Below are 72,089 nucleotides of genomic sequence, written 5' to 3' on the forward strand. Positions count from 1 at the left end.
GTAATTTGAAAAATACACACTCAGGCAAAAACTGATTAAGAAAAAAAGAATGAACATGAAAAACAATTCACTTTCTTGATACTCCTCTTCTTTAAATATACTTATATGCTGCCAAAATACTGACAGTAGTTCAATTGGTAAAAAATGTGGATTTTTCAATGCCATGATATTAAGCAGGTAACAAAAAAGGATGACATGAAGATGTACTGTATGTATCATAGCACTTAATCTAATGTGATAAGAACACTGGAAATGCAATCCAAAACAGCTCCTGTAAATGATTAACAAAGTCTTTTAACAAGTCACCACACTATATCGGCTACATGCTATAAAATATTTAGTGCTACGGCCAACCTGGGGACCTACAGCGTCTATATAACTTGCATCACATTCTGCTTGTGGACTTTTCTGTTTGAGTATCTAGTTAAAGGATCAGTAGATAATTAACAATTGATATGCTACTCAAATGTCTTACTTGATACCTCTGTCTGCACATTTTGAAAGTAGTAGAAACACTGTAGATTGGAAATAATAGATTGAAACACCATTGTAGATACAGAATATATTCCTCCTGCACACACATGTGCAAATACATACCATACATGTGTACATGTGTAGTATAATTAATTATGAGGGCCTGTAAGTGCTGAATTAATTGCATATACAGTATTTTCACACATGTGCTAAGATTGCCTGTCTGAGAAATCCCAATACTGCCATAGTGTTAACGCATTGATCATACTAGACCTAAAATAAACTCAGTAAACTGCTTAAACTGTATTCTTTTTTCTATGGCTAAGGAATTAAAAAAAACTTTTATTTTCTGAGAGGCATATGTATTAGTTATTGTACTATAGTCCTCCCTGACATTTCAAACTTAGCTACAGTATGTGGAAGGTCTGTGAATGGCAAAGCTTTAACTATGATTATAACAAACACATAATATTCAAATATTTACAATGGCTAATGCACATAATTGATTATTGTAAGATGGTTTATTTAGATGGAAACTGGATAAACTGGATAATTTATCAAGTTACTGTACCAGCATGCATTTGTTAGTCTGTAAAATTATTTTTTATACTTAGCCATATAAAGTCTACAGCCATAAACTGTAACATCCTAATAGAATCTTTATCAGATCTTTATCAGATTATCAGATGTATCAGATGTAGTCTGAATTTTTAAGAAGCATCATACAAAGAATGCAACACTGCAAATACTCCTGAATGGATGGCCACACCAAAAGAATGAAATATGAAATTGTTTCCTGGTGAGAATGGTTACACAATATTAACAGTATTTGTTTCAGTGGTACAATCACTGCAACCTAATCCTTTATTTCCTTTTTAAATCTGGTGATAAAACATATCTAGTAAGATGTTCCTCTTTGAATCTTTTTATTACAGTTTATTGTCTTCATGGGTGTAATAGGACCTATTAAACTTTCTGTACTGCTGCCCCAAAAGTTCTCCTTTCAGACATAGACATGTTTTGTTATTCTTTAAATTATTCTTCAATATTCTCATGGTATCTTGTTTCCCTTAGTTTTATTTTCTACTTGGTTGTGCATAGAAAACTGCCCTTTAGAGCTTATGAATGTCACCATATTGTACTGCTTGCACAAAGCACTCATTGTTTCTATTCTTTATATGGATCAGAAGGAAGCCTGCAATGTACTGGCTCTAAAAAAAACTATTATTGAAAAAAATAACTGTGGAAATTCTTACTAAACAAAGCCCTTTGTAGAAATATGTATTTTCAATTGGTCTTTTACTTATTTTTTTTTAAGATGTCAGTTGATTTGTATCAATAAAGCAGAATACAGTAACACAACAAACCATACATTGTCGTTACAGAGCTGTATTTTACTTATAGTCAATAGAGCATTAAATAGGTAAATTTAAAGAACTGAAAATTGTCATCTTTTCATTCTGCCTTTCTATAATAACTTGACTACTTTCATAAATAAATGCCTCAAGCTTTTAGCAATACATTTCAGCTATTGTCTGGTCTTTATATTTTGTCTTATACCGTATATGAGTGGACCCATAGTCATTACTATATACGTTGTCATCATTTCATTCAGTACATGCCTGCAATCGACAACAATACCAAATTACTCAATTCTTAGGTGGTTTAAATTCTTCACCAACCATAAATCTCATTGTTTAAGTGGAGTAACCCAGAATGGCATTGTCTGTGCATGACATCCTACCACATCTACACTAATGATCCATATGCTTTTGCTAGTATCACCTCACCACCAGGGCCAATTCATTGTCCTTGTCTCCATTGCCCAAAGAACTCAATCTAAGTTCCTGACCACCTTTCAGTGTCTCTTCAAGACTCTTCAGTTTAGACACAATTTGTGCTCTCTCACTTTATCACGAACGTTTAGCACCAACCAATGCTGCATTCTGATCAATGGCATTCCTTTTTTCCTGTAATCAATAATTCCTTATCTACAAGTTGCTTACTGCCAATGGACATTATTTTACTCTACTTTCTGCAGTGCAAAGACATTGCTCTTCTAAAAAAGGGTTTAAATTAGAGGTAAATTGAGCCTCCATGCCAGTTTGATAGTTGTTAGTACTTCTCCAGAAAACCAGTTCAGAAAGCCAGGAAACCTGTACCTACAGTACTTCCCTGTTTTAGTAATTTTATTTTTTTTAAATCATTATTCTATCACAATTGATATGATATTCTATCACAATTGATATAATGTTTTTTGTACATAATATTGTATATTTTGTAAGTCGCCTGAATAAGGATGTCTACTAAACAAATACAGTAATTATTCAACAATAACTATCACCATTGAAAGTCAATGTTAATCAATTTGGATGCAAGACACCCTGTAGAAAATGTTTTCTCTGCCACAAGAATAAAAGGCTTTGAAAGTTCTTGTTGGGTTGCATATTATAATAGATAAGGCTTTAAGCACACCTCACTAAGGATTTGGTTTAGCAGTAGTGTGTGCATGTGGAATTCCAGGCAGACAGGTTCAGTTCACTGTAAAACTCTCAGTATGCCATCTTATTACATTACATCTTAGTACAATTACAATATAAAGTGGTACAACATTTAGTGACATGTACACTCAGATGTACACAATTCAAAAACTTACCTCTCATTGAACATAAATAGGAAAATCCTACAGTGATCCATAATGCATTTATCTGTCTTTCAGTCTGTCTCTTTACCTGTCTCCATTTATTTATTCTATCATCTTGTGTGACTTCTACAGCACTACCCTGTTGCCAATACTGCTGGTTACAACTATTTTATCATCATGTGAAATTTATGTTGCATTTCATACCTGCATGTTTTTCTGGTATTCAGACTCATCACTCATTTATACCACTATACAGTTCATGTTTAACATGACACATGGTTCAGTACAGATGTATTTTTAAAACATAGTCACCAAGACTACAGAAACTCAGTTAATATTATGCATAGTAGTTAATATGCCGCTGTGTAATGAAATATAAAGAAACATAATATAAAGAAATTGTTTTCTGAATGCACTTCTCTTGTAATGCTCCTACTATAAATCTCCTGATCTTCCTGGGTAAAATGAATTAACTTTTTTTCCTTATGGTAGGGTTTTACATTTTGTATTGTCTTTGTAACTGTGGATAAGCAACTCCTTACACAACGCCTCTGATAACATACCATTTGAGACAAAGGCATGTTATCAGGCTTCTGCTCTAACAATGAGTTATTGATAGACTGTAAATCACAACTCGTACAAATAGCCATTTCTTTATAACACAGACCATTTGTTCAGGGATCTCTCTTTGGGGGACAAAAATGCCATGAGTCATTACATTGCTCCAGTGCTAATTGGTCTTTTACACAATTGTTTAAGTAAACAGGCAAATAACTTGTAAGCTGCTTTATGTTCTCAATACTACTAATTTGATCAATTTTCAAAGAATATCAGAATTGCTGCAGATGTATTTAGTTCAAAACAAATATTGAACTACCTCATTTTTAAGGGGACTGCACTTGAAGACAAATATCATGAACAATAGAAAGGATTAGTACTGTATAAAACATTGAAAGCAAAATAAGAACCTCTGATTTAAAATGTGGTTTTTAAAAGGTAGTTGTTTCTCACAGTTATAGCACTTTCTGAAGGTTCAATTAATTTTCCTTCTGTTTTGAAAATTGAATTCAAATACAGCATTTGTTCCAATATATAACATTATAAGAAAGTGTACTGTAACAGTCAGTTTCTTTTTTACAGTAACAGGTAATAACGGGTAGATCAGCCTTTTATTTTAGTTTCCTTTTACGACAGCACAAAGGTTTCATGTTAGTTAAATATTTATTAATCCGTTTCTGATGTTTCCAACTTCACACTACCATGTTCTGTCAAAATAATACTCCCAGTGTAGCACATCAGAAATATATATATATACCTGATTAATGAAAAATACATACATATATACATTAAAAGAGAATAAGATACATTTGGTGTTTGGTTCTTCCTTCTTGAACAGAATACATCAATCCAAACAGGCATGACATCAACACGTTTTGAGTTACACCTTTGTCAGCAACAGCAAATAAGAAATCCACATCCCACTAATGTATCCTTTGCATGACATAATGGTTGACATCTTTAGTTCCTCTGTCAGTACTCTTTTCCATTTTCTTATCATGCAGAGGCTGCTGTATCTCAGTTCATGAAGCATAATAAAGTTTGAGTGCAGTCTTCCTTGTGTAGCTCCTGCTCAAAATGAAATTATTCATTTTCCATTTTAGTGCATTATTTCTTAATAATTGCTTTATGTAGCTTCAGAGTTCTGTAATTGTCTGTCAGAAACACCCATTGAGATTGTGACTTCATTCAAATAGGTAATAAAAGGCTGGGACACTCACTATATACTGTAGATATGTCTGTACATTTCTTCAGATTAAGGTGTGCCTCAGCATGTTACCTCATCCAATCACTTCTGGCTTCAGGCTGGGCAAGCAAAAACTTTTGACTCATTAAACTGTTTATTTTCTTGGAACTTTTAGTTGTGAATAGAGAACTGAAACCAACAGATGCTGAAACTAATAAATAATTAAGAGTGGTATTTACGGTGCTCTGTAAGAAAAACAAAAACCTTTTTAAAGAATGAAAGTATAAATAAATAATAACGAGTGTCATGTTGTTTTGGGAGGCAAATGGGAATTAAATGTGCTTCTGATTTGTAGTAAGTGTACCACACTTTCAATTAAACAGACAATATAATTAATTTTAATTTCAATAATACCATTTCATTTAAAACACATAAACATTATATGTGTGTAGATAAAATTAATATCATGCTTTTTTTCCAAGATATTCTCAAAATCACTTATGAGTCTTGGTTTTGTTTTTTTACACATAATTGTTTTATATAATTAATCATTTTTAACCTATTTTTATGGAAAGTCTGTTTCAAAAGAAATGCAGTACAAAGAACTGTTTTCTATGAATGTGTAAAATTATTATTTTACTGGTATTAAAAATAGAAACCTATATTTGACAGTTCTTTAACATTTTAAACTAGATATTATATCATTGATGATTAATTTTTTGTGTATTCTGAACAGACAGGATTTCTACCTTCATCTTAAAAATTGCCCTAACATCATTATGAAATATAAACAGCCTAAGCCAGTGCATGGTTTGTGTAAAACTCAAAATCTCAAAGGACATTGTCTCGTTTTTAGCAAAACAAAAAATTCATCTTTCAACTTCAGTTAGAATATGAATCAAGCAAAATATTCTTTCGGATTCATAAGTGTTTAATTATTGAATTATGTTGGGACAAAATGAACTATCTTTTTTAAGTAATTTCATTGAAAATCAAGAACCAAATGCATGTTTGTTCAATTAAGTATAAAAAGAACACTTAGTGTTACTTACACAAAGTGTTACCTATACTTTAACATAGTTTTGTACATGTCAAACTTGTAAAATAGATCAGGTAAACATAAAATTCTTACATTTTAAAATAATTTTCTAATCAGCGGTTCTATCCCAGTAGCAGAATTAAATTAAAATGGAATTTTTTTAAAAGCTGGAATTTTGTAACCTTTTATGGCTTAGGAGTAGAAATGAACAGTACTATAAGTGTGAAAGAACTGAAGATCTCCATCATTATGTCACTCTTGCACTTGAGTCTGTTTTAATGAAAAGGACATTTCTGGGTTAGACAATACACAGACATGGAACAGGAAGAATGGGACTTTGAATGTTTATTGTGCACAATAACACAGACCATGTACAGTTAAGGTAATTTCTTAACACACATTTAAATTTGTATGATACAAAAATGCATTAAGCTTAAGGCATGGAACTGAACTCTCTGGCAAAGGTTCTGTAGGGTGTTGACTTTTGCTTAGGCACATACGCAATACTTATATATTCCTTAGGCCTGTAACCTAAATTCAAGTTTAATAACTATCACAATGATAGTCATTGAATTGAATTATAATTCTTTAGAATGGCATTTAAAGTTTATTTTAGCTCAATATGTAACTACAAAGTTTTGTATAGTATGTTTTGCTATGGTCAATAAAGTTTCAGTTTTCTTTTGTACTTTTCAATATACTATAATGAAAATCATCTTGGAGTAGTAAAAGATAAGATAAGATCATTTTATTAGCCATTTACATTTTCTTGGATTAGAAATTTGTCTTTTCGCATACCCCAGCTTGCTCTCCATGAGACACACAGGCAGGGAGAGAGAAGCTTGGGGTCAGAGTGCAGGGTCAGCCATTTATACGGCACACCTGGAGCACTTGGGGTTAAGGGCCTCGCTCAGGGGCCCAACGGAGTAGGATTCCTCTGCCGGCCACAGAATTTGAACTGGGAACTTTCCAGCCACAGGTGCAGATCCTTAGCCACAGTGCCACCGCTTGCCCCAGGTCATGTCAAGGAAGTCTTTGATGACAATGGAACTGGGTAATGTCCCATGCTCCTCAGTAAAATATGAATATTTTCCCTTTTTCTACTGTTTTGCAGCATCATGGTAACAGCTCTGCAGTTCTAGGACTGAAACATGCCACACAGTGTTAAATGATGTTTGTGTCGAATACATGCAAATAAGTGGTGGCTCAGTAATGCATCTTTATACTGAAATATGGTTGACCAACAAACACATTTTCTCCTTTTATGATGGACATGTTTAACTAGAAAGCAACACTTCAACATTCTGTTGTAGCAAGTGTTGCATACAGTGAGATTTATCTTCCTGCTATCTACAGTAGATGTAACAGATTGCCGCCTTGAGTGATAGCGTGGTAGGGAAACATGCATATAGACTGTCCCTTTAGACTCAGAGCAGTCTAGATGGCAACCAGAACATACAGTACCAATGCAATGTACTGTAGTCTTCCCACTCTAATGCAGATCCCTAAGAAGGGTCCCTGCTTCAGCCTATTAGTGACAAAAGAAATCCACCCTCGGTCAAAACCCATTTCACCAGACGGACAAATACCATCTTCTTTCACCAAGGCTTTAACTAAGATAATAAATTGTTAGTTACTTATAACCTGGACTGTTTTTCTTTCTAAATACAAGCAAAGTCTTACAATGGTTCAATTTTGTTTCTTATCATAATCATCAGCTTTTAGAGCAGATTGAATCGGAATTGATTTTTTTTCCAAGTGGATGCATGACTGTACAGTATATAAGGCTGCTCGCTAAATAATTACAAGATGACCGCGTACGCTACAGGTATTATGAAGCCACGCCTACCCGAGGGGCACAGCGGCCACGAGACGAGCAGGGTAGAGGACGGGCCGCGCAGGCAGGCAGCGCAGGGGATGTGCTGTACACACGGTCAATGGCCGAATACAGGGGGTGTTTCAGGCTGTGGTTAAGGTCCAGGCACAGAGTCAGGTCGGGTCTGGCAGATTCAAGCAGGATGCTGGTATAGCACAGACAGGAGGGGTTTTGGGAGGGAGCACCAGACAACAGGACAGGGCTGAAGTATCTGGCACTGATAAGGAATTCACCCGTTATCTGGGATCCGGCGTCACAGACGGCCACCCTGATCATGGTCTCAAGGCACCGGAAGGCGTCCGAGTTTGTGTGCGAATGCGGCCAGATGGAACCTGACTTCTCAACCCTCAAACTGATCATTCCCATGGGTGAAATGTGTTAAATGCCAAAAAAAATGGAATATGTTCATTATACAGTATATTCACCCCCTCAGAGTCAATACCAGGTGGAACACAGCTTTGGCACAAATTAAAGCGACAAGGCCTTTTGGATAAGACTACCTACTTTGCATACTGGGATGGGGCAAATTTCTCCTACTTTTCTTCACAAACTTGTTTAAGCTCTGTCAAGAGTGTTGGGGATTGTTGACAGCAATTTTCATGTCTACCTGACTGATAGACCTTACAGATTTTTTTTTTTTTTTACAAAATACACTTTATTTCCGTAACTACATCTAAAAAAAAAAAAGGTAACATTCTCACAAAAGGTAAACATTGCATGCAATAAAACTTTTATTTTATTAAAGCGGATATTGTCCCTTATCAATCTGTGCAAATGGATGACGGGGCCGGATTTGAGCAATTAAAGAGTCCCTCCAAGCCCTACCACTTGTTTTCCTCCATTAGTCCCTGTACAGGGCACAAAGTCCTTTCCAGTGCTCCCTCGCCGTAGGGAAACCCCATTTGGCAACGTCGCGCTTCATCCTCCTTCTGAGGTTCATAAGGATCCTCTCCCCCAGCTCCCTTGCTCCCCACTCTGTGTTGTGCCAGATGAGAGTGTTCCTCACGTTCCACAGTCCTTTTAGGGACACTAGCAGCCACAGCAGGACCTGTGTCCCCTTGTCCAATCTGGTTGGTGCTAGCCCCAGCAGAATGTACTGGTAACTGAGCACCGCTCCCAGGAGTTGCATAATGTTGTCCATTCTGCCCCACACCGCTTTGGCAAAGGGGCAGCTCCAGAACACGTGCTCCCGAGTCTCCTTGATGAAACACGTGTCCCAGAGGCAATGCAATAGAGCTTACAGATACAGATATTGTGATGCCATGGGGATAGTGGCAGCTCTTCTTTTTCATTTCTATAAAAATGAAGACATGCTCTTCTAACAGTACCCCCACCAGCAGTGCCCCCCACTGACTGCTGTGTTGCTTCAGTCCAGCTCTCTCATCGTTGTGCCTCAGTCTGCATGTTAGCAGGAGCCCTGATCTTCCATGCTCTTCCTGTTCTGCAGCTCACACAGGACAGACATCTTGCTTGGTCTCTGAGGTAGTACTGCTCTTAAGGCTCACTCCCAGCTGTATGTCATGATTACTCCAAATCAACTCATCTGTGGTTACTTAGGTAACGCATCTCTTCTTAACGAGGCTCTGCCTCTTAAAGGCACCACACCCAGAATGGCATTACAGTGTTTTTATTCTGAAATGATGTGAATCACTATTATCACACACAGCCTAAGGCTACAGTATGTAATTGTTTGAAAGAACACTTTCATACCTGAGCTAACTGTGTTAATAAAATTGGTCTAAACTAAAATTAATTCTGTACAAAATGTATCTGGTCCCATAATTTAAGTCTGTATACTGTCTGATAAAATGTCATCTTAATCAACTGAAGCGTTCCTTAATCAACTGAAAATGGGCTTCTAATTGTAATTCACAGCTAACAATGTTACTAAGCTCTTTCTTGTTCAACCTGTAAAACTTCCAGTGTAACACCTACTGTATTTTGGTTAATGTTTTTGTCCTATTTATACAGCACTCATTGTAATAAATAGAGCCCTACTGATTTGTATGTGCAAATAATGTATTTTGTGCATAAGTATATGACCTTAAAGGCTGTACTGGTTCATATATGGTACAAATTCATCCAAATGAAAAAATGACTGCAATAATGATAACTATTCTCACTATTCTTGTAAATACTCTTCTTATTAGGTGAGGATAATATTTTTCATTTGTTTGTTCAACCTATTATTTTCCATCTCAGAGAGATGAGCACTGAAGACAGGGCAGATGACTTAAGGCAATCAGGTCTCTTTAAAGTGTCATTGACAAACTACAGTAGCTGAAATGTTTTGCTGGGCAAACTGTATCAGCTCAGGTCCTGCCTTTATGATGGGGCAAAGGAATTTTAGTATGAAGTCTAAAACATGAAGATGTAGTGAATCTGATATTTTGCAAGCTCATGCTAAGCGATCAGAATCAGAAGATCACAGAATTAGTATAGCAATACATACCTGTAATTTAACATTACACTTTCAACCAAAGACATTGGAGAACATATACTAAAGCTCTTACAAAGATACAGAAGATTGATGGAGTGCAATGTGAAACAGCAGTTATCTGCCTTTGACTGTTGCACAGCTTTAAGGATTTTACTTCTAACAGATAGAACTGCTCCATTTGAGATGTTCAGGCAGGGAAAGAGTGCAGTGTAGCCCACATAGCCACACCAAAAATGTAAGACAGCTCTGAAGACAGCCCACAACACTATCACATCTTTTACCCTTGGAAAACTAGGTAGGTGGAAGATGGGCCAACTTGAAAATGTCTTCATTTTGACGGAGATAACCTTAAGTACAAATTCCACAACTCATAAACATTTGGTTTAATTTATACTCACTAATCATTTTGTACTAACTAGTACAAAGTTCAATGTTTGCACAGTGAATGGAATATTAAGCCATCTCTCACATTAAGAAGAAATAAGGGGAGAAACCCTCCAGTTTCACTGACTGATTTAATATAGTATAATAGAAATAAATGCTGGGTTCATGTTTAACAGGATTGTTATCATTAGCTTAATCAAAGTATAAACTGCAGCTCAGAGAGGGTTTACCACTCAGTGATGTATTTTGATAAGGGTACTGCTAGCATTGAGACACCCGAAGGTACCAATAGCATTAGCAACAACGGCGATTAGTAGTTCTGTTCGGTTCTGTATGTCTGTTTGCGCGGGCCAGTTAGGTACTGTGGCTATTTCATCACCTCAACGCTGCTCCTTGCCGCTACCACTACACACAAGAACCCCCCCCCCCCCCCTTGCCTGGGCCCCACGACACAATTCCAGCCCTGGGACCCTCCCACCCCTTGAGATGGCCCTGGCTGTCTATGTGCCTACGCAAAAAGGAAAGGCATAATGGAACAGACCCCTGGAAGGCTATCCTTCACTGGAAAAATACTCCAATGGAAGGCACAGGGTACAGCCCTGCACAGCGTCTCATGTCTATTATAGCCATGTATGGTGTTCCTGACCTATTCAAGCAGAGAAGGCAGCTTTCTAAAGTGGTCTATGACACCAATATACCAAGGACCTGCCTGAACTGAGAACTGGAGAACCCATACAGATTGAAGCCCATTCCTGGAGATCACATAGTCAAAATAGATCAAGAAGAAAAAAAGCGACTAGGCTCCTGTGTGAAGAAGGCTGCACCACACTCCTATTTTGTGGAATACAAAATTCAGTAGCAGAACAGTCAGCTGAGCATGCAGATTTGCCAGCAGTGTTACCAGCAGCCTGATGAGAGATCCATTCACACTCAGGGCAACAACCATCTTTGATGACAAGGAGGACTGCATAACTGCACACAGGGTGAAGCAAGTGAAGTACTCCCAGGAAGCATGGCTCAGCTACTCCTAGAGCTGAAGTAGTGGCCATCAGAAGAGAGACGTCCACACTCTTCTAACGAGCTGGCGGACAATTTATAATCTGACAAATTTCTGGAAGTTATATTAGTTCTGTTACATTGTTATAAAGAAAATAGATTTGTTCTACACAATTTAGAATCAGACTCTAAGAAAACCAGGGTGCCACTAACATGTTAATGAGGGAGGTGTCACGACGGTTACCGGTTAGTAAAGTTGACCCGGATGTTGGGCTCTCGTTCTAGAATTTAACACGCCTTGCGTTTAAACATTAACGGTATCTGTCGTTACTACACTCGTGTAGCCAATACTTTTGCACATAAAAATAAAAAATGTTATAATTAGACGTATATCAATAAAACAAGTTTATCTATAAAAAACACCTCTCCCTCATAACTGTCATATTCCATACTTATCGGTTATTTCGCGTACGACACAGAACTCTCCATAAATACGGTCCCTCGCTCTCTTCCTCACGCACAAGAGTCAAGGAAGACTGAAGCTAGACATCAAACTGGAGAAGCATTAAGGCCTTGCCTTAGACAAATAAATCATGACAATTCCTCTCCTGTTGCACCTCACGATCTGTTATCGAACAAACATACAGATGTAATAGTTCCTCTTGACTATTTTATCACAGAACACCACCTAACCCAGCCGTTTAGCGCCGCCTTCTCTTGTTTTAAATATGATTTACATATTTTAGTTGTTGTGGGAAAATCATCACACAGGAGGCTGTAGGAAACATACAGCATTATCAGCAGCATTTCATCGGCGCGCCAGGAACAAAGTCTCCATCCATCAATTTTCTAACCACGTTATCAAATATACAAGGTATATATGCATATACTGTACATCCCCCTCCCCCCACCAACAGTTTAGCGGGGCAGAGTACACGTAACATTACACACACCAACAGATCTCTGTAGTCAGTTGAAGATCGAGGTTAAAGGTAAAAATGACACGCAAACCGTGGTAAATTACCTAATTATTCTCAAGGTGTTATGGCTGGGCATTTAAGGTTTGTGTTTTGGATCTAAGATTCAAGTCTCGAGCATTTAGGGAGCAGAAAGTGAGAACCGTGTTTCCTCCTACAGCGTAAATATTTTTATGGATGTAACACAAATTGAGCTTTTGGGGGGCTGGCATATCTTAATTAGGGAGTTGAAATATTTTCGAATTTCTGTTTACCGGTATGTAACGCTTGTTTACCACACAGTTGTGTTTTTTTTTATCTAGGGCACACCAAACTCTATAACGAGGTACAGTATGTCCAACTCTGCCCCTTAAATACCCCCCGATCCAGTACGTTTTAGTTGTCGCCTTTAAATCGTTTTATAAAAACGTGGCGCAACTGGTTTCTGACAAATTAAACGGGTGATATGTTAAGTAAATTAGTGATGATTAGAAACAAACTCTATAGACTGTTCTTCAGCCCTCAATGACCGGATTTCTCTTAATTGTACTTGGTGAAATTTATCAATAATTTACAGGTGTCTAAGATTAACTGCATTGAGGGCGCTGCAGGAGATGGAATGGAGATTTTTTCCTCTTTAAAGGGTAATGCCCGTTAAACTATTTTTTTTTACCTCAGGGTTTGAGAGGCTGGTGTCAGAGTATGAAGCTCCGCCTTCGGCTCACCTTGGTTGCTGTATTTTGTGATGTATTAAAACGTTGACTTTGAAACGTTGTGGGAATCCTGCTGTCCCCTAATGTGGTGGTTGAGTTATTGAGGTCTAAATACTGTGGATAGTGTTAAACCCTAGCCCGTGGTATGAAGTATTGTTTTAGGCATAAGGTATTTCTTTTGTTTCAATCGTGCCTATTAGCCGTAATAATGGTGGCTGCTGGCTTGCCTTAGATCGTGACATTCGGGTGGTCTCACCGAAGTTAGCTAGCACTAAAATTAAAATAACTGATGTATAAGGTAAAAAAAGACTTGTAAATAAATGCGTGACCGTAGGGCTACAATTTAGAACAGCATGCTGATATTGTCATACCGTCGATAGAGATACGGAATTTATTTTAATGGTTAGCATTGCACTACGTTTACCAAGTGCTGTATATTTCCATTGCGGACTGTACAGTATTTACTTGTCTGACCAAGTTCATCTGACAAACGAACTGATTGCACAATGTAAATATTTTCATTTTATATACCAGTCGTATATACAATGAAGCACGTTAATCTGACATCATCTAATTGTGTGCGTGTGACCTACCGAAAGCATAGTTCCTTTTGAAATTGAGCTTTCTGGGGAACGAGGAGGGTGAAACACATTAATGTCCTCAAAAAGTATCGACGGATGTGGTACTACTAGAATTTACATTTTCTGATGACATGCGATCATGAGACCAAGAATGCATTAAATATTTGTTTGAAAATGTTCAGTAAATACTTCCTTCTCCAGTTTATTTAAATTTCCTCCCATAGGCCGACTGGCTGAGACTGCCTCAATCTGCCCTTTGCAAGCAGTTCAGCAATGAATGCGGATTGTCAGTTCCGACAGAAAAGCAACCTCCTTTGAGATGAGCCCTGGTTAAGGGCGTTGTTAGATCCGCAAACTACCACATTAGCTTGTTGACTTTTTGCATATCAAGATTCAGGTTTGTTTTAAATATCCGTTAAAGAGTATTACAGATGATTCAAATGTTTGGCTCCAATTATAATTCTAGCATTGCTTGATTTAAATATCTATACAAATGCAAACTGCATTTTATTGGCGAGTGTTGAACAAGACCCCCAGGATATCTTGGATGCAAATGTATGTCTGATTTTGAGATAACTTTTTTTTTTGCAGGGAGGCACTTATTTCTTACACGACAGCATCTTTCATTCCGAATACATAAGAACATTCAAGAGGCGTAGTGATACAGTTTTCGGATCGGAACAATGGTCCAGGGTGAAGTGTTTTTGTACACCTGCAACATTCACGCCACTCCCTTCAGATCCCTGTGGATCCTGACTGCTCCGCCTCTCCGCAACAGGCTGCCAGTCTGATCCGAAAGTGTAGCTCTCGGCGTTGGAAGGAAACTTGCACTATTAAAACGGGGAGTAGGGCAGAGCTCTGTGGCAGTGGGTCCACGGGGCTTATTTCTGGGATTTTTATAATAGAACATCTTCGCCTTGCGTCTTCATTTTTAGCAGCATTACAAGGATTCGCCAGGTCGGGTCAGCTAAAAAGGTAAAAAGGTAAAGACACTGGTCCCAATTCGGGATTCCTTAATCGATTGCGGATTAAATTGATTTTTTTTCATGGGTTCTGTTATAGTTTTTGAGGGTTTTTTTTGTGCGATTTGAATTGGACGTCCTGAATTTAGTCGCCTAAAGAGCGACTAAGTGGAAATAAATATCAATTGAATAAACTGCTTTCACTACAAAATATATTTTCTGTCTACTGCCGTACTCATGTTATTGAAAGAAAACAGCAAATATACAGTATAAAACACGTTTTTGCAGTAGGTTATTTGTGTTTTTGGCCCTAAGACAGCGCAAGGTGATAAGTCACCTGATGCCTAGGTTGACTCGTGTAGTACTACAGTGCGTTACGACAGTTCAGTGACAGATTTGCTTAGTTTTTACCACACTGAAAAGTAGATTAAGAATCGTAACTTTGGGATATTTTGTTTAGAAATGCACTGCTTAATTTATTTATTTGAATTATTATTATTACGTTTTATATTTATATTATATTATTGAATTGCTAAATGGAGGATACGAATTATAGTTTAGCTTCGGGTTAGCAACCTTGCCTATCGTACTGTACTAAGTTTTGAACCTCGTGGCAGTAGCCAAAGGCACACATCAATGTATATATTGTATATCGTTAAATATAACACACACCTGAAGAAGGCTCCACGGCCGAAACGTTGTGTTCTCTTTCTTCTTTTTTTTTCAGCATGGAATAAACCTATTACTCGTTCCTCTATAACACAAGTGGCTGTAAAACTGAAAAGTTAATACAAATGTTAGTTTTAAAACGTCTTAATGTACACTTAAAGCATTTTAGACGTGAATGTGAACGATTCGGTTTTCTTTTAGGGATGTAGTACAATGTACTGTATGAACTATTGTAAAAAAAAAATTCAGTTTTCTGAATCATAGTGGCAGCAACACTTGTTAAGTACTGTCAGCCCCCGAAAATGTCAGTGTGCTTTGCATGTCTTTCGCAGAGGACGTTTGAATCCAAACTGCTTGTGCGTTTGTGCTCATGCATCATGGAAAAAAAAAATACTTTTCTTCGCCAAGTGTGTTCCTTCGACCTGTGAACTGCGCTGACGTCCATATCTTTGCACCTTCTACCATGATAAAGTGTTAGCCATTTTAAAAATGAAAAATAATTTACTAGTTTGGCCTTTTAACGTCAGTGTTTCTGTTTCTATTAATAACTAACACTAGGCTGCGTTTAATATCCTGTATTGTATTTGAGCATTCGGAAGTCATCTTAATCCGTTGTATTTTTAAGTGCCTGTTGTGAGGGAGGCTGTATAGAAAAGTGGATTCACACATTGATTGATGCACTAAACTTAGTGCAACACTTAGTTAAACCAGTGCTTCCTTTACATATTTTCATGCCTGCTTTCAAAGTCAGGTACTTACTGTACATGAGCAAACCAAGCCTGTTTTTTTACATTTTTTCGAGATGCATGGATTAAGTGAAGCATTTCTAATTTTGCACTTTTCCTGTCCTACTAACCTAGACAGAATAGTCAGATTCCATGTTTTCCCCTCTGGCATTGCTTTCCTGTAGTCTCTGCAGTGTTAAGAAACTACCGAGGTCTTATTAAGTAGATATTTCTTTTGAACACACTGTATGTAGTTGTTGAAACGAAGGCATTGTTCTACAATCTTTTAAGTTTGTATGTTTGCAGCAGCTCTAAAAATGTTTGTTTTGTGGATATACTGTATTGTGTGTTATCTTCAGTCAAGTGTTGCTAAATACACAATTTAAATCCTTTAAATCCCTAAGGCATATACTGTATGGTTAGGGTGAGAAATAATGATTGTAATGAAAGAAAAAAAATACACAGCACATCTTGGAATAAGTATTCTTGTCCACACCATGAGAAAAAAAAAACTGCTTTGGGTACTGCATCGTAAATTTAGAAAACAGGTAAATAAGAAATTCTAGTTTTACTTGTTAGGGAGGTTTCTTCTTGAGTTGCCTCATGTGAGCTGTTTTATTGTGTTATGCCACCAACAAAGACAGCCTGCCAATTGGGAGCGCTGGCTGGAAGGAATACCTAGATCGACACACATGTGTAGATTGGTTTGTAAGACACACTAGGGAATGATTTAGGATGGGCTACAGTACTTATTAAATACACAGTGTTTGCCCTTCAAGACCCAGTTCTTTATTTATTCTTGTGTTAATGGAAGACTGAGGAGGCAGGCATCTGTGCTGTCATAAATTTTAGATTCCTAAAGAAATGTGTATTAGCAAAGATGCTTATCCTGGTTTTATGATAAATGTTTGACTAGAAAAACAGCGACTTGGCTAACTGAAGGATATTGAATGGATAAAAACTACATGCTTACCAATTTGTTTGAATATCAAAACAATATGATGTTCACAGATACAATTTGTGACGATATAAAACTGCATCCTAGGTGGTGATAGTTTTCTTAAGGCACAACACAACTGCTTCAGAACTGTACACCATTTCTACAGGATCATATACTGTATACTGTATTTGCACTGAGAGTGAGGGTGTATTTGTTTGAGTTAAACAAGTCAAACGTTAATTCTAATTGCTGCGAGATGTGGCTAATATCTATTTTAAAAAATGGAAGCTAGATTTTTAAATTATTTTTCATTAGGTGTTCAAGTGTAACTACCTGTAGGTCTTTGGCTGCAAGTAGAGAAGTATTATGTTCACGAATATAGAAAATCAAACTTACTTTTTAACTTGCCAATTGTCACTGGATCAGCAGTTCTAGAACAAGTAATCAACTTTGCTTCGTTTTGTTTCCTCTGTGACCTCTTCAAGCTTTGATAAATACTGTTACAGCTGCAATGTTGCAACTGTTTCAGGTCTCTGGGTGTCTGTTGGAATTCTTTCAGGTGTTCATTTATCAAAGTTAGATTGCAAATTGTAACAAATTAATGATCATTGCAATTAAGCTTGTTTATACTTTTGATATTTTTGTAAATGCTGCCTACTACTGCTGATTGATTAGATGATGTTTGAGAAGTGGTATTTAATGTATTAAAAACCGAAGACCAGAAAATTCTATCAAGCCAAGCTTCAAAAAAGGCATTATTATTAACAGTATTTTAGGAAATAGTTTTTTGCTAACAGTATATTCTTACAAAGGTCAAATAAAGCTCCATTACAGTATATGTCCTAACCAGAAAAAAAAAAACAGCATAATGAGAGAGACAGTATGATTACACAAGTATTAAATGTCAGAAAAGTATTATGCCTTCAATGACGCTGTAATCTTTATTTTAAAAATGAACTTGGATTACATTTTAATATATATATTTTTCTCCTTCAAAAGGGTTTGTACTTTGATCCGGATTTCAGGAATCAAGTGGGAAATAATAAGCACTGCATAAACACACACAAGCCATTTGCAGATTAATTCAAAACGATGTTTAATTATTTGTCTAAAATTAGAATTCTTATCTTTATAGAAGTTCACTTTTTGGTATCTAAATGTCATTACCATTTTGTCTTATTTTGTCATTTGTTAGCCTATTAACAGAACTGTTAGTATTTTTCATTTCATAAAGTATTCCAATCGGTAGTTAGTTTTCCAGTTTGAATGAATATAAACTAGATATGCAAATGTTATAATTATTTATGTATATTTTGTTATAAGTTTGTGATCTTAAATTTCAGAGTCAATAGGTATCTAAACTAATATAGGCCCAATCTTATGTTCTGGAAAAAGCTGTTTTGTTGTAGTTTGTTTTAATGTAAAGAAGTATTTTACTCTTTTGTTCCCCCCAACACTTCAGTATATATATAGGTTTTCCTTCCTTTTTCATTATTACCCCAGATTTGGAACTATCTTTTCTCCCAGTTGCAGCTTATATGTGTGGGGCGATGATAAAAGAAGATGATTGAACATTATAATGAAGTGGATCTTTTACAGTCTCTACATACTGGAGATCCTTCAGACCCATCAAGACTTCTTCAGCAGAACCTTCTTCTGAATGATTATTTATAAGCACAAGAATCAGTTTGACTTTTGGATTTGGATCAGTTTGGATTTGTCCAGCTAAGTGTTACAGTTTAGAGGAACCTTCTAAATTCATGGCTGATCTGGCACATCCTGCACTTTTCTTTTCTGTGTGATTCAATGAATGATATGTTGGAATTATTTAATTGAAGTCCGTTATGGTCTTTTCTATTTCTGTAATCTATGTTTGCATTTCATTTGCTTATCATTGTTTTTAAATCTAAACATTCTTAGCAACATAGAGGGTAATCCAATATAAATGGGTTAAACTCTTTCCCAGGGTTGTACTGTTAATGGTTTGCTTGAAGAGGACCCTGGTTCACTGAGGAGATGAAAACAAAATCATCAGAAAGGCCTAAAAATGAGAGGAGACTAGCCTCTTGTTTATGCATAATCCCATACTCTATAAAGGAAGCATTCACCCATCTGTAAAAGTCTCCTCTCCCCAAAAGGAGATAGAAAGAAGAAATACAATGTTTTATTGAGCTGACTTCAGGTTTGAGGAAAAATTGGTACACACAAGGAAGGCTCAACAGCTGAAATGCTGTGAGCTGTGTTTCTTCTTCCTACTTTTCTGTGTGGAATTAACCTTTACGTATTCCCTGTGTAGCCCATGCATGCTGATGCAGCTTCCCATGTGAACTAATTTTATGGTAGTCGATCAACACTAACATAAATGACTTTGGTGCGCATGGGCAGGTTCTCCTGCCTAGAATAGAAGCTTGAACCCTAGAGCTGTGAGGTAGCAGGGCTAATTGCCAGGCCACTGTGCTGCTGATAATCCAGTATTGTGTGTGGGAGCTGAGACCTGATAATTATTACAAATCCTCTATGAGAGCTCTAATACATTAGACTCTCTCTACAGGAGTCTTCTTGAATTAAACAGTTTGCCCTGGTCCTGAAAATCGCTATAGATGAAGTTACTTGTCATGGTTTAACGTAACCTCCCACATTTCTCTGTTGGTACTTGAATATGTGTGGTACTAAAGTACGAGCTGCAATGTTTTATTTGTAATGAATTTTATCTTTGCAAATAGAACAAAATTAACATTTTAGTGGCACGATCCATTTACCGAGATTTGAATCAAAATGGCTTAAAATGCTTTTAAGAAAATATTATTTGCAGTAGTTTATTCCTTCCTTGTGTCTCTCATTTGCTGCTTTGATGTGTGCTTTGCTATATATCAAAGCTCCATCAGGTTTCACTGGCTGTCTAAAGATAGAAGTATTTATATAACCGCATGCTTGTCATACTCCAAAAACCCATCAGGAAAAGCGTTTATACATTTTGCTTTGCTAACTTATGAAATTAGACATCTCTGACCTCGGAGACAATTTAATTGTCATGGTAAAGTAACCCCACCCCAAAAAATATGGTGTGTTGATGATGAGGTCATATCATACACTTTAATTCTCTATGTTCATTTCAGAGTTCTGATGGAATAATGCTTTGATAGTTGGTACTGTTGGACCCAATCTATAATCTGTAAACCTTTATATATTAAAGATAGTTTTACTTGCCTCCTCATAGTGACATTGATTCTTCAGATCACTTTCATGAATAAAGCCTAATGTAACCATAGCTAAGCTCCTGGAGAGTTGTGACAATAGAGCTCTAAAAGACAGGGCCGTACTTGAAATCTTAAACCTTGAGCCTTTTGCTCTCCACTCTTTCAAATGACAGCTTACAGAGTAAAATGTTTTGTGTCTTTGATAATGTAATTTATCCTTAGAGTGTTTCTTTTTTGAAAGGCTAGAATAAATTGTTTGCTTTCTTCAAATAGAAAGTTCACTGTCTTCCAGCTAAGAACAGCGACTGACAGGATAAGATGTGTTAAAGGCCTTCTCTCGTGTAACGTTTTTTCACAATATTTTCTAAGCAGAGAGCGGAATTAATTCTGGAAATACATTAAAGTAGACAAGACAAGAACATTTTGCCAATGTGTATGGGATTCTGCCAACACATTGTTTCAAAAGACTCAAATATGGTTAGAGAAAAAAATTGCTTCACCACATTAATACTTGTAGGGAAATCAGCACAATTTTCAAGATGTTTAAGTCTCAATATTTTAAGTTTAGTTTAGATGGCAAAGGCAAACTTGTTTACTTTGAGAGTATTTTCGTTGGCTTTAACAACTGTAGGAAATGAGTGTTGACAGATAATCCTAATGGAATTTAAGTTTTGAAGAGTTGCTTATGTACTGTACAGTATGTATAGGTTTGCAAATGGGCAACTGCTATAGGCTAGGAATCTAATGTAAAAAATCTCCTTTTATCATAGTCTCCCATACTTTCAAACCCACACATGGATCCTCTATCCTATGCTGTAGAACATAAAGAAACAATTATGTTACTTTTACCTTTCTCCAGGAAATAATAAGACCTGATGGGAATTAGTGAATGTAGAATACAACAACTACTGTAGGTACCAGCTTGTTTAAAAAACTGGAGCGATCACATCAGTCAGATTGCAGTTTTTGGGGTGGTTCACTGGTATTTGTTTAGTGCTTGCAATATATTTGCCCTTCTTTGCAATTAACAGCTTGTTTTCCCAAATTGTTTTAATTATATTTTTTTCAGTTGAAATAACTCATCTACGCCAATAGTGGGTATTAAGTATGATTAAAAAATACAAAGAGAATCTTGGAAGAATCTTGAAACTTGAACGTTAGCTCTAATCCTGTGTTCATTAAACATTTATCCCATAATGAGGTAAAGGTTGTTGTGCAAGCTGGCATTCGTACTGGTTTTGTGACAGCAGAGGCTGTGCACAAGGTAGCTTTTGTAGTTATCCATGAACAAACCTTAAGAGCAAAATTAAAATCCAGAAAAACTGTAAAACTCCTAAATGTAATGTTAGTCTCCTTTTTCAGTCAGATAAAATGTCACTGACAGTCGAATCATTGCATTCTGGATGGACTTCCTTGATTATAAATTATTAAAACCAATTTTGTGTCTCTGCATATACAGTGTAATGTGAGTGATAAACTGATTTGTTTACTAAACACGAAGGGGCGGACTTTTGTTTACCATTAAAACAAAAGGTTCAAAACATTGTAACATTCAAGATACTGTCAATTAAGCCTCAGGGACAGTTAATAATAACAGTCCCGATCCCTTGTATTTGTAAAGCATCTTTTCATTTTAAAGAATCTTGAAGTCCTTCAAATATATAAGAAGGTATTTGGGTATTTTCAAGGGTACAAAATTAGAAAGCTTGGCTGCAGGAAGGAATGAAAACTAGTGCCCAACCAATGCCTTGTATATTATCAACCTTGTTTTCCTGAGAGGTGTCCTATCCCTGCAATGACTAGGTCCAACTTCCCTTAGCTTTTGAGATCTGGCAAGATGAGGCTAGACAGTGGCACTGCCATTTGAATAAAAGGAGATGCAATTTATATTGAATTGATTGCAACAGACATTCTTAGAGAATTGTTATAAATATAACCAGTATGAAGTGAAGAGAATAATTTCTTACTCTTGTCTTCGTTTTCAATCTACAGCCATGAAGTTATATCCTGCCATTGCCGCCTTACTGTGGTGCATTGCTGCTGGCCTGACATGGGCTGCCAAAATCGTGATCGTGCCTCCTATCATGTTTGAGAGCCACCTCTACATCTTCAAGACTCTAGCTGCTGCATTGCACCAAGAAGGGCATGACACTGTCTTCTTGGTGTCGGAGGGCCGAGACGTGCCCCCATCTGAACACTACCGCCTTCAACGCTACCCTGGCATCTTTAACAGCACTTCAGCAGATAACTTTCTGCAGTCCAAGATGAAAAACATCTTCTCTGGACGCTTGACTGCGCTAGAGCTCTTTGACATTTTGGAACACTACTCCCAGAACTGTGACGCCATGGTAGGCAGCAAGGCCGTGATGTCTCGTCTCAAGGAAGAAAAGTTTGACCTGCTGTTGGTTGACCCCAATGAAATGTGTGGGTTTGTTATTGCTCATTTCCTAGGAGTGAGGTATGCAGTTTTTAGTACTGGTCTCTGGTATCCTGCTGAAGTAGGGGCACCGGCTCCTTTAGCATATGTCCCCGAGTTCAACTCCCTTCTAACAGACAAGATGAACCTATTCCAAAGGATTACAAACACTGCTGTCTACCTGGTATCCCGCTTTGGGGTGCAGTTCCTGGTGCTACCTAAGTATGACAGGATAATGAAAAAGCATAATATACAGCCTGAAGTCTCTATGCATGACCTGGTGCATGGGAGCCGGTTATGGATGCTCTGCACTGATATGGCTCTGGAGTTTCCCCGTCCTACTCTACCTCATGTGGTGTATGTTGGTGGCATCCTCACTAAACCTCCAAGCCCTCTCCCAGAGGTAAGGTTTGATTCTGGTTCTGTATTCTGATGATATCACAACCGAGATGAGGAGAAGAGAGTTTTTTCTTTAGATGCATTCCTACATTATCCATTACAGGGCCACGGGGGAGCTGGAGCCTATCCTGGCAAGCAGCAGACACACGTGGAGATACTCCCTGGATGGGATGCCAGTCCATCGCAGGGCACACAGAGAGCAAACATGCGCACACATTCACACCAGGGCCAATTTTCCCAAAAGCCAGTTAACCTTACGGGTATGTCTTTTCGACTGTGAGAGGAAACCGAAGCACCTGGAGGAAACCCACACAGACACAGGGTGAACATACAAACTCCAAGCAGATAGCGCCCTAGGAGTTGAACCCAGGGTCCCAACCCCAAGAGGCAGCAGTGCCAACCACTGTGTCACCGTACCACCCCTTCACAAACATTCATAATAAAAAGCTTGTTTTTTTAAGTTTTATGGGTTATAATGGGTAGTAATAATGGGGAAACCGTGACCTATATCCCAGGAAACTATTTTTTCATAAACATTTGCTGTGAAGCAACTTTACCAAAGTTGCTGTCAGTCTTCAGCATTTTATAAACCATAATTTAACTGACATAAATTAGCAGTTGTATTAGTGACACAGTGAAGCTCAATGAGAATTGTACTTTTAATTCATTTGATCTCTGGAATCAAATGAGTAAATGCGTATGTGTCAATTTGTCCAACTACGTGTGCATCCTGCTGTGCTGTCCAATTTCTGAAGTAATTATTTTGAAACAAAAAATAATGCCTGATCACTATTTTGAACAGATCTTCAGAAGCTGCAATATCCCGTGTGTTTGCGCAGCAATACTACAGTGGAACATACGAACAAAATATCAATTTTATGCGATTCAAAATATCAACCACAGGGGAAACCAAAATGGGTTGTATAAATGACATGACCTAGAATCACATTTGGTAAGTGAGTTGGTTAAGCAAAAAATGTAAAGTTACTCCTTACATTTAAACTCCCAATTTGGAAAACTGATCATTGGTGGGATTTGTTTTTAGATTAGTTGTATGTTTTAATTTTCATGACAGTGCAACACCATTAATTGCAGTGTAGTTGCACAATTACAGTGTATTTGGCTTTGGTGTGAGATGGTACAGGAGCACTTTGGTGAGTTGCTTTGAGAGAGATTATTTACAGGTTTTGAATTTTTGATGTCGTCTTGCAATTCTCATGAACATTCACATGCAAGTGTAATTATCATCCCTAATTGGTCTGCAACAAAAACACAAACCACTCCGTCATAAAATATGATGTATTTGCTACTTTAAGGACTTTTTTCAAAGAAGAAAAATGTTCTGTATATTTTCATCTTGGTCCTTGTACCTTGTAGCAAGTGCTGACTTGATTGTAAAAAATGCACTAATGAAAAAATACAGGACAGGTCAGATAAAAACAGTTTTCTGTCTGTCGTGTCCAAGTTATATGAAAGTGTTTGTTTAAGTCAATAGATAAATGTAATAAAGGCAAAACGTTTTCTTAAATGGTGACTGTTTTAGAAAAAAGTAAAAAATGTTTGGATTTTGCTTTAAAACCTTACATTGTCACAGAGGTTACTGTAATCAGTTCAGATGACCACACATAGCACCGTGGTTAATACAAGTGGGTTATTAGAAATGCAGGCAGTATTCACTATGCAGATTTGGATGCCAAAGCCCCAATAAAGTATTGTAAAATCTCTAGACATTATGCAGTTTCCTGTTAAATGTGATCATTGTTTACTTTGTTTAACAGACACAAGGCTTAGTGTCCCCTGCTACTTGTCAGTGCCAGCCATGCCTTAGCTTTACTGATGCAGCTGTATATTCAGCAACATTTACTAAAATGAGGCATTTTGTTAGGCAGTGAAGTTATACAAGCTTTGAAGGGCTTCCATACAGCATAGGCGGACAGTGCTAAGTGTTGTTTTATGGGTTTAGCTTTCTGTTTAACAAAATAGGGAAGAGATTTGTGGAAATTGTAAACAAAAAGACTTATAAAACAGCCATTAAGGAATGTCATCCAAACAATGTAGTCAATATAAGTTCTACTGTGCAAAATTCTTTTATGGACAGTACATACTGTGGAAGGACACTATGCATTGTTATACTCTTTTCACTCAAGTTCCTTCTTTATGCAGCAGTACAGTTCTGTGGCAGTTATCTACTATAATGTCACTGATTTAGTTTCCAGTTAATAGTTAATCCTGGTAGATTTGTACAATAGGTAATTGTATACTGTGTATACTTTTAGATTTGTGGATATGTAGAGGGGAATTAATGTTCATTATGAGGAACTCCTCACAATATGTCTGTTAAGAGATTGTACACAGACTGTGTGATAAGCTACTGCAGTACTTTATATTGGCTGTTCAAGTAGAGTTTTCCTTGAGCTGTGTTCTTGATTTTGAGAAATCTGACCAATGAGAATTAAAAGATGGGTATGTTTATTGTAGTCTGGGTTTACAATGACCACATAAGTAATTATAAGAAAAATATAAATGATCTACATTTAAAAATCATAGAACAAAAGCCTTTTTCAATAACAAATTAGTTCAATATATTGTGTGAACAAAGTCATACCCCCACATCTGTTGAAATGCAATAAAACACTTGCACAAAAGTAATATCCAGTAGCAGACTCTAGTAGGCGGTACATAAATAGCATGTTTTTCCTGTTGAGTTCCTGTTGAGCCAACAGGATACAATTTCTCAGGTAATCCAATCAGCAGATAAAACCTTTAAAGAAGGCTTATTGAAAAACGTTTTCTTCATTTCTACAATGTACCTGTTACACAAACTATTACCATGCTTGGACAGAAACATACAAGATATTTTATTATACACATGTAGGATTCAAATCTTAAATGAAAATGCTGCCATATTATATTAAGTTAAAATCTATTCTATACTATAAAAAGAAAAAAATACATATGTATAATAAATGTGCAATTATTAACATAAAATTTCCAGCACACATTATAGCATACGTAGATGTACAGCATATTGTCTGTTTGGTTTGTATTATGGCCCATCTCCAACTCTTGAGATTTAATCTTTATTCTGAATTTAATTTTTATTTTGTATTAAATTGCATGTAAAATGTTTTTGGGTGGAAAAGAAATGGTCTCAAATCCTTTTGTACTGACTCAAACGTATTAACACTCCTATTAATAAGCCATTCTGAAGAAGATGTGTGATCCAAAACTTTGTTCTGATTTATTACTGCACGTGACAGGTGTGTCATCATTCTGTTTTCCTGTTCCTTTATCTAAACTGGTTTTATCTACAGTTGCATCAAACATTTGGCCTGGTTACTACTTAATTTTTTAGGCCTGAGTGTTTAACTGTAGTTTTTGGTAAATTGAACAAGTGATGGTTACAGTGGTATTGTTTTTCTTACTATTTGCACAGTGTTTTGCAAAATCTTCACCAGTTTCTACTGCACATTGTAGTTGTAGTCAACTACATTTTATGTATAGTGAAATGATAAAGTATTCAGACCCTTGCACAGCTTTCACAATGTGTTGCCTTCAGATTCAGTCATACTTTGAAGTAGCATTTTATATTTTCTGTGCACAATACAACATATAAAACAAAAACATAAAATGAATGAAATACAGTAGATAATTAATATTTAGAAACATTGTAAAGGCATGATTATGTATGCATTCTGCCCTTTTTCCATTGCAAACATAAATTTAATTTGGTTGCAAAAAAGTGCCTTAATGAACCACATTAGCTGAGTGGCCTCTGTGTACAATAATAGTGGCTCCGATGATGTCAGAATAAAAATCTGTTTCTTTGAGGTCCTTGGTCACCTAGTGAATTTCAAGCAAAGACTCCACCTTGCAGACTATCTTTCATAACAAGTCAATAAGTTTATTGAAAAACCTCAGATCAGGAGAAGGTTACAAAAACATCAATGACTCGTAGTTCCTTGTGAGCACAGTCTGCTCAATTATTAATTAAGGAATGGTGCGTTGTACCACCCAGATAATGCTTGGATCAGGCTATCCCTTCAAACTGAGCAGCCGAGCAAGAAGGAAGCTGGTGAGGGATGTCACTGTGAGATGCTAACAATGAAAAAAACTACAAAGCTCAGTGGCTGAGCAGGGGAAAAATGGGCGTCAGTCAACAATATCCAGAACACTTCACAAACCTAGCTGGTAATAATAATAATAAAAACTTTATTTTATATGCACCTTTAAAGGTGTCTTCTTAAAGCGCTTTACAGAATGACAACAACAATAAATAAAAAATACACAAGATAAAACACAATAACAAAACACACGAGGAGACCGTGGATGGTGGTACTAAGTGTAGTAGGAGCAGAGGGGTAAAGAATGGAACCAGCTGAGTAAAGGCTCTTCTAAAGAAGAAGGTTTGGAGTCTGGATTTGAAGGAGTTTAGAGAAGGTGACTCTCTGATATCCTTGGGGAGAGAGTTCCAGAGCTTAGGGGCATTATAGGAGAAAAGTAAGGCAGGATGGCAAGAAGGATGCCATTACTGAAAACAACCGAAAAAACAAGAAGTTCAAGGGGTACTGCAAACATGGGGCAAAGTTTATGTGATCAGATGAAACAGAAGTGGAATGTTTTTGTCTAAATGCAAAGCATTGCATCTGATGAAAGTCTAAACCGGTGCATCACTTAGCCAGCACCATTCCTACTGTCAAGTGTGTTAATGGAAACATTATGTTATGAGGCAACTTCTGTTCAGCAGGTACTGGAAAACTTTTTGAGTTTCAGAGGAAAATAAATGGAACAAAGTACAAGCAAATCTTGTGGTATGAAACAAGAAAGTGGTATGAAAATTCACCTGTCAACAGGACAGTCACCCAAAGCACAGGGACAAAGCTACACTGGAGTGGCTTAAGAAGAAGCAAGTAAATGCTCTTGAGCAGCCAAGTCCTTTGCTGTTTTGGGATTTTTTTTGGGACTCAAATACATTTGCAATCGCCAAGAAATCTTGAACAGATCCTCCAAGAAGAATGGCTGAAGAATGGCCAAAAGGTGCGCCACGGTGATGTGCAAAGTTTGTAGAAAATCATTTAAAAAAAGAGCTTCCTCCAAATAATGTGGGGTCTCATGGATCTCAAAACGAATGCAATCAACATATTTCAGTTTTTTATCTTTAGTTTTTGCTGATATGTACTTTTAAGTCTTCATACTTCAGATGTCTTCAGTTTGAGAATGAAGGTTTTGAATTAAATATTAAGCTAAAAAAGTGTGTGCGCGTCATTTTGCAATTTTACAAAACAGGACACTGTAGGAAGGGTCTCAATACTTTAGTAAGACACTCTTTTTAAGCTGTATCGTTTGTGCTTTTCATCCTGCACAGTCCGCAGCAAATTTCGACTTTCCTTTTAAATTATTTCCATGTCATTGGAATAATATTTTGAATCCATGACATCCATACCCTCTACATATATTCTGTTACTTGTATCAATTTATTTGCCTACAGTTTTTGCCAAAGCTATATCTGTCATAGTACCATAGCAGAGATTCCTCTCACATTATGGAGGGCATTGTGTGCTATCCTTGTTAAAATGTATAATGCTAAAACTGTCAACTCTTACTAGGAGATAAAAAAGTTGACTGCAGGAGGGAAACAGTAACTGTTACAGCAAGATAAACATTTAAATGGAACTAAATCAATGACACATTGTATATATTACAAAATATACTACACTGTTGCTGTGTTACCATAGTTTTGCTGAGACATCCATGACTTCTTTCTGCTATTGACCAAGCACATGGTCTCTCAAAGAAAACATGCAGTTTTTATGTTGTGAAGTGAGATTGTATTATTATGATGGTGATGAGGTATACAGTAATCACTCAGTTAAAAGCAGTAATTACTCACCGCTTACAATACATATTTGCTAATTTTTCCAGGTTTTTTGCTCACCAACAATCTGCCTGTTTCTGTTTTGATGAACAAGACATAACAGCTTTTTTGAAAATATTGTTTAAAACCTACAGTTCTTGTATTAAACACAGACATATTACAAAATAGTGTGTGTAGGCTGCAACGGAACAAGTAAAGGTTTATTCCATGCTGAAAAGAGAAGAAAGGAAACACAAGGTTTCAAGGTGTGGAGCCTTCAGTTATATCACAATTGGACTCTTATAATGACAAGCACAAACCAATTAACTAGGAAGCAAGTATTAAACACCCAGTACTTTTACATCTTATAAAACATGAAGTTACTTTTAATACACCTGTAACACAATTAATATTGAAATATTGATTTCAAGTACATTATTTTTTAATTTTAGCTGTAATCTTACTTTATATTGGCTATTGCCTAAGAAAACACCAGAATGAAACTGTCACTTATAGTATTAAGATCAGCTGACAGGAAATTGTAGTTTCATACTGGGACACTCTCCAAGAAGAGACTATTAAAAAATTATTATAATGAAAAAACCATTATTCTGAGGTGAATTAATAGCCTTTGATCTATCTTGCAGCACATTTTGTTGATTCCAGTTAGTGCAGTGAGGAGCACGTACATGAACTGCACCATAGGTTCTGCATCTGATCCTATTTGGATTGTGGACTAGATTTCTTTGCATTTCCTGTTTAGTTAGTAGCATTTGTTCATTTCACCATCATAGTTTTGGCAATCAAAAATCGTAAGACATCTTGCACTCTTTGAACTCTAGGTACAAAAATCATCTTGTGCACGAAAGCAAGTCTTGGTTGGAGCACAACTTGAAGGCTATAGGAACAATTCCGAACAAGATGGGGTCATTTAGCCCATCTAGTCCACTTAGGATGGAATGTATGTTTGCCAAGATCCACCTTCTTTTCAGTTCTTTTTTTATCATTGATTGTATTAAACCAAATAGCTTCTAAATCCGCAGAGAGCCACTTGAAAAAGGATGATTGAAAGGAGCTCAGAGTTTCAAAGTTGCTTAATTAACCTCTGTTTGCTGGAAATATGATCCATATCTTGCTTTGAAGTTCTCAAGATTGAGTTAAAATGTTCTAGCTTTGCTTTATTTTGCGTCGGACTGGTTTGCCCTTTTTGTTGCAGTTGTGGCTTCATGTATATTGGTTTTCCCTGTACCTCTCACGTTGTAAATATTTTGTGTGATAAGCTATAGTTCATTTGGACTTTTTGAAGATATTATTTTTAAATATAGATTGGAACCTGTCAAGAAGTGCCAGCAGACTGTACTTGTTTTATTCTTTTTTGCATAACCGATGCACCACATTACATCTGACATATTTGCAACATATTTTGATCAAGGTAGCTCTCATTAATCAGAGGGAGGGACAGATTTGCATGGTTTACGGAAGTGTTGTGCTTGAGCTTGAACTGCTATACGGGTTTTGCCACGTTGGGGTTATGGCTGTTTTTTCAAATTAATTCTGATAAATCCTTGAAGGACACTTTTCAGGGTTTTACTGGCACAGCAAGTCTGTAGCCCTGCACAAAAATAGATAAAAATACTTATTTTGTTTTCTAGCTATGATCTTATTGGCCTAGAAAGTGTTTTATGTTCAGTTTAGGGTATCTCATGGTTATCTCAAGATCTCTTTAATTCACAGTATAGTCATGCTTCGTGTTTTTATGTTCCAGTGAACTAATTATTTTCATCCTCATTGTTGTTTTCTTTTTGTCCTTACGTTTGTATCTTAATGGAAAGTAAAGTAGGCACAGTACCATAGTTGCTTTGTCTCTCTGTAGACAGATGAATTGTTTTAAAATTATTAATGATTCATCTAATATCATAAAGTCTCTTATCCCTGATAAGCATTCCAGAGATTAAGCCACAGATATAGAGTGCTGGGATGGATGGGACTCCAGTCCAGCAAGGGGCACACACATAAACACACTTTGGACTTCTTTCTGTTCAGTCCAAATAATCTTCCAGAGCACGTTTATGCTGATTGCTTACTTTTATGACCCTTCTGCCAGGGTGATAGCATAGCATTTAACTGGGGTGAAGATCAAGTAATTGTAATGGCCAGTACTCTGCATCATTTTAAAAAAATGCACATTATATTTTTGGCAATGCACAGTGTTTTTGCAAAGAACCTTTTTGTTTTGTTCTCTTTGCTGAGAAGTGACAACATCATACTGTATATCCATAATACTTTTCGTCACTGTTTTTTTTTACCAGATTTAGTGGTTTACATCACATGCTGTTTTTTTGGGGGGGGGATTTTGCTCAAATCTTTGTAATTTACAGCTTTTCCCTTAGCAGTGATGGTTATAAGTGTTTACACTGTGACTTCCAAATAATCAGTGTGCCTTTTTTTACTTTTTTCTATGTTCACTATCATTTGTTCGCCTTCCATTTTTCTGTATGGGATATCATTGTTTTTCTTATTCTTTTTGATCCTATACTTACCCCACCGTAGTGAACAATTAATGGCAAACCGCTCAATGGGCAAGATACATGTGTGTTCTCCATATCTGAATTTTTAAACCTTTGTTTTGATGTCACTGGTTCACACCTGCTCCACATTTGGGTTTACCACAGAGAGAAGAAACTGTTGATCAATACTGTAAAAAGAGAAGCATCTGTCACAAAGTCCCATGTAACCAGGATACTAACAAAGGCTTTTTATCCAGGTCATGATGTAAGAGACAATGACAATTTTGTGTTGGAAATTGTATCTATCTAAAAAATAACTTGGGAAATGATCTAGTAAGGTTGACAGAGAATTTGATTTTTGTGAAGTCAATGGAAATATTGGCATTCACTAAGGGAAAAACTTTTTTTTTTCATACATTATTGTTTCAGTTATTTTGTTATTTTGTTTATGTGGTTTGAGTGCAATAAATGATGACAAGTTATGTGAATTAAGTACATGTAAAAGGCCGGAACAGTGATGCAGTACTGCCAGGGCGTGCCTTTTGTTTATTTCCTGTCCTGTGGTGTTCATATGCTTACTCTGTATTCGTGTGGGTTTCCTCTGGGTGCTCTGGTTTCCTCCCACAGCCAAAGGCATACTGGTAGGTTAACTGGATTCTGGGAAATATTGGCTCTGGAGTGAGTTTGTGCATGTTTGTGTCTGTGTGTTCCCTCTGATGGACTGTTGTCCCATCCAGGGTATATCTTACCTTGTGCCTGTTGCTAGCTGGGAAAGGCTCCTAGCATCCTCTGCAACCTTGAATTGGATAAAGCAGTTAAAAAAATGGATGGAAAAATGTAATGGTAAAATATTTTAGGTCTCCATTCACAAAAGGAATAGGCTAATAGTAATTGTTTAACATTATCGTGCCATTGTAACATGATGCATGGAAATAATAAGTTCGGCAGCAGCTATACATGTAATTGCAGTTACTGAACAGCACACTAGGACAGTAAATAGAACTAATTAAGAAAATACAGTATATTGTCAGTCTTCTTTATTTTTCTTATTTTATATTCATATTTCATGTTTATGTAGACAAGTATAGTATCTGTGGTGCCCTGCTTTTCCAGTAGTTATGAAAAGTACACCTTTTTTGTAGAATTTTGGTTGTTTGCTTTATTGGTATGAACATCTGCATCTGAATTCTTTTTATGAAGGAATTATTTATTCAGTGCCTTAACAATGCCTTAAACCTTCAGAATAAATTCTTCGATATATGCAGTCCTTTTCATCCCGAAGAATCTTGGTGATTCTTGACATGTCGAAGCTGACCCAATTCATGCACCACTCAAGTGCAGCACCAACCTGGTTGATGTGTGGTGACAATTATCCATCAGTAGGCCCACTATACTATAAAGCAGACCAAGTGAAGTGGTGGAAATTACCTGATCAGTTAAATTAAAGAGGATATCTAGAGAAGCCAGATTGTTAAACGTGGAATTTAGATAGGGGTTATCAACCTAACTCTTATGGACAGGACCATTGGATCTCTAATGACCAAATATTCAAGAAGTCGGCTTCACTTATCATCCAGAGGAAGCCATATATGGCTTTGGAAATCATAGTTTAGTGGAAACACTGCAGGCTACTGGTCCCCACTTAAAGCAGGAACTTCATTTTCCATAAAGGTCTCCCAACTTAGCACTGGTTAAGTCAACTGGCTCTACAATGTGATAAACTTGTTTACTTGTGCTTGAACCCAATAATACCTTGGACAACAAGAATAATGAATATCTCATAGAGATGCAAAATTCTGACGGAAAATACCTTTAAACTGAGGCTGTCAGGGATCTTGTCTACTCACTGACTGTGCTTTCTCTTAGTACCTTTTAAATTGTGGGGAGCAAGATATGTTTATTTAATATGGGGAGTTCATCCCATTTGCTATGCTGCATGCTGTGGGGAACACACTGCCACTTTAGGACCTGGAAGGGGGAGAGTTAAATCATTATATACTGTAGGTTTGCGTGCAGTTTACATGGATTAAGATTTGATATCTTTCAGATGTTTTCATTCTGATGAAGAGTAAAACTTATCCTAAATTTAAGTCTTCTTTTTTGCCATTTTAGGAATTTGAAGTATGGGCTAACAGAGCAGAAGAAAATGGCTTTGTGCTGGTTTCATTTGGAGCTGGTGTTAAGTACTTGTCAGACGATATTGCAAAGAAATTGGCAGGAGCACTGGCGCGTCTTCCTCAGAAGGTTATCTGGAGGTAGGTATTTAAGGCCCTATTTTTTGCTGAAATGTGAGGTGATTGCACAGTTGAGATCCATGCAAGAAATTGCTGTTTGTATCTTTCATGACTCCTTTGTAGCTTCCAACTTCACAACATGAAGCACAGAAGATGAAACATAAACTAGATACAACAGATATAAGAAGAGGTGGGTCCAGAGTGGAAAACAATCTTGATGTTTTACCCTTGGTTGGAAGGTGGTAGATACTGGATATCAGATACTCATTTTTTTGGGGGGAGTAGACTGGGGAGATGTGTCTGCATTAGAGCTGTAGGGGAACACTCAAAGGTTAATTCTAAATAATTACATTTGTAACAACGAATCAGGTCAAGAAGAAAAAACAGTGTTTTGGCAGTGGAGCCTTAAGTGCGTTATCTCCAAAGGCAGAAATTTGTGTTTTTTCTTAATTAATTAATGTGTCAGTTACTGCCACAAATATAAATATTTGTAATCCTGCTTTTCATAATAATTTGCTACAGTTTTGCTAGTGTATGGTTGGTGAAATCTGGTCCGATGATTTAGCTGTGGTATATTTTACTAATGACATAAAATGAAATAATGAATTAAATTAAAGATTAGATGGTTTAGTAATGCTAAGAATAAATATATCCCTAACAAAAATCTTTTAATGAATCGATTAAGCATATTTTGCAACAGCTCTGAAGAAATACAACTAATAATGTTTTTATTAAGCACAGTGATAGGTGGGTTTTAAATGTTTATAATTAGCAGAGGCAGTAACACATGACAAATGCATGTATAGATGTACAGTAACTTTCCATGTAGCTTTAATATGCACTTGCACAGTAACTTCCAGTATATTTTCTTCTTAACATGAATTATTTAACATTATTATAGTTAGTAGTTGTGCCAACAAAGCAGTAAATAAGGTAAAGGTAAAATCGCCAAGCGTGCCCACACCAGTATTTCCTGTAGATAGTATAGATAACATTTTTCCCATGCAAATCTGGTTGGATGTTTTTCCTTACATTAGAAAACGTTTTAAGTTGGAAAATAACCCAAAAACACTTTCTCTTGTTTGATTTTCATTTTCAGTCTTCATAGTTTAATGGTCTCATACTGTATAAACCCGTCAGCATTATATTAAAAACCCTTGCTTACTTATCAGGAATTTCAGAGATTTAATCTGATTTGATCATTTCCCTAAAATAAGGACAATATTTGAACATGTTGTTTAAAAGTTAAGAAGCAAAACATGTTTTATTTTCTGAAGGGACAAAATGTGTCAAAGACCAAGACAATGCCGTGAATGCATTCAGCGATTTAAGAAATATTAAAGAAACAAAGCAGAACACTAGAGCAGTCCCTCCAGTTTTGTGTTGTTGCCACGTGTTTTCTGTATTGAACCGGACAGGCATTCCTCAAGTCCTCAGTAAGGAATTTTACAAAAGCCATATTTCACTCTAAAACAATATGCACATTTTCTATTTTTAATGGTACTGTAGTAGATTCCTATGTTACTCTATTGCGTGCTCTGCTGAGCTCACATGAATACATTTTGTAATCATAGATACACATTTTTCTACTACAAAATTAACATAAAAATCCACAGATTTCTAAGTGTAGATTACAAATGAAAAAAAAAGATTAAATAACAAACGTTATCGTAAAACAAAGACTACACAAGCATAAGTGGATCTTACGCCCGAATCTGTTAAAATGATACTCTGACTTCTCTTGAATCATTAATCTAATAGCTTCCAAATGGGCTAGACTGAATGAATGACCCCCTCTTCTTTGTAAGTTTGTTTATATTCTTATGTTTAAAAGGTAGCCCAGACAAGTTTGTTGACAAAGGTAGCTGTAACAAGACTATTGTTACACAGCTTACTAGTATCAAAATAAAAATAAAGCTTTCTCAGTCCTGATCCTAATTCAGATTTACTTGCCTCCTCAATATCTCTCTTTTGAGTTTCCTGCATCACAGTCTCTGGTGATGGCCCTCTACTTTTCACAGGAAGAGGATTAACAATTCAATTCAGATTCTCAGGAGATCTGCTCATTTTCCTGGTTACCAAATGTATACAGTAATGTCCAGAAAGTTTTTATGAGTGATGTGAGTTTAGTGATGTGAGGGGTTTTATTTTACTGTAATAATTCAAAATTGGAACAGTAAATTGCAAGAGCGCTTTGTTGACTTAGGAATCAATCAAACATAATAATTTACAGTCTCACACAAGGATTCTAAATATACAATTTATTGATAGAACACCAAAACATGCGTAACAAACCAACAAACATCATAAAGTATATTTGTGAATCGATCTGCCGTGATACGAAAGGTTCGTCATTCACCCATTGATTATAGATCAGAGCTAATAACAAAGTTAAAATATATAGACTGTAATGTTACTGTTGACCTCATAGGAAAGATCAGTCTCATACAGTTAAGTCAGTTAAATCATTTACTATATTCTCACATACTGTACAAGTAGATATGCATTTATTATTGTGAACAAAACTATCAAACAAGTGTTGGCATAACCCTTCAGTCTTAAGAATTATAATGTGGAGATGGAGACGGGCTGCATTCTTGTCATGGTTTCTTCAGCTGCTTGCTCTGTTATGGGAGCGTCCCAACGCAGAGAAGAGAGAGAGCACTGCCTATTGTTTCTGAGTATAGCTCTGCCAGGAAGTTAGAGTTGTGCACTGCCTGGGGCCTGCCACAGGTAAGACAGGCTGGAAAAACTCAATTCGACCAAGCTGTAGCTTTTTACTGAACATACTTGGATATTAAGATTGTTGACAAAAAGAGTCCAGCTGTTTCAGTTTCGTTGATCAGGCGCAGTTATATGTTTTTTTGCGAAACACATTACTGCTGTTGCAGAAGGAATATCCTAGGTAGAACTCTGGTCTTTAGTGACTCGTGACCTAGGTTCTTGGAACAAAAATTCTGATTTACACTACTCATTGTCAATGGTAAAGTCAGATTACCAGTTTTGTTAGTTAGAGGAGAGTTGAGCCAGAGAGTTAAACAATGAAATTAGTTGGGTACTACTTTTATTAAGTCAGCAATCACAGTTGATGATTGGTTATGATTTTATCAGGTATAAACCTGGTATCCACCGTGCACTGAGGCATTAAAATAATAAAAAAAAATTTAGTATCTTGTTTTTAAAACACATTGTCAAAGAAGGTTAAAAACCAAGTATAGTATCTCATGTATTCTCCATTTCCTGCTAGCAATCCTCACATTTAAAGTGGCAATGACATTACTAGAGTGTTTCAAGATCATGGCACCACATATTCTGCTAAGTGAGAACTCCACAGCTCACATGTACAGTAAATGGTTGTGGTTTCCAAAGGTACACACATCAAACCATCAGGTCCATGATGTGCTCTTTCAGGTTCATGTCAGATTAATGTGTGTAGTCCATTACACATGTCATGGGTGTGTTGAAAATTACTTAGTAAAGTAAAGTACAGTGTGTGGGTGGAGACCATTTTCTATGAAGCTCCATAGTTAAGGAGTTATCAATACACACAAATTGTGATCTTCATGCATACTATAGTGTAGCCCATCCACCACCCAACATGGTGAGATCCATCATCACACCTCCATCTCCACTTCTACAACGCAAAGTGAATGTTAACTCATTTTGCATGTAATGCACGCTACCTCCTGTTGTGTCATAATAGACTAAACTGTGACTCTTTTAAATTTCTGTTTGTACAGTTTCCATTGGAATGTGTTTGTGCCCAAGCATGACTTGTTTCCAGATGTAGGCTCTGCTCTCCAGTCTTCATCCTGGAGCTGCTGTCCTATGGTATAGATGCTGATCTGGTCATGGCTATCTTAGATGTTACTGTGGCAATCTGACAAGCTGACAACTGCAAATCACAGAGTTGCCACCATTGTATATACCAGTTTTGCTCAGGGGTGTGCAAAGTTTTGTGTGACTGGCCTGGCTGTCTTTGGTCATGGATTGAACATCTGAATGTTCATGAGTGCAACTGTGACAATATCATGATATTTTTCAGTATCATGACCTATGTTCCATTGTATCTGGTGATCCTTAATTTGACATTCCAGCCCTTAGCACCCCGATGGCCTCTTCCATTCTGCCCTGTGCTGGTTGTGGTATTTTCTCCAGTTTTCCAGTTTTCTTACCCATGGTTTTAGGTGCAGTAGCTTATGAACATTACTACAATCAGTTACAAATCTGTACATTGACAAGCCATTCTAATATATATGATGAATATTATTCTATTAATTATTTTAATATTTGTATGATGAAATTGTTGATAATTTATGAATTGTGTTCATATGTCTGGGAAAGTATTATAAACAACATCATATGTTGTAATTGAATATCTCTACATCTTTTTTAAGCATTTATTTATTCTGATGTAAAATAATACTGCATAAGAGAAATGCGAATGATGAAAGGTTTAAGAAAAATACAGTCTTGTTTTTTCTGTATTTTCTCAGCAAAATAAAGGTGTAGTTAAGATCTTGAAGATTTGGACTCAGGTATGTTATCTTCATGTCTACTAATTGATGGCTATGAACGATAACTTCAGACATCCATGTTTACTGCCTGAAGGTACAGTTGATATAGAACGTCTACACACCCTTATTGAAATTGCATGTTTTTGTGATGTAAAGCCAGAAATAAAGATAAATCATGTCAGACATGATTTAATATGACCTTGCAACCAACAAAATTCAAGAGAAAAATAAATAGATAATTATTAGGAAAAATAATTGAAATTAACAAACCTACAGCACCCTGGTTGCATAAGTGTGCACCCCCCTCCCAAATAATACTTTGTGGAAGCACCTTTTGCATTTATTACAGCAGTAAGTCTTTGTGAATAAGTCTTTATCAACTTTCCACACCTGGACTTTGCAATTTTATCCCACTCTTCCTTGCAAAAAAGTTCAAGCTCCTTAAAATTGCCAGGCGATCTCCTGTGCACAGCCCTCTTTAGGTCATTCCACAGGTTTTCTATGGGATTGAGGTCTGGGCTCTGAGTGGGCCATTCCAAGATTTATGTGGATGTGTGCTTTGGGTCGTCATTAAGGTCACAAAAAACCTGCAATTTTAATAAGGGTGTGTAGACTTTTTATATCCACTGTATGGCAGCAGTCAGATCCATGTTTTTTATTTACAGATGCAGCCATTCAAAATTTGGGGTACAAACCTGTACCGCACACAACTACGCACAAGCCACCGCGCCATACAGCAGTACGTGATTGGCTGGTCAAAATGACCGACGGGCATTGGTGGTGCATTGGTTGGTAGTGAAAAGATTTAATCATTTAATCTCTTTACTGTGCACATTTTAATCCGTTTAGTATTGAATATTTATTTGGAATTTTACAAGTAAAGGGAAATTTTAGTAGCTGAGCATAAAAATAATAGGAGCATAATGCATCTGAAGGTCATAAACGATATTTATTTAGGAACATAAACATATTATGTAAACTGTATATTGGTGGTCTCGGTAGTTTAAAGAAAAAATACACACCAGTATTCGATTTCTCCCTAAACATTTAAAGCATCAAAGTCTTACATGTGGTTATTTCGGAAAAGTTTTAACTTGCTCCTTCTGACCATATTACTGTACGTTTATATATTTTGTGAAAATTGATTGTTTTAACCTTTTCTGCGAATACGCTTGTTATCGGAGTAAACAAAAGCACACTTTCAGAACTGGATTAATAGGGAATATAATATGGATTTGTGTATTTAAATTAATAAAGATATAACTATATTCATGTACTGTTGCACAAACAGTAGTATAAGACTTTCCGTTGATATGTGTATGGCTGTTTCAGGGCTTGTCAAATGACTGTATCGGTGGCATGATGGCTTAAGTGACTGACTTATAACCCTGAGGTCGGGTGTTCAAATCCAGCTGTCACAATGAGTTTTCTTTTAACAAGTAAACATTTCTATGAAAAACTAAAATAGCAAATATTATTGTGATTATATTGACATTTTTGCCCTACATTAATGTTGCGCATTTGCCTGGCGCTGCGGCTGAGGAACACCTGGCTGGGGCTCTCTCTCTCGGCTGGTGCGCAGGAGTGCTGGCTGCCTGGCTGTGCCAAATTTCACTCCACAAAGTCTGAGTCTCTGTGTCTACTTTGTTTGTAAACAAACCGGTTTCACAAGTATTTTCTCAGCTTCTTCTTTTTCAAAGTAGAATAGAGCAAGTGTTCAAATAAAAGACAGTCCACCTTCCCCCCACAGACAGACTGGCAAATGTTTTCTTAGAAAAACAGGTTCACAGGTCTTTACAATTAGGCTGGGCAAACGATTTTTTTAATTCTTAAAAAATAAATAAAAAATGAGATGTAATGATGTGTTCCTGCTTAGACATTGCACCACTTTAAAAGCCATAAAAACAGGTTTCGATAGTTAATAACCACTTTTTATGCGCGAAAAACGTGTGATTTTTCTTCCTCGTGATCATCTTAGTATCTGTGTACGTTGTAAGGTTTTTACTTCTTAATTAAACGTTTAAAATACACAAATTTCATAAAAACGACACACGTTTCAAATAGAAAAAATCATATTCTGTTGTCTTCCTGGTATGTACAACAGATCAGCAGGTCTTTTTTTCCCCAATCAGAGGCTCGGAAAACAGCGTGCCGCCCACTGCACTGCATCAGAGGGTCAGGCGGCACCGAGAGAGGGAGGAAACGCGGAGCTCAGTATTGCCGTAAAGCACCAATTGCGTCTGCATTCATAACTTAGTGTTTAAAATTAAACAACGTAAATCATTTTCTTTGACTTCTAAGTCCCTTGATTATCATTAAGCACAGGTTTCTCACCACTTAGACTACTTTTTGATACCAGGAACTTATTGTACTTTCTAATGACATTACACGTGGAAAGATTACAGATTTTAATCGCCTAAATTTTGTTATACATTTTAGAAAAGTTTCATCTATACGTACACCACAAAACTATTCTCGATTGTATTTCTGAATGCTATGTTATACTTAGTTCATTGTTTTAAAAACATCTAATTAAGAAAGGTTGGTGTTAGCATAAACTATTAGTAATCAATAATATTAAATTTAGCACTGTAATAAATTGTTGCATTTTCCCTGGATCTTGTGAAAATATATATTCATTGTTCAAATATACATTAAATCTGACTCAGAAAATAAGTTAAATATACAACTAAAGAAAAAATAGGGAAAAATATCATTCAAAATATTTTGCTAACAATGTTAACTGTTTATAAAAATAAAATGTATTAACTAAGGAATAGGATGGCACAGTTGTTAGTATGCTTTTTGTATGTTTTTTTTCACCATAGGCTACGTTGTTCTGCTTCCTATGGTGATATACAGGTTTTTCGCACGAAGCACCACGGGCACTTTTCCCCTTCATTATCAGAGTAGAATAGGCATACCTTCCAATGAAAGACAGTCCCCCTTTCCCCCACGGACAGACAAGACAGACAAATGTTTTCACTGCCTATTTAGTAGCTATTCAGAGGGAAATGCGGTGACGTCAACGCGCTGGCAAGCATGCTCTTTAGATAACGCGATTCCATATTATATTCCCTATTAATCAAATTCTAAAAGTATGCTTTTGTTTACTTCGATAGCGAGCGTATTCGCAGAAAAGGTTAAAATATCACTTTTCTCACAAAGTATATAAACGATATGGTCAGAAGGAGCTCGTAAAAATGTTTCCAAAATAATAATTAAATTCTGAAAAGTATGAGTTTCTTTTACTGTAATAACGAGAGCAAGTATTCCTGTAAAATGGTAATCACTTAACTTTGAATTTTTTGTGATATTTAGAAAGACCAACAAATTCAATATAGTGTCGATATTATTTATTGTCAGTAATAATATCAGTAGCAGTTTGAAATTATTCGTTGTTATTAATGACTTTGTTTACTCCGAGAGTATTCGCAGAAAAGGTTAAGACGATACATTTTCACAAAGTATATAAACGTATAGTAATATGGTCAGAAGGAGCACATAAAAACGTTTCCGAAATAACTACATGTAAGACTTTGATGCTTTCAATGTTTAGGGAGAAATTGAATACTGGTGTGTATTTTTTCTTTAGACTACCAAGACCAGCCATATACAGTACAGTTTACATAATATGTTTATGTTCCTAAATTAATATCGTTTATGAGCATGTGAAAGGCATGGTGAATCGGAGATTCTCAAGACTTACTTTGTATGATTGGAAACGAATACGTGATCGGATCAATGAAATGCTGTGGTGTTACTTTTTGTCAATGAAAAAATAAAGTATTTTCGTTTACAAAGACGATTACAAAGAATGTGGACCAGGGTAATACTTTGAGTTTACAGCTTGTCCAAGGTCATTCATTATTAATACTATTAGTAATATCTTTGGTAAAGACTTTGATGCATAAAATATTTCTACATAATTAAAATATTTATGATAAAGGTGGTAGGTTGTGTACTTTTGTCCAACTGAGCAATCTTGCTTTTATAAAATATACAAAATTTTTAATGTATAAATATTAACATGCTGTAATACACAGTTTAAATTTAAAAGTCTAAGGAGTATACAACTTAAATTCTTAATTGAATAACGATTGTTCCTCAGCAGTGATCAGGATTTGAAACTGGATGTTTTCTGGTGACAGCTCAAATACTGTACATGAGAGGTTAAGCTTTATTAGCTCCACCTGCCGGTTTTACAAGGTGATTCTGGATACTATTAACATAATTTAATTTGCATACGGTATGACTGGACAGTACACGTTAAGACGCGGTTTGATGCGACACGCCACCGCGTTGTACCGCAGCGTACCCTGCTCATTTTGAATGGCTGCATCTGTATGTACGCAATCTAAGCAATTGAGCTTTGAAAGGAAGGCAAAAGAAATACACATTTGTAGTAATTATTGATAGATTTACTGAGTAATTTTAATAAAACATGGATGATTTATTTGATGACTGACTAAACACAGGTGTTTTTTGAATAAATAAAGTCCCAAATGTTCTCATTTAGATTCCTGACTAGAATTGGTCCAAAGAAACAGAGTGTCTTTGATTACTTTCCAACTGGGTTACTGAGAATGTTCAAAGAGCTGGTTTTCTGTTATTGATTCTCAGTCTTATCCAGCGGCAGGTGGTACAAATGAAAAACAGGAAACATCATTGTAATTATCCCCTGAATTTGCAGTTGCAGTCACAAAAACATGACTTAAAGGATTCAATGTATCAGTTTTCTGCCTACATAGGACTAGGAAAACCTATAGCATTAAAAGCAATAGAAGCAGACATGCAAAGAAATTTGCAGTAGTCAGCATTTGATGCATATTTGGAAGATTAGATTCTTTCAGTAAATATCATTGCTCTGAGTTTACTTTTTGTTTGCTCACTATTATACTGTATGTTTAAAATGACTCTATTACAACTTTAGATAGATCTGAAGAAACCATCTATATATATATTGATGGAAAAAAGAAACACAACATTTTCTGGAATGAGAATACTATAGTTATAGTTTATGTACTTTCACAAAAAGTTGTCAATTTGTTTTAAGCCCTCTGACCAGCAATACAGCTTGTGCATGGAGGCATTGCAACTTGCTAATCCCACGAAAGCTGGTTACGTGCATTTTTACCCAATGAGATCTAGGTGGAACAATGCCTGATCAATTCACCTTTAAAAAAGGCCTTAATTCAAAGCTTAGGTCACTGTAGAAAAAAGGCCACACTTTTCTGTTTTCAGTTTTCTGTGCATTCCATAATGCCTCGAATGTCACCAGAAGCAAGGGAGAGGGCCATTGGCATGCTGCATGCTGCATGTCACTATGGAGATCTGCCATCCGTACTGCTGTTGAAACTGCCGGCAGACACAACGCCCGCATCAGTGACAGGACGGGGAGGCTCCATGCTGCTGGCCTTAGAGTGAGGCAACCTGTCAGAGCCCCTATGCTCATACTGCCTAGACCAGTGGTTCTCAAACTGTGGTATGCGTACCGGCAGTGGTACGTGGAGTGCCGCCAAGTGGTACGCCAAATGACCCTGGAACTGTGTCGTGTGCGCTGAAAAATCGGGACGGGTTTTCATATTTTGTATTTTAATACGTGTCGAATACGCAGCCTACGTACTACGATACAGTGCGCGCTAATACTTTAGTGGACACGAGATACTCTGTAATTCTATACCACTCTATAGGAATGCGTGCTACGGATGCAAGTGACCAATTGTATTTAAAAAAAGCTACTGTATCTCCAGCAAATAGGGAGAAAGGAGAATGTGCGTGATTTTGGAACTATGCCAACGTTCTAAACACAGGAATGCATAGAAATACGTGCTACGAACGCAGGTAATCTTGTGAGCACACGAAAGCGTGATAACAGAAAAATATTTAAGAACTGTTCTAATTTGAGAAAAATACACCGAGCGTCTCTGTGTTTCGCTCCCATGCGCATGAAATAAAAACTTTAAATAAATCCGGAAATAAAAACGGAAATGCGGAAAAATGCAAGCTTGCGTATTGATAAAGCAGGTAAGCTACACTATTTTTGAAGAACCTTATTTACCGTTGGCAAAAGAGCTGACACGTATTATGTGTAGAGAAAAAGCTGCTAAACAGCTCGACCTGCCTCTCCCCCTGAAAGACACAGACATTCATAGAATTATTGAAATGAAGGATTATATCAAAAGTACACTGATAGAGCGTGTTAAGATGAGCAGATGTTTTTCACTGCAATTAGATGAGTCTGTAGTCGATTTGGCCAATTTGCTCATTTACGTTAGATACGAGTTTGAGGGCATGTCCCATGAAGACTTTCTGTTCTGTAAACCGCTACCAACAGGAACTACAGGAGAGCACATATTTCAGCTTCTGAATGAATTTATCGAAGAGAATGGCCTCGACTGGATAAAATGCGTCTGAGTTTGTACAGACGGTGCTAGAGCAATGACAAGCCGACATAACGGTGTAGTTGCACGAATTAGAGAGGTTGCTCCAGAAATTAATGTACGCATTACAACATCCACCGCGAGACCTTTGCCGTCAAGAAAATGCCTGACGATTTAATATCTGTTAGACTCGGTTGTGAATTGTATCAAGGCTCGAAAAATTAATTCATATCTGCTTTGCTCAACTAAACAGGCTCACCCCTCTCACTGAAATGGTGCTTCTTTATTAGTTGTTGTTAATGTTTTTTTTTCTGTAAAACACTTTGAGAAGCCACCTTTAAAGGTGCTATATCAAATAAAGTTTATTATTATAATATCTATTATATGTATGTGTGAGTGTGTGTGCACGCGTGCTCATGTTGGTCATTGAGAATTTCTGGGGTTCCTATGAGATCATGACTTGTAGGTGGTACTTGGATGCTTTGGTTGGATTAGGGGTGGTACTTGGTCTAAAAAGTTTGAGAACCACAGGCCTAGACGTAACACACGACTGGTTTGGGCCAGACAGAGACTGTGATGGACTTTTCAGCAGTGGCATCAGGTCCTCTTCACGGATGAGTCACTCTTCAGCCTGTTCCATGCAGACGGGAGTGCCAGAGTTTGGAGGAGGAGGTGTTGCGTTTCTTTTTTCCATCAGTGTATATAGCCAAGTATTCTCATCATGCCTGTCAGTAGGTAGAGTAGATGGTTTAAACATTTCTTATGACTGAGCCAAACAAAATGCATCACAATATAACCTTCAACTCAAGCTCAAGATGTGATTAACCGGTTTTACAATTATCAGATTTTTGTGCTTCAATAAAATACAAATGTTTCATTCAAAATAATATGTATTTATTACCAATGAACTTTGACAAGTAAATTTTTTAGTTATTTTACCTTATGCCTCAGGGGATGAAGTGGGTAGAGGTTTGTGGTAGCAAAATTAGGCACTAGAGATTTATTTAATGTACATAATAAAAAAAATCAGAACATCATACTGTATGTAGAACAACACAAGCATAATATAATATTAGAGTGGTATAGAATCAGCTACCTCCTGCTCACTCTAGTTTACTAAAATAAGTCATGGTTAGAGATGCTGAGGAAGTTCTGTTCCACTACAGTAGATCATACTGTATGCTGTTTAAAGAAATTGAAGTATATTTTGTATACACATTGAGACTGTCCAGAAAATAAATCCAGCCAAGCAATTGGCTTAGACAGTAAATAAGACATTTCCTTGGAGCACCAAGACACATTTTTGTGCTTCAGATACTCTGTCAAGCAGAATTAATTCCCCACCATAAATGATCTTCAGCTGCCAAGCAAAGCAAATCACAGATTTCTTCTGGCTTCCAAATGTGTTTCTGCATAATCTTTAGGATTGTGCAATAATGTCTGAATAACCTGAAAAGACTAGTAGTAAGCATCTGTCATGCCAAGCTCAGCCATCTGATATGTCCTGTCGCCTGAAAGATGAGCGTCCAATAAGCATAATCAAAAAAAGAACTTGAAGATGAAACTTAAAGGCTTCTAATTTAAGACACCAGATTTTTCACAAGATCCAGTGACCTTTTCCTTTCAATGGATCTGTTGATAGATGGCACTGTGGTGCAGAGGTTAGTATTGCTGACTCATAGCGCTGGGGTCCTGGTTCGATTTTGCCCGTGCGGTGCTCTCTGCATGGACTTGTATGTTCTCCTCATGTTTGCATAGGTTTCCTCTGCGTGCTTTGGTTTTTCCTACAGTCCAAAAATATGCTTCTGGGAACATTGGTCCTGGTGTGGGTGTATGTGTCTGTGTCTGCCCAGTGATGGACCGGTGTCCTGTCCAGGGTGTACCCTGCTTCGTGCCTGTTGCTCTGGGAATAGGCACAAGCCCCACGATCATGAATTTGAAGCGGTTAAACAGTAAACGGAAGGATGGATGGGTGGACATTGTGGTAAATGACAAGTGTATTGGTAGTAATAGTTGATGGGATAATCTCTTTTGGTACCTTCCACTTAAATAACAAGGTTAGATCAGAGGATATCCTCCAATTCTGTCAGATTTAGGTAGAGTTATATACCTTTCTGATTCTGTGATAGTTATAAATCTGGGACTGCGCACCCTGAAGAGTATCCACACACTTTTTCTAGGGAATGTATAGCCAGAGGCTGAAAAACTAAAAAAAAGTGAGACCCCCAGACATCTTTATTTCTGTGAAGAGAACAGTTTTACACACTTTCCGAGACAGGCCACAATGAATAGGGAAAGATAGCTCAGTGTAGAGTTGCATCTTTAGAGGCTGGGATCTGTTGGGTTTTTTTTTGCTTTTGGTGGAGTGCCTGGCTATATCTTTTGTTGTATAGCCACAAAGACTGCTGTTAATCATGTATTGCAAATATTGAAATAAAACAGCGATTAGGCGTGGAACGCCCTTTACAAGACCACATTGTTGGTCAGGAACCACTGTAAGTTGATCTTCAACATTTAAAAATGATAAGACTAATCATTAAGACTTTAATTTAATTTAGTGACTGGGTGCAGTAATGGCTTTAGTGGCTGTCCATACTGAGCAAGTTGTCCATCATTTTAGCACTAAATCTGCATTAGTAAAGTTTCTTAAATGACAGGTTCATTTTTAATTTAACAATTTTTTGCATTATTATTGGAACTGTTTTACTTTGAGTTTAAGTTGTATTGAGTACTTTGCAAAACTATTCAAGCCCCTTCCAATGCTGTCCAATTGTATTGTATTTCAGATGATTTATACACAATTTTAAAGTGAATATTTTAACAAAATTTTAAAGATCGAACCAAACAGTTTTATGCATGAAAGGGGTTAAATGGTAGCAAAAAGTGCATAACAAATCTATAATTAAAATATGTTGATTACGTAAGTATCCCCCCCCCCCCCCAGTCTATATTTAGTGGAGGAGCCTTTGACCGCAAGTACAGCTGTGAATCTTTTTGGATGTGTTTTCACCAGACTTGTTCAAACTCTGTTTTTTTTTTCATTTTACTATCTTATTTATTATAGAAACAATTTTTAGTAGTTTTCCATCTGATTTATTTACTGTAGAATTACTAAATGTTATTGTTTAAATGTTATTTAAAACATTTTGTTGATATACAGTATGGTGATATATGTGACACTTTGGTCTGCAGTCACAGCATTTACTGTATCTATCTCTCAAGAGTGTAAAGAGGAAAGCACTTATTACAAGCAAAAAAACAAATACTGATACAGGTAAATACTGTAAGTATATATGCATCTGTGTCAGTCTGTGTGTAAAAATATCTTCACTACAAATATGGTTTTACCATGGACATATAAATGATTATTTGCAGTGTACCTGTTCACAAAACGTCTCCATGATTATATACTGAAACAGCTGACACCTCTTTGAGGCCAACCTAGGATTGTAGATTGTAGAAACAGTCCTCTGTTTTAAAGTTCATCTTAATTATTAACTAGCCTGAATCTGTTAATGTTGCCAGTTGCCAGTATTTGGATCAATGTTATTGTATTTGATTGTTGTGATTATTTTGCAACAAAACATAATGTAGAATTTGACATACAAATATAAAAGAAGTTTATTTTGAATTTGTTTTTTATTTCAGATACAGATTTTATCGGTTATGCTTATACGTTTTACATAGCAACAAATGAATTCTGTAGTGTCTCTTACTGTATAAACACAGATAAAACACATTAGATTGGAGCTGTCGTGTCCTTTTTTTCTCATTTTTTTTATCTTGGACATTTTACATTGATGTAGACATGATTTAGTGTCTGTGATTTAGGAGAGTGGCCTCTTTGGAGACGTGATTGCAAAAAAAAAATGTGTGAGTTTTTAATTGATTCACTTGTTGCTGAATGTTTACCTTGTTATATGTGGAAGTATAATTTCCTATACGGTTGTATTAATTTGTTGTATGCCTATACAGTAAATTGGACAGAAATCAGTATTATTTTTGTATTGTATTGTATTGCACAAAGCCTCAGTAAAAGCTTCTCTCATGATTACTTTTTGTCTGGGTATTTTACAAATACAATTATGGATTTAATATAAGTACAGTGTATATATTTTTAGTGTACAATTATTTATTTTCAGGTTTTCAGGAACTCCACCAAGTAATTTGGGAAACAATACTAAACTTGTGGAATGGATGCCACAAAATGATCTTCTTGGTAAGTAAACATTTTTAAATCAGAGCTTAGGTTACATAAAGTACACCAAAAGTGCTTGCCTAATAGAAATACAACTTTTTATTGTGATTTGTCAAGATCATCTTTTGAGAAATGCTTATGCACATTCAACTTCCAAATAATATCTCATCTGACATTACTGCATTGACATTTTAACAATGTGTTCAAGTGTTGTTTTTCATGAGTGGAACTGAAATTAAAATAATATTTTCTAAATTTCCTTTCTGTCGCCACAAAAATAGTTTTATTTGTATTTTAGAAGTAAAAATAACCATTTTGATTTATAGCTTTGATTGTGCTAATTTTAAAAAACATACATTGGCAAATTTGCTAAATCATCTTATATCATACTATGACATGTATACATTTAATATAAATAAATGAAAAGGTAAATGCCTTGCATAATCATTTTATAGTTTAACTCTTGGCAAAATTAAAGTTACCACAAAGATTCTGTAATCATTTATTCTTTAGAACTAGTGATATTCATGTTTTTTAGCTTTTTGTAAAGACCACTGCTGTCACGAAAATACATTCTTCTAGCTTGAAGTCACAGAAGTAGTAGTGTTTAATCTGTTAATGAAAAATACATCACTTATTAAGTCATCCTCTATAAATAGCTAACTATCCCTGGTATGCATGGAATATACTGTAGTTCATTATGGCAGTTCATAACAAAAAAGCTCATATTTATAGAAAGGACTGGTTATGCGGAGTATTACACTGACAAACTGACCCTGGTGTTTGCATGGTGTCAGTTGCTACTGTTTCCACCTTGAAGTTATAATTGTCTTCTCCATGTGGTAGTTTCAGGCATCAAATTATTTTGCACTGCCATGCTGTTTTTGCTACAGTATGCTCTGGCAAAACACAATGCTTTTTTTGCACAGAAAACTCAAACCCTAGCCCTGCAGAGTCCCAATCCAGCATGTATTATATACAGTAGTTCACTACTAAATCAATTTCTAAAGACTTGAAACTGTGTAATTTTGACTGATCAACGAGGTCATTTTTTAAATGCAGTATTTTAGTAATAGGACACAAATCGGAGCACCATTTAGCCTTCAAGGATCAGAGTTTTGACAATTGGAAAAAAAATGCTTAATTCATCAATAACATGCAGGTGTTACCTATCTTTATAAACAGGTTACTAGTGAGAGTAACTGACTTGAAATACAGTATGCTGTAGTATCAAAAAGAATTATTTTCAACAATTATTTTCAAGCAGATGTTATTCATATTGTTTTTTGTTGCCAGAAGAGGTTCAAATATTAAATAATCTTTATTCTGTAGCAATGTATTACTTCTGATTGTTTTCTTTTAACTTTTGTTGTGTGAATTATGTGTTGATTTACACTTTTATCTTTCAGGTCACACAAACATTAGAGCATTTCTTAGTCATGGAGGATTGAATAGTATTTATGAAGCAATGTACCATGGTATTCCAGTAGTAGGAATCCCATTATTTGGTGATCACTATGATACAATGACCAGAGTGCAGGCGAAAGGAATGGGGATTATGCTAGAATGGAAGAAGATGGCAGAAGATGATCTGTATGAAGCCATTGTTAAAGTGATAAAAGATAACAGGTATGGAATAAGTTTAGAGTTTGGTTTATGTATTAAAATAGACTTTTAAAAATACATTATATACAGAATATAGATAATTTAAGACATTTTAATACATAAATAATTTACATTCATAATTTTATATATTTAATATGGCATGTATTTTTAATACATAATAGATTTTTTAAGTTTTAAAACTTTTTAAGATTCATGTGATAAAATAGCTTACTTTGTACTTTTGTACTCCATTCTAGCATTCATTGCTAGTTCACGTCTCATTGAGAAGAAACCCGAGTGGGATTTTTTTTGTATAACAGGACTTTTGATGCCCTCTTGTGGTGAATGCAATGTATATATAAAAAAGTGGGTAACAAAGCACAAATATTGTGTTTGAATTAAGGTGTATACTGTATACATATATTAAAATGAGGTACTGTATATACACATATATTGAAATTTTAATGTGCAGAAAAAATGCATATTCACTGAAGACAAAGCATTTCGGTTCACAAAACGTGTATTTAAACAAGGGAATGTTTTAGTTCAACATCAGCAGATGAACTATATACTGTACAGTAATTGAAGTGGGAAGGAATTTTGAAAGGCACAAAGTTCTTCTTTTATTTGTGCATATTAGTTATTAATGTAAAGCTATATAGTGCTGTAGTTTTACTGTAAGTAAAACTGAAGTGGGACTGAAGAGAACATTTCACGATCATTTAAAACAAGCCACCAACTGTTTTACTGAATTTTTTAATGAATATAAGCTATTTGTTAGAGTGAGTGCTGTTCATATGCAGTATGATGGATATGTTACTTCTTTTAACAGTTGCATTTAAATGGCAGCAGACTATTTATACAAATGTGAATAATGGTGAACCACTAAACTATATTGAAGAGTAATATATAGTACTGTATTTCTAATTCATATTTGACAGTTTGATCTAGCTGACATTTTTACTAAGTGGCAGTTATACACTGTCTTATTCTTTAATTCCTAGGTACAGACAACGTGCACAGCTGCTATCTAACATACACAAAGATCAGCCTGGACACCCTGTGAGTCGAGCTGTCTACTGGATCAGTTACATTCTTCGTCACGATGGAGCTGATCACCTACGTACTTCAGTTTATGACATTCCTTCATATCAGTACTTCTTGCTAGATGTAGCTGGTGTACTGATGGTAGCACTCCTGGTAATCTTCTATGCAGTCTATCGGATAGTGAGACTGATTGCTACAAGGATTCATTCCACCTCCACAGCAGTCAAGGCCAATGGACATTGTTATAATGGTATACCTAATGGAAAACACAAAAGGAATGGCCACATTAAACATGATAAGAAGGTAAAATAGAATAGTTTACAGTCACTTAGCCAGCTGATGCATAGATTCTATGCGAGTGACACTACCAACATAGATAACAAAGTTGGTATTTTAAAGGGAAATAAACGGAAGTTAAAAAAAAAACTTAAGTGATCTGGGAGGCCAAAGTCCATATCTAAAAGTCACTTAAAATAGTTTTTTTTGGAAACACCTTTGTCTTTCCTGTGGAAAACCTGATTTGTTGTGGCAGAACTTAATTGGTGAGGTGTTATGAATGTTGAATCTATTCTTGAAAATGAGGTTAATATTATAATTTTTTAAAATAACACTTTATAACATGAAACTACTTTACTGCTGAATATCAGGTAAATAAAATAAAAACCAAATTTCTTCTTTATTACTATTAAACTAATTCAAATTAATATTTTTGTCAAACACAAGACTAAACATATTATTATTTTCTTTTACCTTTTAATAGTAAGGCCTTAATTTGTTCACAAAGGCACCCAAATACACCTGTCACGTACACAAGTCCATCTCTGTGCATGATGTTCACACATACTGTATGCTTATGTTGGGAGCCAACCAGACTTGAACAGTAAGTTCAATTCCAAGACAAAAACTGACATTTTGAATGACCCATATATTAGCATTCTACTGTTCACCCTAAAAATGTGAGAAAACACGTTTACTTTCCTTTTTCAATTGTCACTTAAGTAGAAGCTGCATTATACCGTAGACACCACAATATTACACATAAGCTATCTCACTTCATGTTTAAAGTTTTACTATGCCTTTACAGGTGACATTCCAAAGTTAACATTACACTTTCAGAGGAATACACCCCAGAATCATGGAAGTAGTGTTGTCAGCTGAACCATTCAGTTAATAAAAGATAAGCAACAATCTGACATCTTCCATGGCATATGTTAGTACCTATCTCTAGTTTTTATTTCCTCTGCAGATTAGGTAAAGATAAAAGAACTAGACAGAAGCATTTCAAGCTCTTCACATTCTAAATTAAGTACATTAAACTTTCAATTTAGGTTAGGTTATTGTATTTCTAATGTCTGTGCGAGTATGCAGTGCTTCAAAAGCTCATCTGAGTCAATTTGGAGTTGCAGTTTCAGTCAAAAATGTGTGTACGTGTTTGTGTAAAATTACTTTCTTAATATGTTCATGTTTTTTGTTGAATTGTGTCCCAAGTTCTTTAATTTATGGTTGCTTTTTGTATTTTATATACCAGTTTTAGGTAAATGAATAATTAAACTGCTCTGTTTATGCTGTGAATGTATTGATATATGAAGAATAAGGCATACATCCTGAGTAAGTTGCTTTTTGTTTTTCTTTAGTTTTATTTTTTTTCTTCGGTTTTTTTACATCCATATATTTTGTATACCAAGCACATTTTTTCAAAAGTAGTTTTAGGAATACGAGAATAAGTCATATAAAGCAGTGTGTGTAATCTGAATTTTACACTTAAACAAGACATAAAGATGTAATATTTTAATATTCAAAAGGAGAGGTGATCAGAGGATATTTCTGATTGGTATTTTAATATTTTATTATGCTGAGTCCTACTTACAATAAAAGTTTATAAAAAACAATTTAAGAAAATTCCTGAAGGAATTACTTCCATGTTTTCAGCATATCTCTGTTATGCTAATATAATCAAAGACAAAAGAAGAAACTATTTTTAACTAAAATAATTAAACAATTTTATGTGAATTTTACACATTTTAACTTTCAACTATAATTAAAATCATACCTTCTCCAAAATATTCCCAAGATAATGAAAATATAGTGCATATAAATTGAAAAAAAAATGAAACAAGAAAACCTTACATTTTACATTTTAGAATGTAATCTTTGTCAATCAGTAAGTTATCACTATCAGTTTGGAGTAATGGCAAAACAATTAACTAATCTTACCATCATAACCTTGATTACTTTCAGATTTTTCTCAAATGTTAGTCTCAATTTGAACTGCAGAGAAATAATTTTAAAAAACATAACCTAAAAATCTTTTAGTGATTGGTATAAATCTTTTCTCATGCAAGAAAATTCCACTATTTTGCAAAATTATTTTCTGATCGTCGTTCAGAAATGATGCAGGCAACATGTTGATGACTGCCTCATTAATTGTGTACACTGAATATTGACACCAGTTTTACTTGTTCTCGTCAGTTTCAGTATTAAATGACATTGAGGTAATTAAGGTTTCATATCGAAAAAGTTGTGTGTAATTTTTCCAATACCACGTGAACACTGTTTTACTTTGCTTGGTCTTCTCTGCGCATTCTGACATTCAGACAATACCACAAGAGGTAAGTTTCCATACCTCAAGTAACCTCCACGGTAGCACTTGCTTCTACAATAGGTATATTCATGAGCCTATTGCTATTCTCTCTCAGAGAGAGACCAGGCCTAGCTATGAATCTGATACAATTTAGCCATGAAATCTGAATCTTCTCAATGATTGTTCTAAGAAAATCTCAACCATGTGCTTTTTATATTTTTAAATGCAGAAAAAGTCATAAAGAAGTGTTTATTGGTACTCATATTTTCCCAGTTCAATTTAAGATTCAGACTGCTTGCTGTTGATGGAGATAATGTCTTGTGCAGTGCTAAAGGATTTCATTTGATAACAAAATTAGGTCTTATTTGTTTTCATTAAATTCACGAGTATCCTTGTCTTGATATTCACAGGCAATTAAAACATAAAAGTAAAATTTCAAGCTATGATGGAGAATGGATTGCCTTGCCCATAAACAAACTGCCTACCACATACTGTAAAACATAAGACCTTGTTGACTATAGTTACCATTTTAAATATAATTACTGTTAATATAATTAGTATTTTTTCTATATAAGTACTGCTTCAGTTAAGCCACCTAAAAAGCAGTTTGTTTTCTGAAATGTGAGTGACATCTTTGATAAATTGGATGAAAAGGACAGGTTCAGACAGAAGTCAGTGCAGTCATCAAATTTTTACGTGCAAGTTAGAAGGCGCTTGTTTGAAAGACCAGAGCTTTTTCGTGAATGACACCTGTTCAGTGTTTTCTCAGCTATGTCAAATGTGTGTATACAGTATTTAATTTAAAGGCCGTTTTAGCCTGTTAATGTGAAATAATCCACTTGAAACCTGGGTAGTCGTGAATTCTCCAGAAGCAGGGTGCCCAGTCTTTTGGCATTGTGGAGCTCTCCACTTTCTGAAGAGTGGCTCTGTGTGGCTGTGAAACTGGAGTGACTGTGAAAAGCTATTATCGGACACTGGTGGTGTCTCACCCATCACAACCACAGCAGCTTGTAAGGTGGCATAAGTGACATTGTAAAAGGATTGAGTTTGATTATGACATACAGTATAACAAAAGAAGAACAAGATCAAAGAAGTAGCAATAAGTCAGATGTTGGGGATGATATTGACTTAGATAACTGGTTATAATAAAGGCACAATAACTACAATTTTTCTGAATGAGTTACACTTGATACTTTACAGTCCCATTTCCTTTTTTCGTTAATGCTTTTCTAATCTTCTAGTGAAAAATAAAAGATGGAACAAAATTCAAAACAGACATAGTAGTACTACAGATGAAACCACAAATAAAATACAGCTTTGAATTGTTGCCTTTTTAACTGCAAAAATGTCACCATGCTGAAATCCAGTTCAGCATTGCTTACTCAGTGTAGTTAAAATTCACTCTGCAATTCAGTCTGTGGGGATTCCTCTCAAGCCTGACAAATACATCAGCGCACCCTACGCACATAGATATTAATTTGCCTTTTTAGGCAAAAGAGCAGTACATATCAGTCCTAACAGTAAAACAAATCCAATATTCTTATAAAAAGCATTTTTATTCACTTGAAAGAATCAGTCTTTATTTACTGTTGTAAAGTGACTGATGACTTTGCCCAATTGAAGAGTTACACTGCATTAATCTAATATTTAAAGCCTCCAAGAAATTATGTAAATTAATTGCATTATTTGATGCATATCAAACATATAAAATACAGCAGTGATCATCAATTAGCATTCTTAAATTGGTTAAATATATTATTACAAGTTGTTTTTTCAGGAAAATATAGGTAGTCACATTGCAATAAGACTTTAAGAAGTTCCTCCTGTTTCTGATTCAGATCAAACAGTCTGAAATCTTTAAATGGGGAAATATTGAGAAAATCCTTTGAGCTTCTGTTTGCCCCACCTTATCATGTTCCATTGTGTCATCAGGAAAAATTAGATTATTGAAGCAAAAATTGATGTGTATCAACTAGAACATCAAAAACATTGAACTTTTATCACAGATGCCTTCTGGAAGTTTTACAGTTTCATCTTTACAATGTTTTAAACTTGGGACACTTCATTTTTGTTTCCAGACATTTCAAAGGCAGTTGAATTTAATTTCACATGTTGAAATGTTTAAGACTGTTTACATAGTCTTTGCACTAATTATTTGGAAGTTTTCTTATACAATATACTGTATCATGACTGTTAGAGAATAGAAATGTTCCACAAACTAAGAAAAACATATATGGCCTTTTGTGCCTCTGTGGCCTTACCTTTTGGAGTACCATCTCACTGTGAGCCTTTTCTATCTGTACAAAAATGTGCAAACAGTATAATATTGCAGAAAGAAGAAACAACTTTGTCAATACTTGAATAAGTGCAAATTTAAAGAGCATTTGCAGTTCTCTAAAACTCTTTTGTAGTAGCATTAAGTGTGCAGATATATTTAGGCTATGAAGAGAGAGATGGAAAATAAAAGTATATGAATATGTCCAGATTGGTTGTTTCCTTACAATTTCAGTATTAAAAGTAAAGGGGGAGTAATTGGCATGCTGGTAAACAGCACTTTAAAGTAAAATGTATGTGTTGCCTTCTCTCTTTTGTATGGATTTACATGGACACAATACCTTTGTTAAAGCTGTGAGTCCTATAGACAATGACCGCTTGGTAGACAACAACTAAAAATGAAAAAAAAAGAGCAACTAGTAATTAGTGCCTTCTTTAGCTAAGCTCTGGACCAAGCACCTTCATCTGTAGTTTACTGTTATATCACAGCTTTTCCACTGAAGAATGGCAAATGCTCCCCTTTCTGTTTGAGGTTGTCAACTTGAAGGACTATTTTTATTACCTAAAAGAGAATTGTTGCTTTGTACACACTAAAGATCCGTTATACAAATATGAATATACAAATAAGAATATTCTAATGATTTAATAGGTGCTGGCCTTGTAGATGTTTTTTCAAATTGGTATCTGTTGATGTTTGTCCATATTGTAAATATACTATGTAATAATAAAACTAATGCATAATAAATGTTACATACTTCCTTTGCATTCTTTTGAACGTTTGTTTTATTCTTATTCTTTTCTTTTATTCTTCTTTGTTGTATCGTTAGTCATGTTCCATTGTATATTGAGGTGTATAGTAAACTATATTAATTGTTGAACAGTAGTTCCCTTATTCATGGCTTCAAGGGGTGAATCAAAGAAGAACACTAGTGGTCTGACTTCTCATTTTCAACTTGTTTCCCATTTCCTGTCTCTCTAAACCCTTTAAAGGTTTTTCTTCTTTTCCATTTTAATGTGACTGCCATGTTACTGCAATGTTTCCTTCAACACATTACACTGCTCATTTTGTGTCCATATACTTGAGAAGGCCCACGTAAGAAAGGTTACAAATAGAGGATGCCATTCTACATGTCTAGTTTGTTTGATACTAAAAAACTAAATCAAGGATCTCATCCAGAACCTTTCTTAAAAGAAGCTAGGGTTCTAGGTTTGATGATATGTCTGGGTAGCTTGTTACCTAGTCCCACAACCCATTGAATAAAGGAGTAACCGAGTGTAAAACTCATTTTAAAAGCACTTCCATGAAGTTTCAACTTGTGTCTTATGGTGAATTTTCAGTGAGCTGACATTACCTTCAGAGCGCTGTGCACAGAACTGGAAGCCCTACCAGAAAATGATTTTATTATATTCTGTTAAATTTCTGAAGTCCAAAAGAAGATTCATAATAATTACTAACAATAGTGATGTTGCTCATGGATAAGGTATAAGCATGGTGAATTCATGCTTCACTTATTTGGGTGTTCTTTGATTACTTCATGCAAATATGGTACAGTATATTATGCATACAGTAATATGAAGACATTATATGAATCTTTAAATTTCAGCAAGAGTGTAGAAGATTAGGAAGAAAATCTAGAACAACTTAAAATGGAGCAGCCAGAGTTTGTAAAAATATTTTTGTATTCTGAATTGAACTTCAAATATCAATTAATTTCTTTTAGGAAAGTGATACAGAGAAAAACAAGTGCCCTGGATTCCTGAAGCAGCACACTGGATTTCTTCTTGATTTCAACAATCCTTAAACGTACTGTATGTGTACTGTACATAAGGAAGGCATTTTGTGTGCTGGATGGTACATTAAAGGTGTTCATTTTAACCAATTTTGATAGAAATGGAAAACAATATGGGAACTTATACATTCCTAGAAATATGCATGAACGGGTAAAATCATATTTTTAGAGACAATGATTGGTGCATCATATGCAGTACTGTAGCAGATGAATACTGTAAATATTTATTGACACAGTTGATAAAGCTATTGCTATCCTACCTATTGCAACAACTGTTCAATACTGAACAAGTTTCATGTAAACCCAAGAAATAAATGCCTTCAGAAACTGGCTTTGAGTTTTAACTGAAGTAATTAAAGTAATTACACATACACGTTTTATTTTTTCAGCATTTTATTTCTTGCTCTGCTTTATGTATTCTAAGTTTTACTATATTTGGGAATCATTGTACTTTTTAAATTTAACAATACTTTTTAGGTTAGATTACATGCTTGTTAGAAAAAAAATGTACACTTTCAACTGTGAAAGTGTTAAGAAAATATATAGAATTAGCCATACATGATTATGTTTTCAAATGGCATACTACAACAATCATATTATCACAAAAAACATGAAAGACCAAGGAATTTATAAAGGTTGATAAAATATATATTTATGCCTCGGGTCTAATATTGTTCACTTGACAAAAATGTAGCACTGAATTAAACAATATTTTAGAAAATATGTTCTGAAGTGAAATGAATTACACATGCCATATTTTTAGTAGTACCATACACCAGCTTCAGTTTTTCATTTACCCTGTGAAGAAAAAATAATTGGTAATTATCCATCTGAAGTATTTTACTTTAAGCAAAAGTAAGATTACAAATAAGTGGCAACTCTAGCTCATCACATAAGATTGTGTCCATTTTTATCTTTAAATGGTGTATATTTCTAAAAACAATTTAATTGCATTTGTTTTTCAAATTCTAGTTATGCTATAAACAATAATATACAGTACTAAATGCAATTGAAAAAAAAATGCTAGGGATTATTTACATTAAAGTAAAGTTCATTAGTGTTGAATGTCTAAGATTCCATGCACACAACTTTTACCTTTGGAACATCTTTTGACCTGGATGGTAGTACTTCCTTTTATTTTGAATATGGTTTAAAGTTTATGTTCTTTAAAAGCAATATAAAAATTAAGAGTTTTGTTGCAATGTTTGTCTGTTCACACTCTTCACAATTGCAAAAACCCATTACGTAAAGGTGGTCATTTTGACAACTGCTTATTTCATTTTAGTAGTCTCATTACTAATATTTTTTATCTACCTTTTTATTTGTATGGTGAAAAGCATCTGACAATTTTGAACATCCACACTATGGCATTACATGAGGGTGTGTTCAGTGTGGAGGCGGAGCCCTGGATTAAGGGTGATGCGTTGCCTTAGCAACCACAACTGTCCTGGCTAATTTAGGACGAGCTGCAGCTGTGGAGGCCTTTTAAGAACACACTGAGCACTTCCCTAGAGTGACAAGCAAGCAGAACTTTAGTCCTGATACCCCCGCAAGGGGAAAGAACATTTCACCAACAGTCCTGGAGGGGATTGTGAAGAAAGCATTGAGGCCGTGTTTTTGCTGCTTTTTATTTTCTTTTTCTTTTCTCCTTTTCTCCTGAGGATTCACCAGGGCAGACAGAGTTTTCTTTTGATTTTGGCCTCGCTCCTTTTCTTCCAGTCTGGATACCAGACTGGATACCACTGTTCCAGGTGGTCGTCCCCCCCTCCCCCAGACTGAACCCAGTTAATAATAATAATAATAATAATAATAATAATAATAATAATAATTGCTTACACTTATATAGCGCTTTTCTGGACACTCCACTCAAAGCGCTTTACAGGTAATGGGGACTCCCCTCCACCACCACCAATGTGCAGCATCCACCTGAGTTAAACAGGGATAGTGCAGTCTGGCTGCTGCTGAAAAATTATATCGATGTTTTTTGGGGGGGTTTATTTATACATGTCTATGTTGTTGTCACTGAAATGACAGTTGCTACATTGGTTTGTGAAATGGTCTAATGGTTGATTAAATATGCTTTTCAAGTTACACATTCCATTCTTTGGACATGTTGACATCAGAAGGAAAAACTAATTTTCCTATAACTAGATTGAAAACTATTTAAAAATAAAATGGGTAAAGATACAAATAGCAGCACTTGAAAGAAGTTAACTTCTTCTGGAGAAATATCCATCTAGGTTAAGCAGATACAGTTCTGTCCACTCTATACAGGTTTCTCCTGTTTGTGTGTGTTTATACAGTAAATATATGTCACGGAGGCAGGAAAGACAATGCCATAAAACATCTAAATAAGAATGCCAGTGCAAATATGAAAATATGCAACATCCTTTGTGTTGTGGGAAATTCTTCACCAGAGGAGCAGGACACAGTCTTGTGCAGATTCAGTTTTATTGAGCTCAATAAGTTCAACAACGCACGCCGGGTCTGCCCCACGTAACAGACAAACTGCAAGGGTTTCCCAGCTCTTATATAGAATCAGAAGAAAGTTTGTTTCACAGTCTGAGTGCTTGTCTTGCTCTTGGTTCTGTCCTTTGATATGCAGCAGACATTGGTCTGGTTAATCCTGTTTGTGGGTGTTGTTCCTGTCTTTTATTATGTAGAGTTAAGCGACTGGGGCTGCTAAAGCAAGTCAGCTTTATGGCATCTTAGTGTAACTTTTGTTCGAGGCTAAATTAACAGACCCCACCAACACCTCTCACAATGTGCTTAAGTGGTGATACTTTGATGCTGGATAAGTGAGATACTGTATATACTGTACGTGTCCCACTTCACTTTGTTTTCTAATTTATTTGTAATGCATTATTACAAGCCAGTAACATTAAAATGTATTTTAAGGTCTTTTAAAGCTACTGGTATTATTATCAGATTATATAAACGATAAATATTTCATATGTAAGATTCAGTTCATTTTAGATTCTCCATCTGATTTTTTTCTCATTTTTGTAGTGCATCGCTTCTTGTATATTTCTCCCTTAAAAAGCATTTTAAAATAAATCTGGTGACAGTGATGCCCCTCTGTACTTTTCTCTGTAAACAAGATTTGTAGAACAGTGAATAATGTGTTTTAAAATATTCAACACTATAAACTCTGAAAACAATAACTCAGCACTTGACAAGGGTCTAAATTTGGCTTCTGGTATCCAGTCTACATCCTTACTTTATTTCTAGAAACCTTAAAGTAATTAACAATTTTATTTCATGCTATGGTTGTAAAACAATGTGAATAAATAATTGAGGCTACCTTTAGCAGGCATTTCAAATGCTGGAATACTTGTAATTTGTTCATCTGTGTTGTTTGGATAACCGTGTACGGAGACCATTTCATTGTGTAGTTTCTGGATCTGTGTAAAGGCCTTCTCTAGCTCCTATAGAACAGAAAAAGTCATTACCTCACTCCCCCTAGTAATGAATACCCACTTGCTAGGAGAGAAACTGTAACAAGATACAAGCTGGTTACTTGCAGCAATTTTTAAAATGTGTTTTAATTATATTAGCCACTATAGCTATTTCAATATAGGGTGCGGAAAAGCCATCTTATAGCATTGTGTTCAATTATTCTTACTGAAATCTACAATTATGTATAACTAATTTGCATTACAGTGCTGGTACAGTCAATATTTAATTTTCCATTCATTCATTCATTATTAGTAAGGTTACTGTCCTTCTAAGTAGGGGCTGTGTGCAACCCAGAGCGTATCCCGGAAGCATACATGTTCAACCAATCATGTAATCAGGTTAATCACGCAGTCAAGTAAACCCAGACTGGATTAACATACTGTATATGCAAACAGATGCATTTTTCACATTTAAAAAATATTAGAAAAGCTGCTTTATATAAAGTGTATGTTAATTTAATGCCCTTATGTAGTTCATAAACTATGTTTTTTAAATTACTTACCAGTTAAGGAATTCATAGTTTAAAGTATCAGATGTTAAAGTGTACTAAAGTAGGGGCACTTTATAATGACACCTGTATCTACTGCTCGTGCAAAGATAATGTTCTCTTCCCCCTCTATGTCTGGTGAGCTAAGACTTGTAACTAAATACCAGCCTATTTCTCTTGTATGTGGTATAAATTATTGAAGGACCATTATTCAGACAGGTGGATTATTTCTGGAATCCTTATAAAGTACCATACCAGTGTTGTTCTTTACCAATGGAAGAACATTAATGCAACATAGAGATTCAAACTTTGATATCTAGCCTTTCTGTATTAAATTGAATGTACATAAAATACAACAATATACAATTTTAGTAATATAGCTGGGAAGACATGCACAACATATTCATATCTGGTAGTCTACTGCATCATGTAACACTCAGTGCGGGTGGCCATTAAGAAGGCTGACATTTGCACCATGGATGAAGAAGTACTGTGTTATAAAAAACAAGTGATCCTCACTTTAAAACAGCAGAGTTCTGTATGAATTTGCCAAAAGACAGTACCTGGGCCATTTTGGTTTCAAGATTCTGAACAGTCCCTGATAAACTGGACAATAGATCCTTGATTTCTTCAGGTTCATTAAAAGTTGTATTCTGCATTTAGAAAGAAAAATAAGAAATCAAAGAATACAAATTGTAATCAGGACATTGATTAATTAGTATTACTAGTATTCACTTAAAAACTATTGAAGTGAAAAACTGAAATCTGTCCTGAAAATGTATACAATTAAGCATCACAAGAATTTAAAGAAAAAACTGAAACATTTACTGTATGTACCTTCCTGTTTCACTTTTAATGTTACAAACAAGGTATCCCTTAGAGGGATATAAATGTATGTTTAAGGTTCACATGTATTGCACTAGTCAAGACCTAAAAAAAAGAGTCAAGGAGCAATAGGTTTCATCTGAGGTGTTTTCTTAACTGTCGGTGAGCTAGATTATGGAAATCTGAAACACAGAAAAGGGATTATGTTTTTTAAATTTTGACAATGGTTAATTAACTTATTGGTAAACCATTACAGCTTTCAAAGCTATAAAACACCACATAAAATACAAAGAGAGACGAAAACAGAAGAGAAGGGAGTATGCAAAGAAAAAAGGGAACACCATCACCCTTTTCTTCTTCTACAGTACGTTTGTACCAAGTGAGGGGAGCTTGTTCTGATCAGTCTCGGAGACTATATTCTTGCCAAGTCATTTGAATATTGTTTAGAGAGATCTTCCTGTCCTATTTATGTTAGGAAATTTTGATTTCCTTTATTGCGGAATCCCCAAGGTAAAACATTCTGTATTAATTTGGTAATTTGGCATTTTTAGAATCAGAGTAGAATTCTGTGTTTTTGGGTTAGGGTTAGAGACATTGGATGTAGGCTCCTGGAAACACATAGTTTTGTATCTATTTTTTGTGTACTGTTTTGTGTCATTATTATCAACAAAGAGCTACTTGTCTGTCCATATTTTGACTCAGATTTTATCTTCCACCAGAACTGTGCCAGAGAATATAAAGATGTCACATGTTTGTGTTCTGTTCAGCACACATAATATAAACAAGCAGGACACTATGGAGTGACATCATTAAATATTTAGACAGGAACTTCTGCAGGCAGCCTCAATGAATAGGTGTCAAAAATCAAGACGTGTGACTATTCAGAAGTATCCTTTTTAATTTAATTAACCAAAATTTAAGCTATAGTGTATGTGAATTTCTTAAATTAATCAAAAACTCTTAACTGTAAAGGACACCAATTTCTTAAGCAAATACAATTTCTAGAATTTCAGCCAAGAAGTACTAATATGATCAAGAAGAAATTATATATCGAATATGGATAACCAGATCTAGTTATAAGTCCATTTTTTTTAAGATCACAGAGTTTTGCACATTTTTTTATAATAGGGAGACAAAATAAACTGATAGTCAATAAAAACACATCAGTCTTAAATTTTACATCAAAATTTTATTTGGAACATAATGTTATATGGAAATTCTTAATTGATGTTTGGGAGGACAAAGCCAATTTCACCCAGTTTTACAGTAAATCTTAATCATTACCAATTTGTGCTTTATATACATTTCACTCAAAAACCTCTTCTCGCACTGTTGTCTGATTTGTTAACATTTAGACTGTTATTTAAATCCTCAGACAGAAGCAATAGAGCACAAGGCAGAACGAAGAAAAAATATGCTACTTCTTTCATGCTGTCTCATACATTATTTGCCTACTGTATATATAAACCATTCTCCAAACAACAAAGAACCATTCTCCAAATAACACAGAAAACAAGAATGCAAAGGAAATATTCTACATCTCACATTTGTTTCACACATTATTCTGAACGACAAAAACAGAAGAAAAAAAGAACCTTTCTCTCTGCAATACCTGACATCACAGACTGGACTCTAGCTAGGTCAAAAAAGACTCCCTACAATCATAGCATTCCCTTCAAAAAGAAATGCACCATTTGCAAGATACTAATTATCAAAAGGACCCGTGGATAGTCCCTACTACCACCGCAAGACCTTCCATTCCACCTTGTTGTCCTGTTTCTGTTTCTTCTAACATAGCCTCTTCACAGTCTGTTTCTGTTTTTTCCTGCTGTTTCTTTACTAGTCTTGCTCTCCCATTCTTCTGTGCATCAAGTTGTTCTCTAATTTCTTATCTTGTTCTGTTCTTAATCCCCAGCTTCAACCACAGTCCTACCACAACGTTTTTGGTGCTTACAACCCCAGACCCTTCAGCTCCTGAAGCCAGCTCCTCAGCCCTGGATCTGTCCAGCGTTGGACCTTCAGCTTAGTCAGAAGGTGTCCTGCAGCTTTTAATGTCTGACTTTCCTCCTGTCACTATCACCTGTGTGCAACATGATCCAACACATTCGGTGCCTTCAGCCTCTCAGCCCCTGCTGCTCCTGATGCTACCTTTCTGTCCCTGTATCTGTCCGGCATCCTACAGTACTTCTGATTCAGTCAGTGCTCATCCTACAGCATGTCCGTCTTATCTTTTTTAATGTAATGTCCACTCTTTCTTCTGTCTCTGTCCCTGGCATCGGTTATGGATATCACTTGGAGCCTTTTGCCCTTGGTTTCTTCCTCTTGGCTCTTGCTGCTCGATACCATCTCCTGGGCCCCGGGTCTGTCCGTGTCCTACCTCTGGCTAAGTCAGCAGGCATCCGACCACTGACAATTTCAAATTCTACCATTGCTGCCTTTCTTTGGAGTCTCAATTGAAAACAAAAGTCGGTTCTCAAGTGGGTACTACTGATCCACACTTAATTATTGCATTTCATATCCCAATTCCAGAGAAACCAGTTACCCAGCTACATAAGAGATTGGCCATATTCTTGAAGGTAAGACATCACCACATTAGCCCAGGACTGTCACAGCTAACTTATCCATCTACACAATCAGTAGTACAGCAGTGTTGTGGCTTCAGCAGAAGAAATTCCAGAGAGAAATGATCCATATCAACATCAGCATGAAAATCTACATGCTTAGAGACTGTTCTTGGAAAACATACTGTATTAGTGGCTGAGCTGAAACTGAAAGAGTGGTGAAGTGCTTTATCTACACCCATGCTGGCATTATAGTGACATTTTCAAGAAAACAATCTAGAGTTCTTGCTAGATAGCCTTTTTGTATATGACTTGGCCCAAACAGAACATCCCTGAGATCAACTCACCAATGTTATAAACAGAACACAGTCCTCACCAGCTGACTGGTGCTATACAGGAAGGCCCACAATACACAGTTCCTATTGTTTGATTTTGACAGTTTCATTCATATTGAAAACCTATGCTGATTCTTCAATTTACAGTATATTTCTTTCATATTTACTGTAATTTTATTTTATCTCTATATTTAACAAATTTGATTGAATCCAGTAGAATCAAGTGTTATGTTTCTTTAGTGCATCAGTACACGCATTTACACCAGGGCTAATTTTCTCAGAAGCCAGTTAACCTACAGTATCATTATGTCTTTGGTCTATGGGAGATTACTGGAGCAACCAGAGGAAACCCAAGAAAACACGGGTAAAATATACAGTAAAAACCACACATATATCACCCCAGGATGGGAATTAAACCCAGATCAACTGGGAATGCAGGTGCAATATAGGAATGCTAACCGCTGCAACACTGTGCCATCCCCCCATCATTCAGTCCTTTTATAATGTAACTCTCATACATCATCATTTCAACAGTTCTGTACCAAAATGTATTCTGTGCCCTCACAGTCTTATAACTAGTCTTAAACGATAAGAGATAACTGTACCTTAATTAACGAAGAAAGATGTTCCTCCATGGATGAGATTCTGCTTGTGACATTAGTGAGAACATCTTTCAAATGGATTATTTCTGCTCTCAGAGAAACATAATTGGTGGATGTTGTTTTGTTTATTTGACGAACAATGTCAAATAGGCTGGACATGCCCTGTAACAAATATTTAATTATTGTATTAGTGCAATTATTTCCCCTTTCTAAACCAGTAAGCAGTTTTAGGTGTGGAATTTAACTTCCCTAGTTGTTCCTTTGCTGCTCACAGGCTGATAGAGCCTCCCACTCTAACCTTTTTATTCTATAAATTATTATTTGTATATATCATATAAATGGTACTGTATATACACAAAGACTGCAGGTACTGTATGTGCCCTCACTTCTACGATATTTAAAACATGGAACAGAACACTTGTTAAAATCACATTCTTAAGGTAATGATAAAGGCAATGCAAAACATTGAAATATGCTTGAACAGAAACAACTAGTAAAAATTGATTTTCATTATGGACCAAGTAGAGATTAATTTCCGAAAACTGGAAAGAAATAAAAATACGATGTTTTAATTGTGAAGTAGCAAGTGTGGAGAGTGAAACATTGTAATTTGTCCTGTTTCCATTTTTTCCTGCAGACTTAACCTTTGCAACATTCAAACTGACCCACTCAAACTAATTTTTGTTTGAAATCTTATTTGTACATATAAATGTATACATTATCCATATTGGGTTAACAATTCAGTGTAATTTCTTTTCAAATAGTGAAACTTTATTTAAGATGTAGGAGTCAGCAGGCAGTTTTCACCTTTCACGATCACATCACAAAACGTTTACCTGCATATGGGATACATCAAAGCCTACATCATGCTTCAGTTTTTCATGACTGATCTTCAAGGAAACCACATATTCATTAATCCGTGCCATGTTGGATTCCATGGTTAAAATTTTCTGCAAGTTAAAATATTAAAACAATGTGTTTAAGGACTATACAAAGAAAACAAACAGGGATGGTGGCAACTATAATAAATATGCCTGTGAAACCTTTAGCACTCCTTTGTAAGCACATTGTGGAGACTCAGTGTGTTTTTGAGTTTTTTTTCTTTCAGGTGAAGCAAAATATGATTTTATGTGTTGTAAATGATCTGTATGGTAGTCAAATGTCTATTAAACACAAACATGCCTTATCATGAAACCACACAATTATCATTCTACAGAAACAACATAAATTAGAGATTGATATTTGATAATTAGTTTTTTTGTTTTGTTGTTAATGTCTTTTGAGTTCTACCTTCCTTTTTAGTTTATTTCCATCTATCCATCAAAATCTGGATTTTTCTAATGTTTATGTTCAACATATTTTAACATTTTGAATTGGAATTGTCTTATAATATTGCATTAGTGTTTCGTGCAGTTTTATTGTGCATATACAGTAGCAGCATGTGGTATCAATAGACATTTCTGTTTTTGTATTTTCTGTGAATCATGATTCTAATGTAAAGACCAAGACTGTTGTATCATGATAGTAACGTTTTTCCAGACTTAATACAGTCTATTAAGACTAGTCCTGCACATTGCTACAGTATGTGAAACAAATAACGTTTATATAAAATTTAATATTGTAACATTTATAAAAATATAAATAATATTTCTAATAATACTTTAAATGTCGCACCTGGTGATAAATATCTAGTATGGATTCATTATGGAGATTCTCCTGATCTCTCATTTTCTCTGTCAGTTTTTGGATCAAGCTATTTAGTTTTGCTGTTAAAAGAAATGAAAACACGTGAATGTAAAAACCAACAGACAAAACAAATATTCTCACAAATCACCAAATATAACAGCTATGTTATCAGGACAATAATGGGTCAACCCTACAGTGTCTGTTACACCACCTATGGGTATTTTTGTAGCTTGTCAGACTATTACAGTTTGGATTTTTAATCCTGATTCTAACCCTTGTTCTTTAAGTGGTTCAGCATTTTCATCATAAAAACCTTCAAAATACCATTGTCATTTCCTATTTGTGTACTTTTTGCACGAAGCAGAAACTGGAGTCTCAGTGACACTGAGCTTGTTTGAAATGAAATTTTGTATCTTTTTCTTTTGTTCTTCAAGAGATGAAATAAGGACAGGCCTTAACACTGTCTGGAGGGAGATACTGTACCTGTAAGAGAGAGGTTTATGTATTAAGAACTGAAATGTCTGGAATACAGAACTTCATATATACTAAAAATGCTAAAGTCAAGATCTTAGGACAGACAGATACTAATGCAGATCTCTTTTGCATTGCACTAATTATATTATCCAATTTGAATTTGAATACAATCTATCACCATGTTAACATAATTAAGAAGTAAAATCTACTATTATTGGAACATTTCATGTGTTTTGCAGATGCCTGTCTGGCTTTTATATTCATAAATAATCTTAGTCCCCTCCTTTGCAACATTTTATACCACTCTGGTTTTGACAATCAGAATCACGAGAGGCTCGCCTAGATTGTTGATTGTTCGGTACAGTATAGTGTCACTGAATGTGGAAAGTCACCATTTTCAGGTCGAGCATCTGGATTCTGGAATACAATACCTTCTAGCATCATACATTAATCTAATTTTATAGCATTCAAAATTAAATTGAAATTAAACTTCTGATGTCTCTTTCAATGACTAACATCATGTCATTGATCTTGATAAGTGATTGTCTGCTAATGTAACTCTTGCAACCTTTGATATATACAGTATATTATTTTGAATGGCAATATTTTGGTGCACTTTTTTGTTTCATTTGTAATATCTATTTTCTATTCACCATACAATATGACTTGATTTGTTTTCATACATGTCTTTTTATCTTTTTGGTTGTGTTCTGCTTGGAGACTACAGGTGTAAATTAGCTTTTAACCTAACTCTGGTGCAGCTTAAGAGATATGTGTGGTCTCTGTTCACTAGACAAAAATAAACTAAACACCTGTTTTAGCAGAAGTCAGAAGAAATTAGATCTACATTCCTAAATCCTTTTAAAAATGTTCTACTTTTTCAGCATTAGAACTCTCTCTCTCCCCTGGTGTCTATTTACCTCTGTTATTCTGTGAAGCAAGCAATCAGGTTAAAGTTTCAAACTGATCTGTATCAGGCCTGAAAAGAACGTACTCATGTTGGAAGGATACTCCTATCATTATCATGAATTTAATGAGAACCTTACATTCTGTCTTCTCAGATAGCCGTTTTGTCCAAAAAGCTACTTTGAACAGACCACAAAGCAACAAGTCCACTTCTGTCCTGTGTTCTTGTATTAAATTTCTGCTTGCTCATGCCATTTGTAGTACCATGTTTTTTTAATACCCACTAAAATCATTACACTTCCAGGCCACAAAAAGTGTTTTATCAGTTATTGATTTATATATTTTTTTACCTTTTTTGTTTATAACAGCGATTATTATTCCCTGAGTGCTTTTTTTTTTCAAAATAAGACAAATGATAGCAAAAAGCAAAAAAAAAAACATATACAAAATAGTTAGAATTAAAAGGATTGTAATATATTTGCATATGAAATAATAATAAAACCATATTTTTGTAACTGCTTTATGATATAGTGTAATAGTGTACACACCTAATTGAGCTTTGTCCTTTAGAAGGCACTCTCTGTTCTAAGTTTTGTACCTTTTTCTTTTTGCACAGCTTGCTCCATCTGTGGATCTTGTATTTTCCAGTGTTTCCCAAGGATGACAATCAATGTCACTTGAAACATGATGATGAAGGCAGATGACCAAAACCAACGGTGGGACAGACAGAATTTAAACCACCTTTTATTATATTTGATATCAATACACCTGAAAAACAATATGATTCTATCATCATCAATTGTACTAAGCTCCAGAAACAGCCAATGTGAGAGATGTTTTATTGCTTAGCCCTGTAATTATAAACTGTTCTTCAATAAAATGCCATGCTACCCTGCATCATCAGAAAATATATTTGGAAATTACAAAGAATAATTTCTTTATGGGTTATTTTTCTTTATTTTGGGGTAAAACGTTACATAATGGTTTCAGAAGCAAACATTTGCTTTTCTTTATGTGAACAATATAATTCATTTTAGTATAGTATAAATACTGGATAATCCTAAGAATAAATGTTCAATACATTAGACAGTAGAAATTAAGACGTCTTAGCTCTTTGTAAAGTTAATGTTGTTTTATGAACTACAGTATATATTTTTGATATAAAGAGGCAGACAGACATACAGACAGACATAGATGACAAAATAAATTTACCGTTGATTTTGGTCTGCAGCCAACATCATGTTATTTTTGCAGTTATCCTCATAGTCAGAGTCATCATTCAAGAGTGCACATTTTTCTTTCCGATCTTTCGCCATTGATTTTGTCAATTTTGTTACTCAACTCAGTTGTGTTGCTCCTGTAGTGGTTTTTGCTCTGTCAAAGAGATCAATGTTCTTTACAGTCTAGCTCTTTGGGTAATGATACCTTCCAGTGTGAATACAACTATGTCTTTGTAGATCCTGGAATTGACCACCTCCTACTTGTACTGTACCACAGAACTGCATGATCTTATTTCTTAAAGAAGTTTCTTTGCTTTCTCTGGTGGAGTAGTTTTCAAAAATAAGAAATTGAACTTGGTAGTAATATTAATTCCGTTTATGTTATAAAAATAATAATTCAACACAGAGAAGAAATTCCAAACAAAAAGCACAAGTAAAGCGCAAAGTGACAACTATTCAGTCACATCTTGACTTGCTTCAATTCTTCAAAATGAATGACTCAATATACAGTAGTTAACTGTATATAACCCTGATAAAGAGTGCCATTGTGGCACAGGTACAATTACAAATGGACCAACATCAATGACATAATTATAGAAATATGTAACAATGGCTTTGTGAAATGAAAATGTGACAGTCATATTGTAGGACATCCTACTTACCTTATTAAGGTAGTCCCATTGAACATTTCTGGAATGACATGTGGCATCTAAGGCCCAGAGATCAGTGAACAAACAAAATCCCACAAGACAGCATCTGAAACCTGATACAAACCATGCATCACAAACGTACTGCTTGTATTGCTTACAACAGCGGCCACACAACCTTCTAGCTTGTAACTTTTACACTAGACCCCTTGTTGATCAATCATTTTTTAAGTGTCAATCAGAATACCTATCTCATACTTATTCAATTAAACAACTGTATACCTGCTACAAAATAGTTTGTAATTTTTTCTGATAACCTCATTAATTCATTTTAGTTATAAGTGATTTTTTTATGTTCAGTGTACATATTAGAAAATGAACAAAACTGTGTGAGGTGAGGACAGTCAGTCACTAATGTGAAAGAAATGTGTAGCAGCTTTATAATAATACTGCAAAACAATAAGGTTGAGATGATAAGGGGTTTGCCACTGTATTTCATAAAAACGGATACATGCATTCAGGATTTTGCTGTCATCACTGAAACTCTTCAGTAACTCTGCTGTCAAATGTAGAGCACATATGCTTTAAGGCTGCATATGTACAGAATAAATTGTAGGTATGCAGATAAAGGCACAGGGCAAAGAAAACCAAAAACTAAATATTAAATTGACTCAAATTGTATTTTATAATGCAGTTTGAAAATCATGGGTTAGACTACAAAAACTTTAAAAATACCAAATGA

The 72,089-nt window shown here is 35.5% G+C and overlaps 1 protein-coding gene and 1 long non-coding RNA gene across 2 annotated transcripts; one reads left to right on the top strand and one right to left on the bottom strand.

Annotated features, from left to right (window-relative positions):
• Positions 1 to 14,168: 14,168 nt before the first annotated feature.
• Positions 14,169 to 53,621, top strand: ugt8 (UDP glycosyltransferase 8). Its single transcript, XM_088636271.1, has 6 exons — positions 14,169 to 14,822; positions 22,333 to 23,159; positions 33,629 to 33,771; positions 48,793 to 48,869; positions 50,258 to 50,477; positions 51,458 to 53,621. Exons 2-6 carry the CDS (start codon positions 22,335 to 22,337, stop codon positions 51,810 to 51,812), a joined length of 1,620 nt encoding a protein of 539 aa, XP_088492397.1. The 5' UTR covers positions 14,169 to 14,822; positions 22,333 to 22,334; the 3' UTR covers positions 51,813 to 53,621.
• Positions 53,622 to 61,451: 7,830 nt separating this feature from the next.
• On the bottom strand, positions 61,452 to 66,747 carry LOC148678670 (uncharacterized). Its single transcript, XR_015925988.1, has 3 exons — positions 66,418 to 66,747; positions 62,655 to 62,744; positions 61,452 to 61,573 (listed from the first exon to the last, which is right to left on the bottom strand). It is a non-coding gene; the product is annotated as an uncharacterized LOC148678670 (long non-coding RNA).
• Between the last annotated feature and the right edge of the window lie 5,342 nt (positions 66,748 to 72,089).

Source organism: Lepisosteus platostomus, chromosome 1 (genome assembly GCF_059453375.1).
Source record: "Lepisosteus platostomus isolate fLepPlt1 chromosome 1, fLepPlt1.hap1, whole genome shotgun sequence".
Taxonomy (NCBI): domain Eukaryota; kingdom Metazoa; phylum Chordata; class Actinopteri; order Semionotiformes; family Lepisosteidae; genus Lepisosteus; species Lepisosteus platostomus.

Excerpts from the sequence above, each read along its gene's own strand:
- ugt8 (XM_088636271.1), top strand. The coding sequence starts at position 22,335 with ATGAAGTTATATCCTGCCATTGCCGCCTTACTGTGGTGCATTGCTGCT. Across the intron at positions 23,160-33,628 it reads CTCCAAGCCCTCTCCCAGAG|GAATTTGAAGTATGGGCTAA; the intron begins GTAAGGTTTGAT and ends TTGCCATTTTAG. Across the intron at positions 50,478-51,457 it reads AAAGTGATAAAAGATAACAG|GTACAGACAACGTGCACAGC; the intron begins GTATGGAATAAG and ends TTTAATTCCTAG.